This window comes from Lepisosteus platostomus, chromosome 13 (assembly GCF_059453375.1).
Source record: "Lepisosteus platostomus isolate fLepPlt1 chromosome 13, fLepPlt1.hap1, whole genome shotgun sequence".
NCBI classification, from domain to species: Eukaryota; Metazoa; Chordata; class Actinopteri; order Semionotiformes; family Lepisosteidae; genus Lepisosteus; species Lepisosteus platostomus.
In genome coordinates this window covers 28,972,952-29,045,040 of record NC_142623.1, presented here as the reverse complement: position 1 = coordinate 29,045,040, position 72,089 = coordinate 28,972,952, and the positions used below count along the sequence as shown (strand labels likewise).

General features: G+C 37.7%; 1 long non-coding RNA gene across 1 annotated transcript; it reads right to left on the bottom strand.

The window, feature by feature from the left end:
* Positions 1-45,339: 45,339 nt before the first annotated feature.
* On the bottom strand, positions 45,340-66,063 carry LOC148650335 (uncharacterized). The gene is made up of 3 exons (XR_015925835.1): positions 65,382-66,063; positions 46,251-46,350; positions 45,340-45,520 (listed from the first exon to the last, which is right to left on the bottom strand). It is a non-coding gene; the product is annotated as an uncharacterized LOC148650335 (long non-coding RNA).
* Between the last annotated feature and the right edge of the window lie 6,026 nt (positions 66,064-72,089).

The window sequence follows — 72,089 nt, the reverse complement described above, 5'->3', positions numbered from 1 at the left end:
TCTGTCACTGTTTTCCTTTTAATTTTCAGGGAGGCAGCTGCGGACAAGATGCTTGTTTAATGCACTGGAAAGAATCACACATTTCATTTAGAAGGAGAAGTACAGTTAATAAAAGCAGGCTTTAAAAAGAAAGTTCATTTGGTTCACTGCTTCCAAATATCACACTAGTTACTGCATGTTGTCCTCTTCTCCTTAGACCTAGGGTTTCGCACTTGGTTTACTACATCATGGGGTACAGGGAGTCCCCGATATACATTGAGGATAGGGACCAGAAATCCATAACTGAAAAGACATATTTATGGGAATTTCTTCCTATAAGAGCATTCGGAACTGCAAGAGCATAAACTTTGCCCTGAAGAATTAATGGAATAGAGGCAGGTTAGGAACCATAAATTAGACTCAATGTGTGTTTCACTTGTGACTAACCAAATAAAGTAACAGTGTCTTATTAAAAGTTCACCTTACATTCCTAAATAATGCAACTTTATTATAACTTTAAGGAATAATGTAGTTAGCTTGAGATACTGTATATCCCCAAATAGATATTCTTCCACACTAAATCCAAAATGGATCAGAGATTTAGTGCATTATTGAAACATACAACTTTAATGTTTGGGGCATAACTATTCATAGTCTAAGTTAGATGCAACAGCACTGTCTATCGCTCATCACCATATCTTTTTTTTCATTTCCGAAACAAAGTAATCTATGAACTGTGAGCTGTCTTTTGGTGCCTTGAAAAAATGACATAAGTGCAGGGAATTGTTAAGTTGAGTTCCTCAATACATCAAGTATAGCAGAGTGACTTATAACAGGGACAGTCTCTACTACATTGACTACTGTTTGACAATTTTAATTATATGCAGAGTTAAAGAACAACAAGTTCTGTGTACTGTCACAGGGTACTGTAATCAGTAAGTTTCACTATAACAGCTTCTTTGGCAGAAGGTAGAAAAATATTGTAACTACATTTTCTGTTCAATAAGGTATATATTTCTATATTTCTTGTTTCTTTAAGTTTTTTTAACATTTAATAGGACTAATAAGCATTCATAGTTTAATACAAAAACTGTATCTGTATTCAACTGTATTCAAACGGTGAGCATGCATCCTATGTCAAGCTGTGTAGTGGGTACATTTTCTAGCTAGGATTACAATGTGCATTTTGAGCTCCAGGTGAAAGTGATAAGACAGAAAAAAATCGCTCTTAAATTAAAACCATACAAAACCTGTTGTCAACCTGAAGTTCCTATAAATTAGTGGATGCTTTTTACATTTAAATGATATGCATTTAAATTCATGTTCATGTTGTTCATGTTGTGTAAGGGCATTGCAGTAGTCTTAACAGTGAAATAAAGGTACAGTATGTATCTATTTTGTTGCATCAAATAAGCATTAAACAAGCAATATAATACATTGGATTGAAACACCTTTGTGACATTCCTAACACACACTTCAAATGGCAACATTGCCTAATTTCCATCAAGGTTTTGATTTCAGCACCATCAGCAACAACACTGAATTCACCATAATTGGGAAGCACAATGTCTATGTTGTCATAGTTAATCTTAAATTCTACTGTATTCAATTCTCAATAGCAGATATGTACAGTACCTACAAAACGCAAACACTGCAGCAGTGGCATCTGATTAGGTCTGTAAATAAATCTAAGTGTCATTAAGATACTGAGACAGTGAAATTGAAAATAATAACGGCAAATAATCTAAAAAGCAAATACTACATAATAAAGGTATCAGCAAAGACCCCAGTGGAACACCTCTCCAAAAACAATGACATCAGATTTGAAACAGCCTAGATCTATGGATTTGTACATGATTTCAAAATAGGAGGCATTGGTTCATTAGAAATGGAAGTTTTAAAGGTCCCCACAGTTGATAATTTTCCATGTGATACAGCAGAGTGCCGTAATTAACAATATCACAAGCTGAACTTAAGTCAAGAAGGAGAATAATATTAAGGGAACTGGAGTCAGCAGCCAACAGAAGATCATTAACTACCTTAAACAAAGGGTGTTTCAATGCCATGTCGCTGTCTGAACCTGATTGAAAAGGTTCAAAGAGCTCAAAAGATAAAAAAATGAAATTATAATTGAGCTGCCACAGACTTGTTTTGTATAAGAGTCAATTAAGATGATGTTCTATTTTGTCATGTCCTGTCGTCCTGTGTTGATGCCACATATAATGTAGTTATTATTATTATTATTATTATTATTATTATTATTATTATTATTATTATTATTACTATTATTAATGTTTGATTTTTTTTCAAAATGCTTCTCAACAGCTCTGTTTGGTTCATTGTACAATTATAATATTGACCTCATGTTACAAAACATCATCGCAAACATTTTCAAGAACATTTTAACAAAACATTAATTCATGGTTAAGTCCCTAATTTTATAGATAGTAACCATGGATTTATCCATAAGAAGCAAACTACAGCTACCCTGCTCAACTCTGCAACAAGAGGTTTTCATAATAAAAAAAATATTTTTTGCCCCTTCTAAACAGGCCACACTGCTCTCACCATGTCCAATGTGAAAACAAATGCTTGTATCACGCATCCCCACACCACACAGGCACTGCACGATGTCCAGTTCTGCCTGTTGAAAAAGTCAGTGAGAGTGACAGATTTCACAGACAGTGCAACATGCCAAATTCATGCAGGCCTGACATGTTTATCTTTAAGTCATCCATTAACAATTTTGTCACATACTATACAATGTACCGGAGGAGTCGCATGAATTATCTCCTGAATTGCATAAATGCAACAGAAACTTTAATGCACACTGTGCCCTCTGCTGACATATATTGGTGTTCAAAGTAATAGTAGTAAAGTAGGGGTCATTCTGTGCAGTGTACAAATTCCATTAAAGAAACAATGTTATGTTGGGATCACTCTGGGAACAGGACTTTTTTTTCTCTGCTCATGAGACAGTTTGAAAAACACAGATGCTTTCTACTAGAGGCTGAACAAAAGAATAGACTGGATACCAGAAAATGATCCATGATTTGAAAGTGTTATACAGGTACCATTATTATAAAGAGCTACAGTGCCTTCAGAAAGTATTCAGAGTATCCACTTTTTCCACACTTCATTGTGTTGTAGACTTATTTCAAAATGGATTGAAGTGATTCTTTCCTGCCATCAATCAACACACAATCCCCCATAATGACAAAGTGAAAACACATTTTTAGGAAATGTTGCAAATTTATTAAAAATAAAAAACGGAAATATCTCATTTACATAAGTATTCACACCCTTTACTATGACTCTCCAAATTGAGCTCAGATGCATCTCTTTTCTTTTGATCATCTTTGAGATGTCTCTAGAACTTGATTCTAGTCCACCTGTGGCAAATTCGCTTGATTGGACATGATTTAGAAAGCACACACCTATCCTTATAAGGTTTCACAGTTCACAGTGCATAGCAGAGTAAAAACCAAGCCATGAAGTCCAAGGAACTCCGAGATAGGATTGTATCAGTGCCAAGATCTGGACCCTGGTGTCACGATCGTTACTCCTCCTCTTAAGGGCGCTCCAGCCCTTCCTCGTTCTGTCCCATTCCCCACACCTGTTCCTTATTCCAGCCTCTCTTTAGTTCCACCTTTAAAGCCAGACGCAGGCGTTTACCCGAGGCTTCTCATTGAATCCTGTTTCGTGAGAGCCCGGGCTCCTGCCACGTCTGGCTCCATTATGGTTTTAGTTTCCTGTTCCTGATTCCCTGCCCCACTGGTCCCGACCCGGTTCTGGTTTTTAATTACTTCGGATGGATCCCCTGGTCTTGGACTCTGCCTCCCATTTTGGATTTCCCTTTTGGATTTATGCTTGGATTGTTTGCCCCGGACTCACTTCCCCTGGACACCTGCTCACCTTGGAAACGCCCCCCTGTCTCCTGACCCTCTCTTGCATGATATTTTTCCCTATTGTTTCTTCACCTTCCGGATCGTGTCATCCGCATAGGGCCCAGGAAAGAACTGTTCATGACACCTGGAAAAGGGTATAAAAAAATTGGCAATGCATTGAAGATTCCTAAGAGCACAGTGACCTCCATCATTGTCAAATGGAAGACGTTTGGAACCACAAAGACTCTTCCTAGAGCTGGCCGTGTGGCCAAATTAGTATTCAGGCAGCTTTAGAGTTCCTGCGTAAAGATGGGAGAACCTGCCTAAAGTTAGAACCATCTCTGCAGCACTCCATCAATCAGGTCTCTATGGTAGAGTGGCGAAACGGAAGCCACTCCTGAGCAAAAAGCATATGACAGACTGCCTGGAGTTTGCCAAATGACACTTAAAGGACTCTGAGAGCATGAGGAAAAAGATTCTCTGGCACTGTACCTACAAAAAGTAAAAGAAACCTACTGAGAGTCGGACTTTGTTAAGGTTTGACTCTAATAACCCTTGTGAAACCACAGTGGCATACTGAGTGGCCTGGTATCTCCTGTAAAAGGTTCATGTTGAGATAAACAAACCAGGACCACGACTGATGATATTGATGTGGTTTGTGGTTTGATGTTGCTTCATACAGTACATACAGCCAACTTTCATTTGTATCTGCCCTGCAATAGTCCTTTATCCTCTCACAGTTTCATATGTGCTGATGTCTTCTGTGTTGAAAGTCATGCTGTGTACAGTACGCCTGAGAGACGGTGCTCCTCTCCTTTCCTGACAGCTCCCCTGTCTTTGCTAATGATGCCCTTGCTGGTCAAGAGCCGATAATGACACCTCTTTCAATGTCACTGAGATCACCAGCGTTTTCTATCTCCCCCAATTATCATTCTGACCCAATTTGCAGCATCCCCCATATTTATCAGGCTAGAGATCTCTTGACTCAATCATGACACATCATATTTACAGTGATATCACATTTGGACTGCCTGCAGATAAGCACAGCATAAATTATTCTATTTACTGAGGGATGGTTTTCTAATATTTTGCATCTTATGTACATATATAGTATATATTTTTGTACTGCATATGTAGAAACAATGCAGTGTTTCAGAAGTCCTAACATTTTTTAGATTCAGGCCTGCTAATCCATTCCTTTTTTCTCTTTTTAACCTTCAGCAAGTTGTGCTGCAGTGAATAGCTCACATGCTCACTCATACAAATCCCACTAGAGATTTGCTCTCCAGAATATAAATTAATGGTCCCTGATGTGCAGCTCATGAAGAATGTCTGCATGAAAAGATTATTGTTTTCTTAGTCAGTTTTCGAAGGTGAACATAAATATTCTATGTATATTTAAAAAATCGGATAATTTCATGTCCTATTTTTCTTTTGAATGCATTGTGACAACCTGTTCAGAAGCTATAATGAGACATTTTTTCTATTTACTTTGAGATTCATAATGAGTCTCAATCATCTACTGTATGTTAGAGGCTAGCCTTTCCTATATACAGTACATTTTTCTCTACCAATAACTAGGGGGGTTATTATACTTTTTTTCCCTACTCTGTCATACAGTCATAGCTCAGACCCACTAATGAGGGTCTCTTTCAGATCATGACAGCAATTCAGTCTCCTTAACCCTCCAGGCCTTATTGAAACTGCTTGCAAGCATTTTCCACACTTGTGTGCCAGTCGGATAATGAAGGCATCTGACAACTTACTCTTTAACACGGATCTGCCAGCACAACACATTTAAAAAAAACATCTATAAAAAACACACACCTGCAAGACTCCAGTGCCATCACATAAGGCACATGTAACTATATATAATTTCAAGAAATTTTAGGTTGACTGAAATTTCCAAAGGTTACCACATGCACAGTCATTCTTTGCAGCATTCACAGTTTTTGTTGTCCCCCTGAATCCAAATGTAATTTCAGGTACAGATGCCCAAATGCCAAGATATGCTCTCATCTTGACCAGCTATTATGGGGTTCTAAACCATTGGATTCTCATCAGCTACTGGGCAAAAAGGAGTTTTCTAGTTGTCAACCTCAAATATTAATGTTTATATTCCACTTTTCTGTTGCTAATGAAGCATGTAGAGTGGGGTTATGTAGAGAATATATTTTGGACCATAAGTTTTGAGAAGTCTGCTTGCTAAAGTCTGTCATTTTCAGGAACGGTAGCAAAAGGGAACGCTGATTAGTTGGATTCCTGTGTGATGAGGCTCAGCTGTGAGAGATTAGTTTGCTTCTCAAGGTATAAAAGGGTGCGACAAGCACAGCCTTTTGTTTTTCTTTAGTAAGGAAGACTTAAATAACAAGTGGTTGGTTTTGCTGCTAAAATAAAACTAGAAACTAAATATGTCTGAGTGGAATATAAATTAGAGTTGGAACAGATTTAACCAGATTTAATTATTGATCTTATAAGCTGGAAGCTTATCCAATGTAAGAAGTCTAACCATTAACAAATTAGAAAGAAACTTTTGTGAGGATAGTTTTGCTTGCTGGATGAAAAGACACACCTGAAAGACTTTAGCCAGTGGTGACACGGAACCCCCAGACTGACCCAATATGGGCTTTAGCAAGTGGTTAAAGCAGCAGTAACCAGAACATTTGAAAATGGATAATTTCTGACCGTTTCCAACTGAAAAAGCATCTCAGCTAGTGCAGGCTAATATTTTACTTCCAAGATCCTAGAGCATAGGAGGCAGAATTGTAACATTAGTTTGATATTCTTTTATAAAAGATCAGCATGTTTTCAAAGATACAGGTGATGTGTTTGACACCTCAGGAGCTACTTTTGTTACAATAAGAATAGTAGAGCAAATATGTTGGGCTAAGAATTTAATCAAAGCCTCTGCATTACATTTTCATGGCTGTTTGAGCGGAGATATCAGTTGTCCAGTGGAGAACACCCCAGAGTACTTTAATCCTTGATCTATTAGAGTTTAACAGCAAGAATAATTTGACTTCCTTATAATTATTTCTATAATTCAAGTCACAGCCCAATACAAAGTTAAAGACACTGAAAAAAGCAAAGTACTACAGATTTTAAAGCATTCTCAAGTGGATAGTTTCATTTAAGCTAGGAGACGGTTTTGCAATTTGAAAAAGCAATTGAACTAATGAAAACTGATAACCTTATGTCTCCAGAAAGTCTTAACTGGAAGAAAGCGAGCAAAGCTCTTCAGACTCTTTCCTAGTATCTTACAATTAGGAACTGAATCTAATATTTCATCAAAGGTTCATTATTAAAGCTGTTCTGTTAGTAGGCTCTGAGGGTTCAAAACGAAATAACTTGAGTACTGCTAAGACCGTGACCATAAAGCATAGTAAAATGGTAGTTAAAAGCAAAAAGTTCAAATGTAACAATCCATGTTGTTTTTCCTTTTTTTTTTACACAACCGAAGTACAATTATCAAAGAGTGCTTAAAAAGGAAAATCATAGTTTGTCCACCATTTACAGTTCCCACTGGTATTACTTGATTTCTTTACATAGTATTATGATCTGGGCTGTGTGAAAAGGCACAGACAAGAAATTTGTACAGTATGCCCATCTTTCATATGAATGATGGCTGAAATGTTTCACCTCATTCTTGGTTTAATGTCTGTATCCTGGAAGCTGTGTTTGCTCCTCGTAAAATCATGTTCTACATTATACATTGTTATTATTAATAATTATTAATAATTATTATTATTAATTATTATTATTACATTGTGCCTTTAAAAACTGTGAAGGCTGCCTGGATAAAACGCAGTGCACTAGAGAAATGAGAGGCAGTTTCAATCCAGGAGGGCCATTGCCCTACATGTTAGACATAATTAAATGACTGAGACCTTTTGGACCAAGGCTTAATTGCTGTACTTAATAATTAATAAGACATTTGGAACAAAGACCAACATTTAAAATCTGTGGTTGATTGCACCAGTAGAATATAATGTTTGGTTTTGGACCTCCTACAGTGTCTATGTGAGTGCAATTAAAGGGATACTAGATTGAATTGAAATTTTCGCAATGCTTAATTCCTCACAGATACATGTCCTATTATAATTTACCATAGCGTACTACTGCAACTCTACTGCTTTCTTCTAGTTCTAGAATTTACTGTTTTAATTGTTCCAGTGTGCAGCTGGAAGTTTTAAAAGGGGGAGCCCTAATCTAAATCTAAAATACAAACAATATAGAGCTCTTTTTCTCCTATATTTGTTATAAAGAGAGGAAAGACAAAAAATACAGTTTTCTACTTCAGCAACTTGGTCAAGTGGCAATTCTTTTACACATCACTGCTTTGGACAATTCCTAACTGCTGTTTTACTGACAGAGTACCCGACCGCACTGGTGTTCTATCAATACAAATAGTTCTACTGCTGCCAAAGCATGTATTTCAAATAGCATAGCTCTACAATGCTGGCAGAATAAAGTGTAAGTCCCGGAAACATTTTACAATACATTCTCTCCAATTGAGCAATGCTTATGATTGTACAGTAAGTTAATAACAAGAGAGAAAGTAATGTTATCATTACCACTAAAAGGTCACAGCTAAGGAGAGAAAGAAAAATGAAAGTGTAAATGCATATGAAATTCAAATAACCTTTTTAAACTGCCTTTCATTCTGAGTGAAACTTCCTGTAAGGGCTTCCTGTAAACCCCATTCCCAAAGGCGTCTTTGCAAATTTGGAGAAACTATGCAAACCAGGTTTGCCACCAGAACCTGTGGATGAAAACCTTAAATTCCTAAGCACCAACCATGAAGTGTGACTTTATGCAGAAAAGTGTTATATTAAATGAGTATATCGAGGCAAAGTATATTAAATGGAGGGGGAAAAAAATCACAGAGGACTATCTTCATATACTCATAGGTAAAAAACAGTCAAGATAATTAGGAATTATTATTATTTTTCTTTTATATAAAGTACATGTAGCAAAGATATTTCACACATCACACATTTATTGTATCAGTTCATCAGACACTTGCCAGCTATGGTGATGAGGTTTGATGAGGTACTTTGAAAACACAGTAGACGGTGATATCTGTGATCAGTAGTATTTATTTATGATCATGTTTTATCTATATTACCACAGTACCTCAAGGAAAGTTCATGTTTCACTTTGATTCTCAGAGTTGCTGAATCCCTGACCTTGATTGGAAATGTCCAATAAGCTGCATCTTAATAATATAATAAAAAGTAACTATAATATTGCTGATCATACTGTAAATTGCCAAATTATACAATTACATTTAGCCAAGCTGCCTATGCACAGTTTTATTTGTGCATACTGGGCCCCTTGCTCTTCAGCATTTACATGTTCCCACTTGGTCAGCTTTTAAGATCACATGGCCTCAGCTTTCATTTTTACGCTGACGATACTCAAATATACATCCATACCAAACCCGACACTGATGTGGCTGTCTCTATTCTATCTAATTGCATCTCTGACATAAAAATTTGGATGACTCAAAACTTCCTTCATCTTAACTGTGACAAGACTGAAGTCATGCTTATTGGTACCCCCCATCAACTTCGCAAAGCCAGTCCTGTAACCCTGTCTGTAGATGGCTCTGTACTTGAGCTCCAATCAAAATTGAAAAACCTTGGGGTTATATTCGATTCTGGCTTAACATTCGACCCACATGTACAGCATACTGTCAAAACATCTTTTTTTCACCTTAGAAATATCGCAAGACTACGCCCTATGCTATCATTAACTGTGGCTGAAAAGCTGATCAACATATTTGTATTCTCTCGAATTGACTACTGCAATGCTCTGCTCCCTGGGGTATCTAAATCTACTCTGAACAAGCTGCAGTATGTCCAAAATTCAGCAGCCAGAATCCTGACCAGATCTAGTGCAAGTGTTCACATTACTCCTATCCTGGAGTCCTTGCACTGGCTTCCGGTCAAATTCCGCGTAGACTTTAAAATCCTCATGCTCACCTACAAGGCTTTACATGGCTTGGCACCTCAATACCTGTCTGAACTTTTATCGCCCTACTCCCCACCTCGCAACCTCCGCTCTTCAAATTCTGCCCTCCTTACTGTCCCCCAAGCCCGTCTACATTGTATGGGCGACAGGGCCTTCTCCTGCTATGCCCCCAAGCTCTGGAACTCCTTGCCCAAGGATATTAGAGAGTCACCTTCTCTAAACTCCTTCAAATCCAGACTCAAAACCCTCCTTTTCAGAAAAGCCTCTACTTAACTGGTTCCATTCTTCACCCCTCTGCTCTTCTTAATACCATCTTCCACGGTCTCCTCTATTGTTATTGTTGTATTGCTGTAATTATAATTGTGTCCTGTCTTGTGAAATTTTTCTTATTTATTGTTGTAGTCTTCTTATTTATTGTTATTGTCATCCTGTAAAGCGCTTTGAGAAGCCACCTTTAAAGGCGCTATATAAAATAAAGTTTATTATTATTATTATTATTATTATTATTATTATTATTTCTAGAGTATTAGGGGGGGAAGTAAACCACTCCTATTTATACAAAAACAATCAGATGTACCATATTTAGAGAATGTGCGGAATTCAAGACAGCATGTTTTGTTTAAATCGTACAATGCAATGATAATTATGTAATGTATTGCGTTTAGTTTTGATTCCTAATGCAGAATAGCTTTAAGTCAACATGGGTAATTTCTGCCCTTAGAAAAATGTATTACAGGTTAAAATAATTGTCTCTCTTCAGTCTTAAACAGAGGACTTTGAGGGAACTTTCTAAAAGTATTTAAATCCTGAAGGTATTCACAAAGTCATCCAAGAGGACTTTAGGACTTTAGGACCCACAGTGAAACTAGGATCCAGTGACCCAAATGGAATCAGAATGATTGAAATCAGAAAGCACTTCCTTGCACAAAGGTTGCAAGGCAGCGGGCTGAACAAAACCACAGATTACACCACCATGACACATTCTAAAATAAAAAAGAACACTGCTAAAATTAAAGCCTTACAAATATAACATTTGTAATGTACTATTTACTGTAGGTACAATACATTGTGGTATTAACTTTATGGAAGGGTTATGGAAGATCCTGGCAGCAAAGATGCATTGACTTGATCAGCCTCTGGACAGATTTGTTCCGGATTCGGCCAGTGAAACCGAAACCAAGTAGTGAACCCACTTGCGGGAGCCGACAGAGACGAGTCGTGATCCAAATACCGTAGCCGAAGGAGAAAGCCAAGAGTCCAGGGGAAGCCAGTGATCCAAACAGGGAGAGAGTAGCCAAAGCCAGACCGTAATCCAAAACCGTAGACGAAGGAGAGAGCCGAGAGTCCAGGGGAAGCCAGAGAACCAAACTAGGAGTAAGCAACCGAAGCCGAGCCGTAATCCAAAAGATGAAGTAAAAGGGGAAAAACCAAAGTCAGAACCAGAACAGTACGAGGAGGTAGAAGGCGCAGCGCAACTAAGTAGCTCGAAAGGGAAACCAATACTGAGCGAGGAGGTAGGGAAAGACTAATGCTTAAATACCAGATGAGACGGAGGTGTGGTGGTGAAAGCGTACAGTGATAGGTGGACTGATGAACTAAGGCTACACCTTCTTCTGCCTCTTTCATTGCCGAGAGGCAGGGATCGTAACATTACCCCCCTCTCTATGGGCGGTTCCCGACGCCCTAGCTGGACGATTAGGGAAACTCTGATGGAAATCCCGGATCAGGTTTGAATCCAGTATATCTCTTTCTGCTACCCACGACCGCTCCTCTGGAGCGTAGCCTTCCCAATCCATTAGGTATTGCAGGGATCCACGAGACCATCGGGAATCTAAGATCTTATTTACGGTGTAGGCAGGAAGTCCATCAATTACTCGAGGTGGTGGGGGTTTTTGTTGCGGTTTAGACAGAGTGGATCGGCGAAAGGGCTTAAGGAGGGAAACATGGAATGTAGGGTGAATCCTGAGGGTAGGAGGCAAGGCCAGCCGATAAGTTACAGGGGTAACCTGGGTGAGGACACGAAAAGGACAGATGAACCTGGGAGCAAGCTTGCCAGAAGGTTGCTTTAGAGGAAGGTTGTGGGTAGACAACCAGACAAATTGTCCACGTCGAAATCTGGGTATAGTTCGACAGTGCCGATCCGCCACGGTCTTCTGTCGAGCTGCAGTGTGAAGAAGGGCGGCTTTAGCCTTCTTCCAGAAGTCCTGCAGGTTAGTGATATACTCTTGAACAGAAGGAACTTCTGTGTCCGGCGGGGAGTCTGGGAAGAGAGGAGGCTGATAACCTAAGGCACACTTGAATGGTGACATGCCGGTCGAAGAAGTATACAAAGAATTATGAGCATATTCTGCCCATGGAAGCAATGATACCCAGTTATCTTGGGTAGATGAGATATATGCCCGTACGTAGGTTAGCAGTTCTTGCTTCATACGCTCAGTTTGACCATTGGCCTGCGGGTGGTAAGCTGAAGTAAGCGAAACTGAGGCTCCCAGTGATTTACAGAAGGCCTTCCAAAATCATGAAATAAACTGGGGGCCCCTATCAGAAACAATGTCTTTAGGGATGCCGTGAAGACGGAAGATATGCAGTACGAACAGGTCTGCTAGTTCCCTAGCTGAGGGCAAGGAAGGTAGGGGAATAAAATGGGCGGATTTAGAGAAACGATCCACTACAACCATGACTGTCGTGTATCCTTGGCTTGGTGGAAGGTCAGTGATGAAATCAACTGAGAGGTGGGTCCAAGGACGGTCGGGGATAGGTAAGGGTTGAAGAGGGCCTGCCGCCCTCATCCGAGAAGACTTAATTCGGGAACATATAGAGCAGGCTTGGACATACTCCTTGACATCTTTAACCATGGTTGGCCACCAGAAATCTCTAGAGATGAATTCCATGGTACGTCGGAATCCAGGGTGTCCGGCGAAGCGGGAGTCATGTTCCCATTGCAAGACAGAAGATCTGACTGGGGTTGAGACAAATAACTTGTCCTGAGGGCACTGAGGAGGTACAGTTTGTCCAGCCAAGGCGCGTCTAACTATGACTTCTATGTCCCATCTGACAGCTGCCAGGAATCTACCAGAAGGGATGATGGGTTCCGGAAGCAGTTCAGCCTCAGGGGGGTCGTGGATCCGTGAGAGTGTGTCAGCTTTGATGTTTTTAGAGCCTGGAGTGTAGGTGATAAGGAAATTAAATCTGTTGAAAAAGAGGGACCATCTGGCCTGGCGAGGACATAGACGTTTGGCCGATTGTAAATACTCCAGGTTTTTGTGATCAGTGTATATCAAAAATGGATGATGAGCTCCCTCCAGCCAGTGCCTCCATTCCTCCAATGCTAACTTAATAGCCAAAAGCTCACGGTTACCAACATCATAGTTCATCTGTGCAGGAGATAACTTCTTAGAAAAGAAGGCGCAGGGGTGAAGAATCTGTTTTTCTCCATGACGTTGAGAGAGAACAGCGCCCACACCATGGCCAGAAGCGTCCACCTCAACAACGAAAGGCAAAGAAGGATCAGGGTGTTTCAGGATGGGGGCAGTGGTGAAAAGGTGTTTCAGGTGCTGAAATGCCTCTTCTGCTTGAGGGGTCCATTTACCTTGTCTGGGTCCTTTGCGGGTTAAACAGGTTATGGGAGCAACCACCGAGCTGAAGTTTCGAATAAACTTTCTATAGAAGTTGGCAAAGCCAAGAAACCGTTGTATGTGTTTAAGGTTCTTGGGTGTGGGCCAATCAGTAATTGCGGAGACTTTACTTGCGTCCATTTCTACCCCTTCTGGAGAGATGATGTAACCTAAAAAGTGAATCCTAGAAGCATTAAAAGTGCACTTCTCCAGTTTGACATAAAGCTTATTCTTTATGAGTCGGGAGAGTACTTCTCTGACATGGAGAACATGATCCTGGAAGGTATTAAAGAAAATTAGAATGTCATCAAGGTATACTAAGACAAACCTTTGTATCAGATCATGAAAAATATCGTTAATAAAGGTTTGAAACACTGCCGGGGCATTTACCAAACCAAAAGGCATGACCAAATACTCATAATGCCCATGGGTTGTCATAAACGCCGCCTTCCACTCGTCCCCTTCCCGAATACGGATTAAATTGTAAGCCCCCCGTAGATCCAGTTTAGTGAAGATCTTGGCCCCATGCACGGACTCAAGTGCTGCCGGAATTAGGGGCAAAGGGTACCGGTTTTTAATAGTGAGGCCATGATAATCAATACAGGGACGGAGCCCACCATCCTTCTTTTCCACAAAAAAGAAACTGGCACAAGCAGGTGAAGTAGATGGGCGTATAATTCCAGCCTTTAGAGAATCTTGTATATATACTTTCAGGGCTTCTGATTCCGTATTGGAGAGCGGAAATATACGACCCTTAGGAGGAATAGATCCTGGCAAAAGGTCTATGGCACAGTCATAGGGTCGGTGGGGTGGAAGAGCCAAGGCCTCTTGCTCATTAAAGGCTTCCTGTAGATCAGAATATTGGGGGGTATCGTAGGAACACCAGAAGGGGGCGTTTCCATGAGTGCAACTCTTACAGGCAGACGACAGCAACTACCAATACATTGGGGTCCCCAAGTTAAACTTTCTCTACAGGACCATGAAATGGTGGGGTCATGCTGTTGGAGCCAGGGAAAGCCTAGTACAAGGGGATGTGATGGGGTCTCGAGGAGATAAAACCAGATATCTTCAACATGTGTGGCGCCAACTTGCAATCTTATTAAGTCAGTTTGCCATCTTATAAGTCCTGGAGACACTGGGGAACCATCAATAGATTGTACCCGAAGAGGAGGAGTCACCTGGGTCAGGGGCAGTTTCCAAGCTTGTGCTAAGGAGGCGTCGATGAAGTTCCGAGCTGCCCCCGAGTCGATAAAAGCAAGAAGTGGGATCTGTTTATTACCCCAAAACAATGTAGACCTAATAGAAAATCCTGAGAAAAACTTAGAGGATTGAGTCAACTCACTCACCACAGGATCTTGAGCAGTTGGGAGGCGCCTCAAAGACGAACATAAGGCAGGGCAGTCAGCTTTAAAGTGTCCTAATTTTCCACAGTACATACAGCGGCCCTCTCGTCTGCGTCTCTCTCTTTCTTCTGGAGTCAACCGGGCGTGGGCAATTTCCATAGGTTTTTCCGAGTCTAGAGTGTTGGTAGGTGGTGGCCGAAGAACCTCTTGTATCTGTGTCTGAGATCTTTCTCTATTCCTCTGACGAAGTCTAAACTCTAACTCCAACACCTGGGAAATTACTTCCTCCAAGGTTCTGCCCGACTGTGGCATAGTTACCAGGTGATCCTTTATTTCTTCACATAATCCTTGCAGGAAAAAAAAAATTAGGACCTCATTATCCCAGAGAGTATCTGCTGCTGCTATTTGAAAGTCTATGGCATAATCCTGTGCAGACCTGCAGCCCTGGCGGATAGATGAGAGGCGGTAGGCGGAGTCTTGACCAGCTGCGAAACGACAAAAAAAACCCTTAAATTTCTCTAAAAAGAGATCATAGTCCTGTACCTCAGGAGCCCCGCGATCTAGTAAGGCTGTAGCCCATTCCAGAGCACGGCCAGTTAACAGAGAAACTACGAAGGCAATCTTGTCTTGAGGAGAAAAAAAGGTTACCGGATGGAGCCTGAAAACCAGCGCACACTGTGCCAAGAAGCCCCGAATTTTCGTAGGGTTGCCGTCAAACCTGTCAGGGGGTGTAAGTGGAAGAGGTCGAGGAGCAGGTGTAGAAGCTGGCGGGGGCGGAGCCGAAGTGGCAGCTCCAGCGTTACTAACACTAATACCAGTAGGCGGCATTGCCGACAGGTGCTCAGAAATCTGTTGTACGGAAGCCTGTAACTGGAGTAAGGCTTTCCAGTGCTGATCCAAAACCGAGCGAATCTCCTCTTGCTCCGCTGGGTTCATGTTAAATGGCTCAGTATTCTGTTACGGATTCGGCTAGTGAAACCGAAACCAAGTAGTGAACCCACTTGCAGGAGCCGACAGAGACGAGTCGTGATCCAAATACCGTAGCCGAAGGAGAGAGCCAAGAGTCCAGGTGAAGCCAGTGATCCAAACAGGGAGAGAGTAGCCAAAGCCAGACAGTAATCCAAAACCGTAGACGAAGGAGAGAGCCGAGAGTCCAGGGGAAGCCAGAGAACCAAACTAGGAGTAAGCAACCGAAGCCGAGCCGTAATCCAAAAGATGAAGTAAAAGGGGAAAAACCAAAGTCAGAACCAGAACAGTACGAGGAGGTACAGATGCAGCCATTCAAACTGCGCGGTAAAAACCCGCAGTATAGTAACCTACCCACAAGCCACCGCGGGGCACCGGAGGGTACCGCAGGGCAAGTGATTGGCTGGCCAAAATGACCGACAGGGGCACTCGTTGTGCATTGGTTGGTAGTGCAAAGATTTAATCATTTAATGTCTTTACTGTGCACATTTTAATCCGCTTAGTTTTGAATATTTATATGGATTTTACCACTAAAGGGAAATTTTAGTAGCTGAGCATAAAAAGAAGAGGAGCATAACGCATCTGAAGGTCATAAACGATATTAATTTAGGAACATAAACATTACTGTATGTATGTAAACTGTACTGTGTATGGCTGGTCTTGGTAGTTTAAAGAAAAAATACACACCAGTCTTCCATTTCTCCCTAAACATTTTAAGCATGAAAGTTTTATGAAACGGTACCCAAATATGCGATTGCTGTATAGAATGAATTTTAATTTAAAAAAATTATTTAACACGAACATTAAGCTGTTTACATCTTCCGCCTGAGAACAGTCACCCGTTGCTACCCAACGCAGAATGGTGATTGGCTGACACCATCTGACACCCCTCTGATTGGAGAAAAAAGACGTGCTGGTTTGCTATACATACTGTACCAGGAAGAGGATTTCTTTCTATTCAAAACGTGTATTTTAAAAGTTTAAGAAGTAAAAACCTTACAGCGTACACAGATTTCTAAACTGATCAGGATCGTTATCTTTGTCTTATGCATAATAATGTTCACCGCTCTGTCCAGCAAATTAATAATAAACTTTATTTTATATAGCTTTTTAAACGAATAAGTAATTAGATTGCTCATAAACCTAATCACTTGCTTTTTCTTTTTATTTAGGCTCAGATTTCAACTATAGATCGTATTATTAATAACCATAATAACAACCAACCAACAAAAACAACCATATAAACATAATACCAACCAAAAACATAGATAACAACCACAATACAAAATCAAATAATCAAACCATTTTACTCTCGCAAAGTCCTCCAATTATCATAATCCCGCCCCTTATGCAAAACCTAACCTTCCTCCCATCCCAGTTTATCCTGTTTATCATAAACAAAATCCACCTTAATTTTCAACATAAAGCATTACACAAAATCAATACCTCAACACTCCATACTCAACAACGATAATTCACAAACAGCCAGAACATGTAACTACACATTCCCAAACAGACCTAATTTCCATAGCCCCGCCCCTTATGCAAAACCAACATCCATTTTATTTATGTCTTTATTTAGTGGTTTCATTAGTGACAAAGGCTAAACTTTCTTGGAAAAATGTCTTTTATGTAAACCATGTTTGCTATTAATTCATTCAGGGCTAAAATATGTTCATTGTCTTCTAATGAAAGAAGGGTTCCTTTCGCCGTAGTCGGGAGCCTAGCCTTTAACTAGTAAGTACTGTATTTACTGGGTTTTTGAGGGGGGGGGGGGTGTCTTTCGCTGGAAATCTCGCCTCCTACTTTGAAAATACCCGTGAAACCGGTTCAATTCGTCACAGCCAGCACTCCTGCAGAGAGGGGGGTTGTACTTGCAGTGTATACAGTACACGCGTTATGCTCTTCGTTAATGTCTGTGAAGTTTTATTTAATCTCTGAGCCATACTGATTCTTCTGGAAGCCAGTTTCCGCCAGGGAGTAAAAAAAAAAACACACTATGGTATTCTCTCCAATGCAGTGCAGTTAAAAACATACCTCTGATGCTGCTCCTAAATGAATATCGTTTATGACCATCAGAAGCTTTATGCTCCTTTTCTTTTTTCCAGTGGATTGAACAGGGAGAGGCATTTCATGATGTACTTTTCACTGATGAAACAACAGTGGCTCTGGAACAGTTTTCAACCAAGTCGTTTTATAAAAAGGGGAGATATGTACACGTTACTGAAGCTAAAAGTTTAGCCTTTGTCACTAATGTAACCACTAAATAAAGACATATAGAAATCCCTACGTTACAGACTGTATATGGCTGGTATTGGTAGTTTAAAGAAAAAATACACACCAGTATTCCACTTTCTCCCTAAACATTTTAAGCATCAGAGTCTTACATGTGGTTATTTCGAAAACGTTTGTACGTGCTCCTTCTGACCATGTTACTGTTTACTGTTACTGACCATATTAAGTTTAAGTGCCTGTGGGCACTTTTCCTGTCCGTGGGGGGTGGACCGTCTTTCATTAGAAGGTTAGTCTGTTCTACTCTGAGAATGTAGAGGGGGTGGAAAGTGCCCGCGGTCATTTAATTAGTATTAAAATCTTAGTTATCTTTCTAGTTCACAGGTTTGCATGCATAATTTAATTTTGAAAGCCACTGAGACATCAGGTACTACTGTTGTATTTATGAAAAAGAAACAAAACAAAAAACATACTAACAACTGTGCCATCCTACTCCTTAGTTAATACATTTTATTATTCATAAACAGTTAACATCGTTAGCAAAATATTTTGAATTATATTTAACCCTATTTTTTCTTTAGTTTTGTATTTAACTTATTATATGATAGTCAGACTTAATGTATATTAATGTATATTTGAACAATGAAAATATATTTTTACAAGATTTTACATTAAGCACTTAAAATTAATATGGTTAATAATAGTGAACTGTAACATGCTGTAACAAGATCGGTTAAACTGCGAAGAAAATCCTTTCAGAGAAAATGTTTCAGGTGTGAAGAACATACATCTCCAATGCAATTTCAACCAAACCTGTTCCCACACACCCTGCCCCCACTACCATTAGAATATACACAAACATTTTAGCGTTTCATTCTGAGCAGAAGACCCTCACACCTGAAGAGTGCTGGCTGTGACGAATTAAACCGGTTTTACAGGTTTCAATCACAGACCATGTGACATGGGACTCAGTAAAGTAACACACAGCGCCACTGGATTTGATCCGCAATATGGAAACAGAACCTGTGTTATTGTTGATATATGATGTACTCGTAACATTTTTTCAAGACGAACTACAACATTTAAAAAATGACTTGTATGTACTTGATATCTCTAATCAATCCACGGGTTCCAGCACAAAACGAAACTAAAACGCATCGTTTCGCGCTTCTTATTAGTTGCTCAAAAGTAATTTGACCGTATGAAATGCATAATATAAACCTAGAAACATATACGTGAGCAGTACTTAAGCACTGTAGTATCGGTGTTAAGACATACCTCTCAAATACTGTAAATCAAGTTAAAAATATCTCAAGACCGATTCTGGTCGTAATGAAACCATGTTTCGTGTATGTTTTCTTTTTCATCTTGAAATAACTCATTTCTAAATACATTTTTCACTGTTAACATCTTGTAGCAACTTTGCGACAAAATATACACTCTGACAGTTCATCCTGCTACCAACATTAAATAAAACAAATCTTAAGATTTCTATATTTATGTCTTTATTTAGTGGTTTCATTCGAAGCTTACAATGTTTAGGGAGAAATAGAATACTGGTGTGTATTTTTTTCTTTAAAGTACCGAGACCAGCCATATACTGTATGTTTATGTTAAGATTTCCCTTCAGTGGTAAAATTAGATATGAATATTCAATACTTAAACGGGCACAGTTAAGACATTAAATATACATATACATATTGTATACAGTACAGTTTGCATACGGTAATATGTTTATGTTACGCGATTAAAAAATAAATAAATAAAACTGAAAGGTCCAGCACCAGCTGGATTCGAACACACAACCTGCCAGTTGGTAGTCACACACCTAGACCAGTAGGCTACAAGACAGCTCGCATAAACAGGCAGGAGAAACAGCGCTACACAGCCCTGCCGCAGTACACGGATATAATCATACCGTTATTAAATTCTTGAGATACGCGATTCCATATTATATTCCCTTTTAATCAAATTCTAAAAGTATGCTTGTTGACTCCGGTATCACGTTAGTTAAAGACTTCGAAGCTTACAATGTTTAGGGAGAAATGGAATACTGGTGTGTATTTTTTTCTTTTCATGATAGGTGTCGCATTTTAAATCATTTTCGTAGTTAGAAATTATGAAACGCCCTGTTAAAAGCAAGGAAGTTTTTATGCCCGTTGAAGTAAAACAAAATGCCTGACAAAGTATGGCTTGGACAGATTCCAAGTGCTTGTACAAATGTGCTAAAGAAATTATACTTTGAGTATACAGCTTGTCCAAAGTCATCCATTATTAATACTATTAGTAATATCTTCAGTAAAGGCTTTGATGCATAAATATTTCTGATAAAGGTAGGTTGTGTACTTTTGTCCAACTGAGCAATCTTGCTTTCATAAAATATACCAACATTTTAATGACTGATGATTAACATGCTGTAATACACAGTTCAAAATTAAAGGCTCAAATGCTGTACATGAGAGGTTAAGCTCCCCCTGGCGGTTTTACAAGGCGACGCCGGATAGTTAGTCACGTGACACACGTGAACCGCGTGATACCCCGGTGGGCGTGTCGCGGTATGCCGCGAAATACCTCACCCATTTTGAATGGCTGCATCTGTAGAAGGCGCAGCACAACTAAGTAGCTCGAAAGGGAAACCCAATACTGAGCGAGGAGGTAGGGAAAGACTAATGCTTAAATACCAGATGAGACGGAGGTGTGGTGGTGAAAGCGTACAGTGATAAGTGGACTGATGAACTAAGGCTACGCCTTCTTCTGCCTCTTTCGTTGCCGAGAGGCAGGGATCGTAACAGATTACTGTGGGGTGTTTGCAGGAAAGGAAAAAACTGTTGGCTTCATCTATGTATCACAGAGCATTAAGGATTCCCTCAATAAAAAATGCATTTTTGTATTTAAGGAGTTTCTTCCTTAAATCATCAAACTTCCAGTCCCCCACCAACTGGCTTGAACAATGCAATGATCAATCTATTGCTCACCAAAACATCTCCGATATACTGTACACTGTTTCTCATCATGTATACTAAGGACAAAATGGCAATAATCAGTGAAAAAAGTACTCCACTGCTCTATCTGCTACTACCTAAGATGATCCCTGGCCTATCGACGGTGACAATTTTGAGTCTCAGCTGTCACCATGTTAACTATGTACAACCTCAGTTCATGCATATCATTTACATGCAAACGGAAAGCAACTCTGATGATGTACATAATAGGTTACTTCTCCTGGAAATTCTCATGATCTTGCCTTCCGAAATGTGACTTGTCCCTCAGAGTCAGTTTCCTGATTTTTTGGTATGTATCTGTTGAAGAGGAACAAGTAAAGGTTTATTCCATGTTGAAAAGAGAAGAAAAAAAAAAGCAAGATTTCAGCCAGAGATGCCTTCTTCGGTTCTCACAGTCAACTTATCTGTTGACTGTGACAAAATATCTCATTCTCTGAGCAACACATCTTACAGACAGGCCACCTTTAATCTAGAAGCAAGACTTCAAAGCGGAGTTTAGTCATATACTGTATTGAACTTTTCTTGTGTTAATCAATACAGTCTTTTTGAACAGTTATACATACAAAATGAACCCTCTTTGTCAGTTTTAATTCTCCCCATATACTCTGAGCACCTTTTGTAGTTCCTATTAAATTCATTGCTTGAGCTCTGCATTGCATTATCCTATGGGAAAATGCAGCTCAAACCATCAAGAAATCTATCTGCACACTATTTAAAGTGTATTTGTGTATGTGCTTGATGAGCTATTGATGTAAAATCTACACTGTTGTTGTAGATTTTTTTGTGTATTAGTATATATCAATCTCGAGGTGTCAAGGGTAAGAAATTTCAGCCAGGAGCTGGTTAAAAATCCAGTTTTTTTTTCCTCCCTTAGCGCAAGAGATCACATCAATAATAAATTTAACTACAAGTTATTGTATCTCTGGGAACCAAAATACATTAAATACAAAGGCATCCATGAGATGAACAAAAATAAATCATGTCTTTCCATTCTTGTCAAGGTTACACGTAAATCCATGGCAAAACGGATTGTTTTTCACCTCCTGACAGCTGTACTACTAAACCTTTGTACATACAGTATGTATAGCGTGCAAAACAATTCAAGCTCAATAAGCTTAACATTTTTACATGGGGGAGTCAGAACCTGAAATGTGGTGGACACACAACCCACCGGATTCTCAGGAAACAGTCTCTGCTCATTGTCTCCCTGGCTACAGTTCCTCCTCCTACAGTGTACTGTACCTCTTCAGAAACAACAGCAAAACAGAACCAGAGGGCCCAAGAGCAAACTACCTGGAAAATGCATCTAAAATTAAAAAACAGGAGGTACTTTACTGCCCAAAGGCCTTTGGATGAAACAAGCCACTCGGCCACATTGCTGAAACCAACTTCCTTTGTGAAAATTAATGAGATCCTTGGATCAAGAAGCTATCAACTACCAAACAGGCAAGGTGGGGGCAAATGCCCTACTCTCATTTGAAAACATTCTGCTGTTCATGAAATAACATTTTTACTCAGATGTCTTTACAGGCAACTTCTTTTAATTTCTAGGCTACCTCTATGAGATTTATATGATATGAACTTATTTCAATGACAGCAATTTAAAAATATTAAATTATATGCAACCCTCAATATGTGTATCTGTGTATCCTTCAAAAGTTAGTAAAGGTGACTAAGCCAATTGAGCGATTCCAATTAAAAAGAGATTCCTCTCTTACCCTTCAGATGGATGTCCGGTAATCTAATTTTATTTTCAAAAGGTTTTGGCCTAATAATCTGAGTGCTGGACCAAAGTGTGTTTTGTCATTTTGTGTGAAACAGAGTTTTAACCTTTGTGTGCATATATTTAATTACAGGGGTATTATTACCGCAAATCTCTGAAACTAATGCCTACAACCTGGAATGTGATGGTATTATGCTTACATAAAAACAGATTTTACAAGACAGTCGCACTTGTCCATGACTACTGTAAAACCACAAACGCTTCACTGCATGTCAACTAAAATAAAGTATTACATAACATCACAATAATTTTAACTTTCAGCATTTCATAATTCAAAATTTTGAATAATAGGGATAAATGCACACAAACTCAAGACTCTATATACTGTATACAGTATACCATCACTCTTTCACATTGCAGATTTTGTTTTGCAGAATAGATTAGCCCACAGGGCAGCTAGAATTAGACCTATTTCTTTTGTTTTACACACTGTAAAACCACACATGAATCATTCTCAGCTTTTTATTGTTGATATTTAAATAAAGAATGTGCATGAAAGAGGAGAACAAGTAGAATTCAAAATATACTGTAAATAAAATATGTATACACAGTATATGAACATAGCTTTTTTTTCCATGTCCTAAGCAGTGGGTTATTTAAAAGTCAGCATTAAAGAACTAATGGAGTCAATAAACTCCAAATCTTAACAAAACGTGGCAGGGCAGGGTCCCGCTTGTGGAGTAGATTTTAATTAGCCGCTACAAGATGTGTCATACCGTTACTTTACACCCTCCTTTAATACAGGCCTTTAAGAGTCACATTGATTCTATACTCCAGAAGCCTCCTAGGAAAGCTAGAGCTGTAACATCTGTCAAGTGAATTAGTCTTCAGCTTCAATACACTCTCTAAGGCTACAGTACATCATACCCATCATTAACAAGTGAATTCACTCTGCTATTCATGTTCTGAAAGAATTATTTTAAAAAAATACATTTGTATTACACTACACAACTTCTACTAATATTATAAAACTTTATTGAATTTATTAAACCTAAAATCTTGCAGATCTACAGTATAAAAACTCTGAATTTAAATCTAGCTCAGATTGCGGTTTAACATGCTTATTTTAGACCAGATATAAATGAATGATCAACTAAAATATCAACTGAAATAGCAAACAAAACATGTTTATGGAATTGAATAAAATCAATCTGCACCTGTGCTAAAGAGAGATGTAGTGTAGAATTGTAATGTGGACAAAGTCGCATTGGTTATTTGAAGGCTAAGCAGAAAGCCTGCACAATGTTTACTCTGTCAAGGTTATGCTAATCTGCAATAACATTCTGTAAAATAGATGTAATAATAATAAAGAGAAAGTTTGTTTCTCCAGTACTTGAAGCGAGTCCCACACCAAGGTCATATTTAATTCTTCCTTCAGTCACCAGGCATTTAATGTCGGCACTGGAAGGAAATCCTTCACAGATAATTAGAGACTTAGACTGGCTGCAAAAACTCACTGGTGTCTCTTTATTGCCTCAGAGAGGGATTTAATTGCTGTCCATATGCAGAGCCTCGGCTGGTGGGAGGTTCATGCTGCTAAGTAGACTATATTATCCACAAGCAAACTACAGTTTCTTCTTCTGCAAGACTGTCAGAGTGTCTTATCAAATAAAATGCCTACCTCAAAATAATGTAGTTTAAAGGTCTCATAAGATCTTGTATGAATCTTTTGTTGTCAGTTAAGTGTGGTAAAAAGCAAATTTCTATAATTTTTTTAATGCCAAACATTATCATTGCTGGTATTGTTAATTGTCAATATCAATAACTCAATATATATATAAATACTTTAAAAAACCCTTAAATCCTTAAGGATTGACAATTGTCAACCAAGCCCGGGAAGGCAGGACTCAATAGTCCACTATGCATGTCATTTAAACTCTGTACACTGCACAAATGAGTCTAGAAGGACAATCCTCAAAATGTTTATAGAAGCAACCAATTCAATGAAACATGCCACTCCATTTGCACAACTGTGTTTCAAATGTTAATAAATTACAGTTCTTAATGCCTAAACATTAGTCAAAGGTTGACCATTCTTTTTCCTGATGTATCTTAATAACAGCTGTACTACAGAAACACATTTCTGCTTTAAGTACATTTGGATACATTGTTTGTGAATGCCTGTGGAATGGTTTGTGCCTGTTTGAGTGGGAGTCATTTTTTTAACCAGTGATACTTGACTAATGCCCCCAGATTTCAAAATTTATTTAATAATAAAGAACTTTAGCAGGCTGTTACAGCACTTACTGCAAACCCTGCTTTTGTAACCCTTAATAGGTGCACAATTATAGTGAATGGTTTCTTAACAAGAGAAACTGCTTCTCTGGCTAACTGGACTTCCAAGGAGTTCAAAGTCTTTGTCTTCTATTTACACTGATGCAAAGTAAACAGTACTTGCTACGAGGTAATGACTTTATGCTGTTAATAGTTTTCCTAATTATTTCAAAATTTACTGTAAAGCCAATCACTGCCTTCCAGTAACACTTGCACATACTTGCAACCTTTAGTGGGTATTTAATGGGGCTCAAAATTATGAACTTGCTAAGCAAGCACAAAGCTAATTATTCCTCTTAAGCCAGCCTCTTTAATTATGCTCCTGCTATTAACAACTCAGCATAAGAACACCAAGACCATCTATACATTAGGAAAGACTCAAGATTTAGGAAATCCTAACTACAAGCAAATATATTTGTAGTTCAGAAATCATGCAACTAGAAGAAAAACATGATTTCTTACATCTTACAAGACTGTAATTCCGAATGACCACATACTATACTGTATGTGCATGATTGCTAAAACTGTCTAATTAGGGACACAGTACTGTAAAACATTACAAACAACAGTCTTAAATAAAAGAGGCTACAGATGTTGAGAGGGATTCAGTGAACTTTGTTCATAGTCTTGCACATACTGTAGTTTTTCTGCTGATGCTGCTGAATTTTATAAGGTGGACATACAGAACTGGTTTGAACTGGAATGGAAGAATGCTGGACACAAGGGCTACTACAGTATGTACTGTTATATAGGAACACGTGCTATGAAACTAAGTAACCAAGTGTACTCAAAGAAGGTATCTTTGACAAATAAGGAAGAGAAAGATGTGTGATCTTGGAACACTGCCAATCTGATCAGCACAGGGAAGCATGATAGATAACAAAAAAATATTAAAGGACTGTTCTAGTTTAATCATTCTGAGAAAAATACGCCGAGCATCTCTGTGTGCTTCACTCCCATGTGCACAAAATAAAAACTTCTTTTAACTTCTGAGACGGACTCCTAACTGTCTTTTAAGGGGAAGCAAAAAACAATTTCCAAAATGGGCACCTACATGTTTCCAGACCGAACATCTGTGTTTAGTGAAACAGATTATTTATTGCAATATTGTAGCTGAAATCACAACATCCATGTTGCATTCAATAACCGTTTATCCAGTTCAGGGTCACCGTGGCCCAGAGCCTATCCTGCGAAGCATTGGGCGCAAAGCAGGATACGCCCTGGATGGGCCACCAATACATTGCAGACACAAACACACCCATACTTACACCACACTTGAAGCCAATTAACCTACGGAAATGTCTTGGGACTGTCTTGGGAGGAAACAGGAGCACACAGAGGAAACCCACGCAAACACACATAGCTCCACATAGCTACAAGCTCCACATAGATAGCACCCCCAGGAACTGAACCCAGGGCCCAAGCGCTGGAAGGCAATGCGAACCAATGTGCCAATATTCTGCCCTGTAGCTGAAAAGGAATCCATAATGAAAATATGTAGAAAAATGTAACTTTTCTGCATTAAAGCTTCAAACAGTAATCTCTTAATACATGATAATTTTGAATTTAAAAGCCTGTATTAAGAGCTGAGCTACTGAAAGAAAGCTTAATAGTCCTTAATTTCTTTGTAGGTCATAAAATAGAAAGCTCCCAGAAAGTAAATGAAAGTCGCCATTAAAACCACTATATTGCTTGGAGCCCCACAAATCTCATAGCAACTTGGTTATTAGGGTGATAAAGCTACGTTTAGGGGCTGCTAAAGGAAACAGAGATGTAAGATTTTACATGTTTTTTTATTAGACAATATGGTGTGGAAAGGATTTCAGATTATATTTTTACACCCTGTACTTCCAGAGCTATTAAACAGAATGACAGATGACTATGTCATCTAAACTGCAACCACTACATCTCTTGCTTCTCTAACCCAAATTAGACTATGAAACACACTTTTTTAAAAAGCAATATTTTTGCATGACAATAAGAGTTTGTACTGTACCTGTCTTGCGTACATTTTCAAATGTGAATGTTCTCGTAAAACAATGGGGTTAATAGGTGGCTCCTTCATTCCTCTACCACAAACAAATATCCAAATCTTCAGTTCGTCTTGTCACCTTAAGATTCTTTTAGAGCGTATTTCTTAATTGGTGGTAAATTCAAAAAGTTTTTTAACTACTGTATACAAAGAACACCAGTAGAGCACATGTTCTATATAAACTGACATTTTGTGTGCACTTAAAGGCATACGTTATAGCCAATTACTTGATTAAAGAAAATATTAACATGAAGACTAATGGGTCCCAGGGTCACACCCAAGCAAAATACAGTAAAACCAAAGTAAGGAGTTTTTACACGTAGTGGAAAAAGTTAATATGGACATTTTTATAGCTTTGGTGCCCATGCTTTGATGGGTGCAACACACTGAGGAGCTCAGACTGAACAAAACTAGTGACAGCAACACAAATGAAATGTCACCACCGCAGAGTTCCACAGAAGCAAATGTCTATAGTTAGAATTTCCCTCCTTTTGTTTTCTCTCATGATAATACACCCTAATGTATATCATTACAAGCATTACATCCAGAGGTTTCAAGGCATTCTGGTAAAAATTGGGAGACAGTTTAAATAAAATATTTATTATCACAACCTGTCTGTGGGGAATAAACAAACGCTTGGCCAAGCTATTTTCACCTCCAAGCAGGAAGAAGCCAAGAAAGTAATTTATTACCTGAGTGCTTCTTGCATACTATAGGTCAGCCATGGTGTGACATTTGGATGGCCTTGTCCCAGTAAAAAAAAAAAAGGTTTATTTGAGATAAATATCTAAGCGGGTTGTATTCAAGCAAATAAGGATATCATTATGCACATTGAACCACTGCATCCCCCTTGCGAGGCAACTTTGAAATCAAATTGTTCTTGGCAGCCCCTTGACATGAGTGTTGACAGTGGAATGTTCAAATTTCCCCAGTCCTGACACTTTGAAAGATGATTCCCACTATACAGTGAGGCATTAGGTAGCCATTATTAAATAGATGGCAATGACAAACTTTTTTTCTGGAGATGTCAGATGTCATGGATCTCAAACAAGATAGGCAGAGTGTTCACAAAGTTTTGGGACTGTGTGATTTGCTACTTTTTTCCTCCCGATTCCTACCTTATCAAGCAAGAGGATAAAGGAATTTTACTCTCTCTTTCAGTAACCGCATCAGACAAATGCAATTTTTCAGCTGTCAAATCTGCGTGGCCAAGGTTAACTAGCAGCATTGTTCTTCGGGATTAGACTTCTCTTTCTCTTTGATGGCTGATCTCAAAGTGTATCTATCACGGAAACAGACTTTGAAATGCAGAAAAATTTCCTGCTGAGTTTTAACAGGCCTTTTCTGCCATACAAATGAAATGTGAGTAGGGAAAGTTTCATGTTATGGTTGTGCAAGCTCAAGAGCTTGTTTAAACTGTGTTAACTATGGGCAAATCTTCTATAACTTGCTGTACTGTATATTCCATTAAGCTTTATTGAATAGCCAGCCTGTACTGTATGTGAGTCAAAGAACACAATTCCTACAGTGTAAAGACTTAGTGAATTCAGGGAGATTTATGCCAGACTCTTGCCTTTTATTATACCAGATTGCAAAAAAGGGATTTTATTTTTTTCCAAGATCAAGATTTATTTTTTCCTTTTGTGAGAGATGTTGAATTTGTCCGCTGTTGAAAAGACAAGATGCCACTCCTGCTAAATCCCTCGGAATGACGGCAAGGCATGACAGTGAAATATCGCTTCTAGTGCTGAACAATTTAACCTTTCCTGGATGAATGTTAGAAAGTGAATTTTGCACAGAGGATCTGAAAAACCTGGCTTAAAAGCTTCATAAAACCTGGGCCTTATGCCACTATACTAACTGTAAAGGTTTTGAGTCTGGATTTGAAGGACTTCAGAGAAGGTGACTCTCTGATATCCTTGGGGAGAGAGTTCCAGAGCTTGGGGGCATAACAGGAGAAGGCCCTGTCACCCATAGAATATAGGCGGGCTTGGGGGACAGATATGAGACCAGAATTAGAAGAGTGAAGGTTGCAAGGTGAGGAGTAGGATGGATGATAATAGTTCAGACTGGTACTGAGGTGGCAAGCCATGCAGGGCCTTATAGGTGAGCATTAGGATCTAAAATCCACATGGAATTTGACAGGAAGCCAGTGCAAGGACTCCAGGATAGGAGTAATGTGATCGCTTGGGGTAGATTTAGATACCCCACCGTGTAGAGCACTACAGTAGTCTATTCGGGATAACACAAAATGAACTAAATGATAACATAGGGCATAGCCTACGATATTTCTGAGGTGAAAAAAAGGTGTTTTGACAATATGCTACACATGTAGGTCGAATGTTAAGCCAGAATCGAATATCACCCCAAGGTTTTTCCATTTAGACTGAAGCTCAAGTACAGAATCATCTACAGATAGGGTTATAGGATTGGCTTTACAAAGTTGATGGGGTTGCCAATAAGCATTACTTCAGTCTTGTCACAGTTAAGATTAAGGAAATTGAGTCATCCAAGTTTTTATGCTAGAGATGCAATTAGATAGAATAGAGACAGGCACATCAGGTTTGGTATGGATGTTTTTTATAGTGTTGCAAGCTGACCCAATCTATTGCACTATTGACTTTTTAAGGCTCAATGTTATAATATATTATAATATATAAATATGTTAACGGCTATATATAATATATGCATATTATATATATATACATATAATATATGTCTGTGTAATCCAAACTCCAAGAAAACCTTGTAGTTATTAAGCCCATTTCTATTATTAGGGTGGGGCTAACAGACTGTGAAACAACATGGCAAATAGAAATTAAATGCAGAACTTGTTACATCTGTATAGTGACTTTGGATTATCGAAACTGATCCTATGCAGAGTTTTGAGTAGGAGTTCAAAAGAAAGCAAGAGAATAGCTAGGCAGAACAAACAGGAAAACTGAAGTGAGGTGCCAGGAAGGAAGTCCACAAATCGTAGTAGTAGAGAATACCAAGTCCAGAAGCCAGGAAATCAAGGTACAAGAAGTGACTCTCCAGAAGAACAGGAAGTTGTGCTCAACAGGTTAGACCCAATACTGAGCAATAAGGTACTGAGCCCTAAAGTAGCTAGTGCTTGGGGTGTGGTGGTGAACAGGTAAGGTGAATGATTTTCTGATTGAGCGAGGTCTATGCCTTCTTAAAGAGGCTGCTGTCTGGTTGTGTGAAGCCAGTATCGTGACAGAACTAATCTTAACATTTTTCAGAGATGGTATAATATTCAAACACACATACAGTTTTCTGGGATAAGGTCTAAGAAAATAGCAGCAAAAAAAAAACAGACCACTACTCGGAAGTCATTTCATTTAAACCTATTCTGGTTCCATTGTCCATCTTTATTCGTTTGCTGTCTTTAAGAAGAAATGAAGTATTCTGTCTGGTTTTGAAAATAGCTTTATGGAAAGAAATATTTCAACCAGCATGAAACATAGGCATTTCATCCTATATTGTAATTTCAAGCACAAAACCTTTTTCTTTTATGGCAGGCTATGAAATGAACTCTTATTGCCTTTTTTTGGTATATACTCTGCATTTTAGTCCTCTACAGTTTTAGCTTGTCACCTGCTTGCAGAGAGCCTTTCAGAGTTTAATGGAACATAAAGGTAATCAATAAACTGTTTTCCAACTTATATTATTTTCCAGTTTGCACATACATCATCATCAACTTAATGATTATGTGAGGTTTTAAGAGATATTATATCATTAGCATGTGACTACTAAGGTATTGACATCCAAATAAAAATCGTATTTTTAAATAAACCACATTCCTTGCAGTGATTATATTAAATCTGTTGCATTATTTTAATAAAATTGTATAAATGCCAATGAGCCTGACACCTTTATTGCCAAACCAGCCAGAACCGGTTTACTAAATAAAGTATGGCATTGAAAAAATAACATATTGTACAATTAAAAGTTGCTGGCAGCCTACAATCATGCATCTCTGTTCATCTCTATTCATCTCTATTCTCGAAGATGCGAGCATTGAAATTGTCTCCAAGGACACATCTGCTGTTTCAAGGAAGCCTGCAATTTGAACTCAAGGACATTCAGTACCATGCTTTGCTTCAGTTTTTTTTTTTCACTTGTTATCCAGGAGTCCTGATTAGATATTGATATATCAGGCACCTCCGAGATCTATCACTAAAATGTGCCTTTGCCAGACAGTGCATCTTCCACTATATTGTAATTTAAAATTGAACAAAGACACTTTTCAGCACCTTAAGTGTTTACAGTAGAAGACAAAACGGAGAATGGTGCTTGAGTTCTCCTTCTAATATGTGGTACTATTCATGGTTTATGGACGTACCATCAAGGAACTGAGTCACATGCAGTATTAGTTGGTTCACACCAAGCAAGAGGAGACATGTAATGAACCGACCCAGACCAAGATGTCTCTCTCTGGTGGACAGTAGGAGTACCTTGAACTCTGAACTACTTATCTGTCTGAAGAAGAGTCACACTTGCAGAGGTAAAATTAGCATCTTTCTTTGCTATATTAGTTAATCAGAGTAGAGCAGATCGCTCTTTACCAAAACAAGCTATTCTAATTTTCTCACCTTCTGATCTCATTACTAAGTACAATACTCTGCATTAGGAGAGGAACTGCTACTTGCTTTCCTTCTTAGTAAAATTATCTGCAACCTTTTGAACAGGATCATCATTTTCCATGGGAAGGTTCTTCCAGAATAAAAAGCATTGCAGATAGTGCAGTTGGTTTTGCGTCTCAGGCTACTAGTTCTAGGATAAATTGGAAAAGGAGATATTAGGATGCTATAATGGACTAAACAGCACTGTACTGTTGAATGAATTCATAAGGTAGAAATATGTGTTATTCAACTCTCTTCCGGGAGCTGTTTATAACACAAAATACTTACAGAGCATATTACAAATAAAGAAAATGAAATAGGCTGTGGACCAAGAAGGTCATTAATACACAGGCTGTAGCACAAGACTCCTAGGATGCTAGTCACTCATTGCAATAATTCTGTAATAAATAAGCAGACATTTGATATGTGCAGGACATTTTGAACTTATCAGAATTATTCTTCACCAACAGACCATTTCAATAACACTTCTAAAACCATGAACACTATACCATTTTGCTATATTGCTGTGCTTGCATGATAATAATACTGCATTATGTAGTGTTTTATACTAAGAAACATCCTCAGCGTAGCACTACAACTGCAAAGTTCCTTGTATCATAAAATTCATTGGCAGGCTTACATCTCAGAAAAAATGTTAAATGGTCATTTTTTATGCATTCTTTTGAATTTAAATTTAAAGCTCTTTTGAGGGATTAAAAGAAACAGAAGAGGGCTTATTAGCTTTATATACAACATTTATACAAATTCTTGACTCGCATCATTGGTTGAGTTCTGTCTGAAATACTCTTGAATTACTGCTTTTTGTTTATACTGCTACTGTTAAAATGTATATTTAATCCCTGCAGAAACTTTCTAGCTAGTAGGTTTAGGTTTTGTACTTCTGAACATGTATCCCCTGGGCTAAAGTATAAATGACCATCCCTGTGATTTATCTTAACTCCTGAAAGGATTTAGTCTCAGCTCCTAATCAAAGCCTTTTCTCTGCCAAATCACCGTTCAGTATTTAAAAAGGCCTGTCTAAGGACTCCTGAAAATTCCTTTTGCTCTGCCCACAGCAGGAATGGATTGGGCATCAGGTGTACCAAGATTCTTATAATGCTCAGCAGAAATGGACTGTGAATTTTAAATTCCCTAAGAGCCTGATAAAGATGATACAGAAGGAAAGGTTTGGTAGATGAAAAATGGACCAATTCTTTCTAAGGTGTCTCTGGAATCCTGAATCCTGAAAAAGTTCTGTTTGATGTACATACAAATATTGTTTGAGATGTGATCATTTTTTATATTTTTAAAGGGAAGGGGCTACAATAAAGAGACACTTTCATTTTCTAATTTCAGTTTTCTGTCTGCTGGGTTTTAGTCTACCACAATGAATGTCTTCCAGTAAAAAGGCCTGCCAGTACATCAAGCATCATGAAATGAGAAAATGTTTAATCTATTTTTTTCATTTTGAGATGTGTTTAAATAGGTTTATTTCTTAGTTCTTTTAGTTATTTAAGGCTGTGTGCTTAGCCCTGTCCTCTTCTCCTTATGTACCCATGATTGTTTCGCCAGGCATAACTCAAATTCCATCATTAAGTTTGTGGACGATACAACAGTCATCGACCTGATCACAGATGGTGAAGATTCTGCGTACAGGGAAGAAGTTGAAACCCTGGCAGCATGGTGCCAGGAGAACAACCTCTCTTTGAACATCAGTAAGACTAAGGAGATGATTGTGGATTATAGGAAATACCAGGGAGAAGATCAAATACCTATCTATACCAATGAGACTGCCTTGGAGAGGGTTAGCAGTTTTAAGTTCCTGGGAGTTAACATCACAGAGGACTTAACCTGGACCCACCACACCAACATCTTGGTCAAAACAGCATGGCAGCGCCTATTCTTTCTCCGCAGGCTAAAGAAGTTCGGCATGCCGTCACATATCCAGGCCAGCTTCTACAGGTGCACTATTGAGAGCATCCTGACTGCTGCATGCTGTATTGTTGTGCATCTGATAAATAAACTTGATTTATAGGAGAAGTTTCCTGACAGCACAGAGGTCAAGCAGCCATAATCAGCCAATCATAGATTAAGTGCTTTAAACACTTATTTTCTCTAACATTCAATGTACATCATTAAAATTTCTACTTCATAGTTCTGTTTTTGGTTTATGGAGCATTTTACTGCTAACAGGGCCTTTCCACAATAATTTAATGAGTCATGATGCAGATGACCAAATTAATTACAAAGAGTAATTAGGCAAATCCTGATGAAATTCAATTGCATCCAGACATGGATGTTTTCGTGTTTGACACGAAATTTTTAAGTTGTAGCACTGGACAATATATAGATAGTAGTCACAAGTGAATGGGCATGATGCAGACCCTTTCTGAACTTTCTGATTCTGCTTTCTGCATTACTACCTATGTAAAAGCAGTGTAGAGTGTTTTGGATTCTGGGCTCCTAACTGGTGAGCTGTTAGTTCCTATCTTCACTGCAGACAATACTGCAGTATCCTTGAGCAAGGTTCTTCACCCTGATACTGTAGATTCAGTCCACCAAGATGGTTAAAGGGGATCTACAGTTTGTGGAGGTATCTCTGTGATGAACAGCTGTCTTATCCAAGGGTGAATCACATTCTCTCAGTCCACCTAATGCCATGAAAAATGAAAAATTAGATCAATTCCAGTCCAGTGAGGCACGTGATTCAAGTATGGACTCAAGTCAGAAGACAAAGCAAATCTTGGGTGTATTAATGCATTCCCTAATTGGAAGCGCTTGTATACAATACTAATAAATGGTAAATCTGTGCCGATTAAATAAATTGGGATTGTAAATTCAGAGTATTACTAGGAAGCAATCAATCCGAGCAAACAAATACATATGTAAGGATTCAAAATATATCATTTTACTAGTACCGTAATAAAACATGCCAAATAGATCAATACAGAAATAAATGCATTAATCTGCCATGATGTACACAATCCATCACCCAGGAATTACAGCAGATACTAATAATATTATAATAATACATTGATTAGCATACAAGTGTAGTCCACCTTGTTAAAATCAGTCTTGTAAATATATCAACATTTATAAATGTCTGAATGACAAGTAAATATAACATTTTATAAGAACAATTGAATGCTTTCGAAGCTTGTCCAAACTTCCTCTGACAATGCCATGCAAAAGGATGTCCTGTTGCCTCAGGAAGAGGGAAGGGTCCTGTGTTTAGTGTTGTCTTGAGCTCAGGTCCTACTTGAGTCTACTAATTGGGGACTGGATACAAGCAAGACATGTGGTGATAAACTTGGAAAGGCTGCTCATCTTTATTTTGCAGCTACTATGCTGAATATTCACTGACAGTCAGCATTGTCAACTGATTGCTGTTTTTAATCAATAAACAGGTAATGGACACATATATGATATGGTTCAGGTTGGTAGCTGTGTCTTCATGCATAGTCTGCAAAGGAACAAGTAATGGGTTTATTCCATGCTGAAAAGAGAAGAGAGAAAATGCAACATTTAAACTGTGAAGCCTTCTCACACTTGAAATATCCCATGTCATGTGTGCATTGCATTCTGATGATAAATCTTTCTTCATCTCAGAACCCCCCCCATTTTATATCCATGCCTATACACACACTGTACTGTATAAGCAAATCAGTTACTTTTCTTATATAAAACATCCACAATAAATGCCTAGGACATATTTATTTGTGGACAAATCACTTAAATCTACAGTAGATGTTCAGAAACATCAGCTTCTAAACCATTTCATTTGAATCTGATCTTTTTTGTTGAAATTTACCACCCTAGCTTTTCATATTGTTTTTTTTTTTCCCATAACACTATCTGACTGCAGTTACATTAAAGTTTTATTTCAACTGAACCGAATAAAGCTTCTAGGGTATCAGAAAAGTATGTTTTGCACATTGAAATTCTATTGCCATGGATACAAAATGCTGAGGGGCTGACTAGAATACAAAAGATGTTTCTGTTCTTCAATCAGTTCTGTCTGGAATACTGCATAAACCAGAATTGCACATGTATCTATTCATACAATTTTTTTAATATATATTTTACTGTTTATACAATCTGGTTGTATAAGTAACTACAAATAAAAATTGATCACAAATTCAAAATGAAGAAAATATGATACAGAGATTATCAGTAATAGAGGATTATTAATGCTGTGTAACAGACTCTAATAAACAGTGCTGTTCTTTCATTATCTTAACATTGCTTTAATCAGATTTTTTTTTTCAGAGCTTTGTGACTCAATTTAACACTGGGCTTCCTCGGGAAAAAATCAAGCATGTTAAGTTAAATCTTCATGGTCATTCATTAAAACAATAGCATTATTTTTCAAAGCTATTGATATCATGTATTGTCTTGGCATAAATATGAAACCACAGCTGGAGAATCCTAAAGATGCAAGTAGACTTCAAAAGCCCTGTGTAGGATTCTCCAACAGAAGATTAAGAAGGACTTTAAGATTCAAACATATACTGTAATTGTTTGTGCAAATACAGAGTATAAGGTGTTGAATTACTACATCAGCCAACTGAGATGCAGGAATAGCATTTCTTCACCTATAAATAACCTGTCTAGTTCAGGAATAAGAATATAAGCATACACTGCATACACGTTCAGGTGGGTAGCTGCGTCAGCATGCGTAGGCTCCAAAGGAACAAGCAATAGGTTTATTCCATGCTAAAAAAAAGAAGAAAGAAAACACAACATTTCGGCCATGGAGCCTTCTTCAGGTGTGACTGAAGAAGTCACACCCACACCTGAAGAAGGCTCCACGGCCGAAAAGTTGTGTTTTCTTTCTTTTTTTTTTCAGCATGGAATAAACCTATTACTTGTTCCACTGCATACACTGCAATTTTCAGGGTCACAATTTCTTTAAAAAGTCTTCTGCAGTTAAAGATTGTTTTCAATGGAGAAAATCATCAATATAACAGCTGCGTGCTAAATTCATTGCAAATTATTAATTCTGATATTTTCCCAAATCGTATGTGTTTTTCTGCATACACTGCATTGTATAGGAAAAATAATTTTTAAGCACCTGCTTCTTTTGGCTTCATAAAAATATAGTTGTTTATATAGTATAGTAACTGCAAGTCACTGCTTAAAATAAAATATTTGAAAATCTCTCAGATTAATTTGAATCTACAAGAGTTTGCAGATAAATGTCTGGGAATAAACTGGTGAGTGTCTTGGCATAATGTTAAAGTTTCTGATATTTTTTTCTCCTTTTTCCTTCATTAAAAATAGTATGGGTAACCTTTTCAGAGCATACATTTAAGTTATTTTTGAGGTGTATGCTTCTTTCTCATTAAACAACAAAATGTTGGCTGGCTGACCAAAACATTCCTTTAACTATATTATCCATATAGAGCTAGAGCTATATTTCTCACATTTCTGTGAAAGGTTTTTGCATTTATCTGTGTAACTAGCCTAAGCCTTCAAACATGCATTTACATAACACTTAAACCTTTGGTTTATTTTTTGGCAGCATTAATGAGCCTCTCTTGTATGATGGGACTAAAAAGTTATTCTTCCCAACACTTCCCTCCCACTTCCCAAACTCATTAGCAGACTTTTTAGAGCCCAATATTTCAATGCAAATGCTATAGGACATGATGACATAGACTTTTCCTTTTTAAAATGTACAGTTTCTGTCACTTTCTCTTGAATCTTTATAAACATCTTCTTAATGAGCTAGCCACAGTTCATCTTTATAGCAACATCTGCTTGCAGTTATTTGGTTACTGTGCTCCTGCTATAGATTTGTAGGTGGTCTACTGATTTTAAATTCTCTAATAAAAAGTAACAGCTCAATTGCCACTTTAACATTTAGTACCCTTATTTTTAGACTGAAAAGTCAATTCACAAACATTGTCAACACAATTCTGCGGGCAGTAATTGTCACAGTTTTAAACTGGACAGAGCCAGAGCCCTGAATTCTGGAATCCATTGTAGATGAATGGACTTCTCTACTGTTTATAGCAGTTTTACCCATGTATCCTATGGAAACTGATGAGGTCACCATTTTTTTCCTATCTGAAAGGATTACTGAAAAATTCCCTGAATTCAAGTGACTCTTGAATATTTTTTGCAAAGCAAAAAAGCAAGGTAAGTCACAACCTTGGTCTGAAGGTTAGTTGCAAAAAAAATCAGAACACATTAGTCTAAGCTCTTTGTGAATGGTAATATGGCAGTTTTTTGGCTTGCCTTTCTACAGATATATAATCACAGTTGAGTTTCTATTCAATTTTGTACAAAAACAGAAATGTTCAGGTGCCCAAAATTTACAAATTAACTCAGCCAAAAACACATTTGTTTGTCTTAATTAAATCCATTACACATGTATCATTTCCCTCTGTATTTTCTTTAAATGTCACAAGGGTTCTTTCAATAAAGTCAAATCTGTACAAATAAGTAAAGGACAGCCAATTAGCATTAAGCCATTAAGTTGTTGTTCAAGGCCTAAGAGAGATCCAGATTTACAAGGAAGTGAGTTTAAGATAAGCACTGTGCGTGTGTCCCGCATGTGCTTGAGGGCTGTAAGGCCGTCATTATGGGGAATGAGGGTGTAAAGATGTCCATGTGATTTCCATGGTAAAAATGTAACAATTGGGGCTCTGAAATTGAAAATCATTAATAAGTTGGATTACTTGGTTGGTGTCCTTGATGTACTGTATGAGGGAAGACCTTCAACCAGCGGTCTCATGAGGCTGTCGAGGAAGGCCGAGATGTAAGTAGTCGGACAGTTGGATGCTGATACGATGGGGCGTTCAGGTGTGTCCGGTTTGTGGATTTTGGGGAGGAGGTGAAATTGAGGTAAAATACAAAAATGCTCACACCTGAAGAAGGCACCACGGCCGAAACGTTGTGTTTTCTTTCTTCTTTTTTTCAGCATGGAATAAACCTATTACTTGCTCAACTGTATTTATGAGTGCTTTACAAAACTCTGAACAGCATACAAAAAACAATTGCTGAAATAGGGTGTCATTGTGACCTAGTGAAACCAAAAGTAAAATTAAATTCTACAATTAAATGTTTTAATGAGAAGATAGATCTTTAAACTAGTTTTTGAAAGTGTCGACGGTTGCAGAGTTTAATGGATTGGGGCAATGATTTCCATCAATGTGGAGCCTACTCTTTGGCAGAATAAGAATACCTAAATCGTCAGATCTCAGATTAAGAGCTGTTGTTTACTCATGCAATAAATCCTTAGGATAACCTGCAGCTAGCATTCAGGTCCTTATAGCTAAGCAAGAGGATGTTGAAGTCTGGGGTTTGGATGCCAGTGCAATTTACAGAGGAAGGGAAGCATGCTAACACAGAGTAATTTCAGTTAACACATGACCTGCAGAATTCTGGACCTAATGAAGCCTGTTTAGTACCTGAAAATATATACCAATAAGTAAGGCATTCCTATTGCTTAAAGCTAATTAAATGAAGGAATATAACAACATTTGTAGTGTTATATAGACAGAGTAAGGGAAAATGAAGAGAACTTTGTGCAGGTGGAAGAAAGATTAATTGTGATTAACATGTTCTTCAAGTGACAGAGTAACTTTCATCAAAGGTACTATGTAACATTAAAGTTACCAACAAGAGGAGCCCAGTATCAAAACATAAATCTTGTTTTAATCTTGTTTATCTTAAAGTTATTTTTCCATCTAGAGAATAGCTTAAAGGCAATCACCAGTAAAATGCAAAAAGTCTAGCTATGGTGGTCTACAAATGAATCAGAGTGTAGTCAAAAAGTCAAAAATAGTCAAAAGTAAAAATAAAGAACACTGTGGAACATCCTAAATAAAGCTTACTTTAAATATACTGTAAGTTAAGCTTCAGAATAAACACCACCAACATATATAAACTGAATCCTGATAGCTGAATAAGGACCAGTCCAAATAAAGACTGAACTAATTATCTCCTTTTTAATTTTTCTATCAATACAGTATATCACCATGACTTCAATAGTCAAAAACTGCATGTTTATCCAGAAGGAAGAGAATATCAAGTGACCCAGAGTCAGAAGCCATTAGAAAATCATGAAATATCTTAACTATATAAAAGCAATAGAGTTCATCAGAACCGTCAAATCTGTACAACTGTTAATTATCAGAGTGAAATATACATCTTTGCATGTTCATAACAATTCTAATCAGAATATCGACATAACATGTCTACAACAGTACAAAGAGTGTAACTGGTTATCTAAGTGAAAAATTCTAATGCTCTGTGGATAGTCCAGCATCATTTAAAAATAAAAAAATAAATTATAATAACAAATTAACATTTCATGTGTCCATATTTTTTCATCAGATTTTCAACTCATTGGCAGGAAAAATACAGTTTGGCATTACTTTTATGCAATGAAAATACACTGATTGGAAATTTAAAGTAGTAACTGTGTAAATTTTTTTTTTAATATTTTGAATACAGTATGTGCCCCATTCAAATGTACAGTCTATTCTTAAGGATAACAAAATCAGGTAACACAATTAATTTAAAAATCTGGAGTATTTCTTTCTAATGTCCTAAAGTTTGTAAAAATGTGAAAGCATGATCTTTTATATAGGTGTATTGAAAGCTGTCTTTTTCCCAGCAGTTAGTGATTTTTTTCCCAACATGCTTTGCTTTCTGTTACCAATCTATGTCCTCACTCCCACTGTGTTCTCATCTCAGGCTTTGATGACAGTTCTGCTGCTCTATTTACTTCTATCTGAGTAAACAAATCTCAGGGTGGAGAGATAATTAATACAGATATCAGCAGTAATCCTGCAGGTTTCTTTAGGAAAGGTCTTTCACAGAACTCAAAAACTATATGGAAATGACATATTCTAAAATAGAATAGGTTTCAGAGCGAAGCTTGATTTGTTGAACTGTATTTATGTACACAATTTTAAAGTCTTTTTGAATATTTGAACATGAGGAAAAATCCTAAACATAAATTTAAAATATTCTATTCGTAGTTACACAGTTGGAATTACAACCTTACTTAAAAGCATTTTCATGGTACTGTAACTACATTTGTATTTAAGTATTAATTTAATTTAATGCTTAAATCCTTAAAGGAAACAATGTGGAATTTAATATATAAATGCTCTGAATATATGGACCTGAGAGTTTTAGGCTTTCTAAACTTTCTAAATTCCATTTTAATGCAATTGAGAAATTTCAGCACTTAGAGATTACCAAAATAACTCCCAATCCTAAAGATCTTGGTGTTAATTTGAAATTCAAAGGCTTTGCCATTTGTTCGGGGTAGACTTTATTTTTTGTCACCAAAACCGAGAAGAAAGGTAATTAATTCAGCTCACTAATCAATTTCAAAGAACTGCTAATGTTAAAATTGGGCCCAATTTGTTTCCAAGTGAACTTACAAATGTGTTCCTTTATGAATTCCTCTTGTCAAAAGAAGCGGCATTAGTGGTAATGGGAAAAGAAATTGACATTTAAATAATCCTAATCACTTTCTTTGAGAGCTCTGTGGTTAACATCTAGGGAAGTGCACAGGAAGTGGATAAACTGCTGTGGAGATAACAGTCAGAATGAAACACTGGAAATATTCAAATCATCTATCAAAAAAGAGCACTGAGAGTCACATGGTAATGCCTGGCTATTTATAATGTAAATGATTAAAATCCAACTGAACTGAGGCTCTTGCATAACAGTGAATAGCAGTTACTGTATAATAATGTGCAGTACACTATACAGATGAATTGCTTAACAGCTGATAATATTCAAACACTTTAATAAGGGAATTTGACTATGTGAAATATAACACCCTTCTGTTGTCCCCAGGGGTTGTTTGAAAGTCATGCATAGATAAAAAGTGCACTGACATCACAACACTTATATTTAATATATGTTTAAATCTTTTATGCATTCAGTGTACATACATACTGTATGTTAAACAAATTAAAATTAACATACTGTACATGGGATGAAATGAGGGGTAATGCACATAAGTGTTGCAAATGATACTTTTAACCACCATCTTCTGGGATTTGTTTTTCACTGAAGACAGCCTCAAAGTGCAAGGCTGTGAAAATCTGACAGTCAATCAGTTTACTGAAATAGAACCAGGATTTTTTTTTCCTGTCTGCGTTGTCATGCAGTATAAGACATATTAAAACTGCTTCAGAAATCTGAAGTGCAAAAAAACAGATTCTGCCTCTGGCAATTTGAAAAGATCACTGGAACCCTTTTTTTCTCCAACTGCAAAAGAGAAGAATTCTTGCAATATGGTGTTAATTATTTTTCTAAAATTTGTGTTGTGAGTTTTAATGAATTCCAAAATATTGTCGTGTTTTCTTGGGGAGCTAAGAAGAGACCTCTTTGCAAAACAGCCCTCTGCTGTTGAATATCATTCCTAAATGACTAACTTCTATACGAGTACAGCAGCCTGCCGGAGATGCTACAGCCCCATCCGACTTATCAATAGAGTCACTTTGAGATGATGCTGAATTTTGACATGAAATGTTTCCATTATAAACATTTGGCCAAATATTCTTTATTAAAAATTGACTGCTGACTGCACATATTATATAATAAGGGTTTGAAAGTTTGACACCTTAGAGTCCTTTCGATAATTAAGGCTCTTCTTCCAAATTCTCTACTTCCTTTCAAGTCGGAGCTGCAGTGCTGCCACATTCACATTGTATGTGCATATCTTTGGAGTGGCACTTCACTTGCAAACTTTGAAGTGCGAGACCGAGTAATAAATTCTATTGCCTGCTGTCATCAGCTGTGGTGACCACTTCCCTTGCCTCCGAGGAAGTCTGATGCCATAATAAGATTCATTACACCTCTACATGCCTCAAACTGTCAAACTCCTCTGTGCCATCAGTAGGAAAGGACTAAAGGCACTTCCTTATATAGCACAAGGTCCCCATCCAACCCGATGTCAACAGCAGGGGGACTGACATTCGAGTGACAAAGAAATCTAATCAGTACAGCTACCAGCACATCAGAAGGTGTCAACTACACTAAAGAGAATTTCAGCGACCAAAAGGTAAAACGTGATTTCTCGGCTAAGACTACATAAAGAACAAAAACACCATCCTGTAAAATAGCAATGAGCTTTAATTGGCTAGAATCTGTTAAAAATGAATGAAGATTAGCACATTAAAAGCTTTCACTTGCTTTCTCATTTTTGCCGGCATGCCAGAGCCACAGCCATCATGCCCCATAACTCTCTGCAGTAATCCCGCACTTTTTGCCTTTTCCTCTGAAGCTTTGAGTTCGACCTTCAGTTTTATTAAGATGTGTTGGACTGTAAAGACAGTTCTCTAGATATTGGGATTTTCATGCTCATGTTTCAGACATGCTTCAGTGTTTGTTCTCTACAACCATGCTAGTTTTATAGAGATGTTGCTCTTCGACAAAGTTCCTAGATTAAAAGAACTGGATGCATCTTTAAAACCAAAGCTGAGGTTCCTGGTGCCAGTATCGTTGAAGGGTCCATAATGTGACCAAGTTAAACCCATAAAGAGTAACTGAAGCATAAGTTCAGAAAATAGGAATATAAAAAAGGTTACAGACTAGAGACGATTTCATCTAGCTTGCTCATTTAGCTACAAATAGTTTAATTACGTGATCTTGGAATCCCCTTCATAAAGGTTTCCTGTTTGATGACTCAGTACTAACAATTCTTTGTGTAAAGATGTTTGTTTTCTGTCCAGATAGACTCTTAATTTTCACTAGCATATTCAGATGCTTGTTTTGCTCATGACTTTCAAGAAATGCCCTTATTAACTTGGTCAATGCCTATCAGGATGTTGAAAACCTACAAATCGCATGGCATTGATCCTGACTAAAAATATACAGAACATCTATACAGAATGAAGTCTGCCCAAGTGTGATTTTCCCTTAGACCAGCAATTAGTCTGGGTGGTCTCCCTTGCACTGCCTCTTAAAATAATTGTTTAAAAAATGTACACATAATTGACACTAATTATCACACATTTAATTAAACCAATGTTAAGCCTATATAACCTCAGCACAGAAAAATCTTATTTACTCAACTCCAGCATATATCTCTCTCCAAAATACAATTTAATTACAAAGTAAAAATAAGTATTTATGCAAATAATTTTTAAATGAGTTAAATCCCCCATATAATAAAATTGCTTGTCACTTCTATAGAAACTTCACTGGGATTTTGATGCTCTTCTGTTTCGGAATACAGCATTCTTTCATTCTACATAAGAGGTTTGTCATTTTATTCAGGATTGCCTTGTTTTGTTATAGAAGAAATCTTAAATATTTTTTTAATTATTTGAAGAAAAGCTCAAAATTAATTCTCATAAAAATAATTAAAAACCACAAGTCAAATACAGATAGCTACTGTACTGTACATGCAGTCCAACATGAGCTCTTTCAAGTACTGGTTCCCAATCAAAGCTGTTGATAAGGCCATGCAGAAATAAAGAAAACATACTGTCAACACAAAGAGCTTAAGTTAATAGCTATTAACTTATTTATTACTGATGATTATTTATCCTTTATTTATCAATCATTTAATAGCAACTTAAATAAAAAATTAGACATTGCTATTTTGCTTCTCAAAGTTTATTTTACTCCTATATCTAGGTCTAAAAAATATTTCCATATCAATAATTATACCATGAATATGGTTTAGTGGATTGATATGTTTTTCCTGTGCTCTGCAATGCACGCTGATAGATGTTCCTCTACCAAAGTTACATTTTGGAGTTCATTCCAACTTTCCAACTATTAAATGTGATCAGGAGGTATTGTGAGAACATATTTAACAGATTTAGGCCAACTTGCCCACTGATTTTTACCTGAAGTGTTTTTTTAGAGTATTTTAGTGGGGATAACTGACAGCTGGGCCCTAAGCTATCCACTGGGAGCCTTGATATGTTTGTCTTTGCCTCAGGTTATGAAGCTCCAGTTTCTGCATCACACCTGTCCACTTTGACTCGTGATTACTTTCTCAGCCAAGGGAACTCATCTCCAATCTGCTGAGCTTTCAGAAAGAAACTGAAGAAGCTTTTTTATTACTATATTATTACCACTCACTAGTACTGTTGAGTTTTAGTTTTGGGGTACACAAGGAATGGTATGAAATAATGAAAAAGAGACTTCCCCTAGCTCTCAGGTAAGATGCTGGAACAGCTAAGATGCTCTCTCCCTCACCACCAATTGTTCCGTTTCTTTCCTATGGGGACTTCCCAGTAGTGCTGCTTCATCTTTCTGTTTCACAGCTTTGTTCATTTTAGTGTGAGAACATTCAGGAACTCTCTCAAAGCTGTGGGATTTATCCATTTTATATTAACTGGAGAGCAAATTTAGCATACCTGGGTCTTATACCGTAGCCGTAAACATTTACCATAAATTCCCTGCACAATCATCTTTGTACTTGGACTCTACCACATTTTCAACTCAGATGCCACACCATCTTATATTATCCAGTTATGTTCTCCAGGTAAATATAATACGCTTTAGAGCCCATTTTTTTCTGTTAAGAGAATCTAATTTGTTAGACAAACCTGACTCGGTTATTATGAAAAGCTAATATCAAGACTCACTACTCCATATCATGCTCGTATCAGTGATGGTGAATACGTACTCTGTTCTGTGTGTCTCCAGCCACTTGCCAAAAGGTATAGCTTGCAGAAAGGCGAGGGGGATTTCTTTAATCACTTTTCATTTTCTTACCCATTACAATGACTTTGAAGGATAGGAAAGGTCTCCTGTGATCACAGACCTTTCTTCTCTTTCAGGCAGCTCAATCCACAGTGCAGAAAACCTGTAGTGACAGATATCAACATTTGGCAGTGAGATGCAGCTAAAGTGTGAAAAATGGGACATGGGCCAATTTGTACATGTACCGTACTGTTGATGGATAGGAGGTATTTGTTATTATTTTGCAGAAATTAACAAAATGAATACAAGAACAAGTCATAATACATTTCATTTTCATTGCTAATGAAAGCTGATTCAAGACTTGTTCACATGACTGAGCACCACTTATACATCCATTTATTAACTACATATCAAATTCAGTGTCATGGGGGAGCCACAGCCTATCCCAGCAAGCAATCTAAGTGGGATACCTGCTCAGCCCTTTTTAAAACTCCCACATGGTGAAACAGACAGATTTAACCAGCAAGACCCCTTGCCACAATACCACGGAAGCAAAAGCTAATATGGGACGGACCCAGGAGTGATTTGACTCCCAAAAACCTAGTACCATTCTTGTCAATTATGAACTGTACGTAGGTATGACTAACCACCCGAGAGTAAGTCTAGGGGTTGGCACAAACAATATAGGAAAATATATATAGTGTCCATTAACTGACAAAGAAAAAGTGAAAAGTAAAAAAATTAAAACAGACAAAACATTTAACAAAATAACAAACTGAACTCTCACTCAGGAATTTCCCTATTAACTGTTTTTTTTTTTTAAAAGGTGTACAATTAGAAAAGCTGTGTAACAATGCACAGACACTTACCATGTAAATCAAAACAAAACTTACCTGACATACTGTAACAATCAGGTAAAATATCCTAAGCTCCATCACTGACACCTCCTGATGGATAGGTAAGACTCCATTTAAACCAGAGGTGAGTCAGGGCCTGTAACCCAACACAAAATGGTGGAACAAACACACAAGGATTCACAAGAAGTAAAAAAAATGCAGTCAACATATAAAGCAAATTAGAAATACTTCTTTGCCATACCATAATATTTATGCAAGATATATAAACAAAGGATATTATTTCCCAAAATAACAAAGATAACTAGCGAGTAAACAATAAGAGAGACCTCAACAGAGGTCATGCAATGAGGGCGAATAACAACTATTTGTCACAGTAGGCAATCCAATTTTACACTTGCATCTCAAGAGTATATCATATCCATTCTCATAGAAATTTTGGAGAAAAGTTGAAGGCTGTACAAAACAGAATAAATCCCTTCCTATGGAACATCATGGAAATGAAGGGACAGATCATTCTGCCATGTTTTTCATTTCTCAAAAGAGGCTATTCCTCAATTAAATGAGTCTTCAAAGAGAGCACTGACAGTCATCTACAAGGCCAACTTTTCTGCATATAAATAATCATTCTCAATTTACACTAAGAAAGTGCAAGAGTATATGCAGAATATCAACAAAAGATAATGAAATCTGATCTCCCTGCATCACAAACTGCTGAGCAAAAGGTATAAATGACAGCATGGTTTCTGATCTTTGCTCAACTGTTTTGTTTGACAATCTTTTACTTATGAAGGAGAACATCTAATTACACGGTGCCAATTAAATTAAGCCATTAGACAGACTAATTAAAACTCAGGATTATCTCAGAATGGTGACTAGTTTATTAGTCTAAGTGAAGCAAAAATTAAACTTATTAGCAACTGTTTTATGGAGTTGCAATGTGTCATGAAATACAGTAATTTCTACAAAAATTCTGAACAGATTTATATTTACTGTAAGTATATATTGGGACCATTTTTCAATTGCATTTCTCACTGTTACATCATTGTTTTTTGTTGATTGCCTGCGCTTTATTACCTTTTTTTTTCAAATGTCTGCGGTTTGATGGGGAAAATCAAAAGTTCGTAATCTAAGGGATTTATTTTGTTCAGCTAGTTATCTTGACATACTGTATTGTTCCCCTTGTAAAATAAAAAGATTTAAACCAATTACCACCCTCATGAAACTGACAGTGAAAAACGTTCCATTACCCCGAGAGAGTGATAACCCCATATTCCCTTGAACTGTGAATTTTTGGGAACTCAAACATTTATGGGAACTTGCATGACTGACTTTTCTCCAGTGCCAGTCTAGTTAATCTCAAAAATGTCTACACTGCATCTGCTTGGTAAGTAATCAGTAATGACTGCCTCCTCACCAAACACTTTGTGTCTGGTGAAAAGCTTTGGATTGTTCTCAACAGAAAAATAAATGTGATTTCCCAGACAGAGCCATCCATCGAAGCAGGGCAAGTTACAAGAGAAACCAAAGAGACTCTTGGGATTCTTTACCAATGTAACACCCTGCAAAGAAAAAGGCTAAAGGGGGTATTCCACACATCCAATTATGCTGCTTTTCACTTTATTTGAGGTGCGTTTAACCCAAGATTTACGTGATATCTCTAGTAACACAATGCAACATAAGACACTCTTAACAGGAACTCTCTGGCCCTTGGCTGTGCTATAGATTCTGTCATTTATCTATTTTGACTGCTGAGACAGAGATTTGACCCTGTAGGGCAGGACACATACAAATATATAGTTTAATAACTGCTTTATTATCATATTATTACTATGCCATTGCAGTAATGTTGATGATGATAATCATTTATCGTTATATGCTGTACTGTATATCACCATTCATAAAACGCCAAAATGATTGTAAGATTTGCAAAAACAGCATAAACGATTAAGCGTAATTCAGATTTTAAAACATCTGACTGAAAATTCATTGAGAGAAGGTAGTGTTATATAAATATGTTTTCAGGACTGATTTAAATATTCCAATTGAAGGTGAATCTTTGATTAAAGGGGGTGAGGAAGTCTACAGTCTGGTGGCATTGTGACAAAACGCAAAACATCCTCTGCCTCTTTTTTAGGATTCGCCACTGCACTACAAAGCAGACCAACATCAGAAGATTGTAATCTACATCCTGTCTGATGGAGAGAGCATTTCAATTAAATCTGGTGCCAGATCATTCAGTGTTTTAAACACATGTACTTGAATTTTCAAGTAACAGCAACAGCCTTTCCAGCAATGCCAATAGATTAGTTCATTAGTTCAGATGAATTCTGTATAGGCTCCAAGCATGATAAAGCATTACTTGTAAGAACAAAAAATAGAACAATTTTAATTTAGTAGTCTATTTTCTCAACATTAAAAAGTAAAGGAACAATCCTGCTTTAGTAATATTATTCAGAGGTACACTTTAGTAATGTGTTTAAGGTGTAATTATTTGATTATAGAGTCTGTAAGCATAACTTCTCTCTTCTACTATATAGAAGGTTTGTGAATTTTAAGATTTACATGGTGTTATAGGTTTGGCATAACCCAATCCTGGCTATAGGACAAGGTGACTCAAACCCCATTCCAAGAGGAGTGAACCAAGGACTAGCTGGAAGGTGAAAATGGGGTAGAGGGGGGTTCTTGAGACGAATGCATAGGGATTAGCTCATTTCTGTAATGATTAGGATTAGGAATATCCTTGTGAGATTGCTTTGTCATTGTTTTCCCTCCAGAACATCAGTTAATAACTTCAGTTATTTATAAACTGTAAGACATCCAATTTCTTACAACCGCAAAACACTTAAGAAACTCTTTAAAAGAGAATTAGAATTGTAGTTACTTGGGCTAATAGAAATATCTGTATCATCTGCAGAGCAGTGCAAGACCAAGTTTTATTTACCAGTAATCTAGCCAAATGGAAGCATACATAAGGAAAATCACTTTGGGCCTAATATGCAGCCTGGTGGGACACCAGAGATAATATTAGCCAGTCCAGAAGTTGAGTTTCCCAGGGCAAGAAACTAGTCTTTTTAAATTAAAAATTAGACCAGTTCAGAAAAGTCCCTGATCAGCTAATACATTATCTAAGACAATTAATTAAACTGTCATGACCCACGGTATCAAAAGTAGGGTTTAAGTTTAAAAGGACTAAAACACTACATAATTTTAATCCTCACTCATGTAGAGTAGTTGCCACTGTGATTAACTCAGTGCTATAATTGGAGAGAACACCTGACTGAAATCTCAACGTAGTCAGCTAGATTGCAGACTTTGACACAGTCCATTTGCAACTCTTAACAGATCATAGGTGGAGTCTACCTATGCAAGGTTTGGTATATTTATGATAGACAGGTGCCAGAGCTATACATTTGTGCAAACCAAATCCAAAATAGTGGCCATGTCACACAACAGTGCTTTGAAAGCACTGAAAAGCTTTGAAAAGCAGACTTGCAGAGAACTTACCCTTCATTTAGAACTGTCCACTTGGTATATCCTGGTATATACTGTATACTGTATATATGTACATACACATTTTTCTATGTATAGATGTAGCAGAGGTAGATAACCTTTAAAGAAGTATTGCTGCATCTCCCTGAAGTCTCCCAGAAATTTCTGGTAAATGTTCCAGAAATCAATCTCAGAACGTTGAACTTTGAATCTTTACTCAATACCTTGGAACATAATCCTCAATGGGGTTTTTTCTGCTAAATGCTTAAGATGTAAACTTTCCTTTCTATAAAAAATTCCACTTTTAGAAACTATCCCAGTTGTCAACAAAACCTGGTGTGGCTCAGCAGGTCTTTAATTATCTAAAGAGTGCCTCCTAAACCCTACCCATAACAACTAGAGTCAGAAATGATTACCTTTCTGTTCCATTCTTTTAACTGTTTAAAAACCTCCTTAAGAACTTCAGATTCTCTCTGCCTTGCGTCCTTAATTCCTGCTTGTACAATGAGCATGGAAACCTGACTGTGCTGTGCCACTATGTAGTCTACTTGAAATGCAATATTCTTGAGTCCAGCCCCTGGAAATGTATTTTCTTAGTGTTTGCATGGTGCTCTGTTGACACATTTAACAGTGGAATTGCCTACTAATAGCTTTCTTTCTAAAGTTAATTGCTGATTTAGGTTCATCATATTGAGTGAGCACCTCAAATGTAACATCACTTTGGGAACAGAAGGAGAAGCCTTGGTTTTAGTTTTTATTAGCTGCTGTATCAGTAAATGCTGTGTTCCACTTCCTCCGTAAACAGAGCTGTGGTTTGTAAGAGAACTGATGGCTCCTATATCTCATAGGGGGGGGGAACTGAAACCAGGCAACTCACTGTGTAATTTAAGAACAACAAACACATTTTTCTAGGGCTATTTAAACTGTCTCCAATAAAAAATGTGTTTTTATGGAACACGGAACTCTCAAGCCAGGACAGAGCATGGCTGAGAGCAGCTCAATAACTGAGACCCAAGCAGCGGTGCTGCGGGTCTTAAATACAGTATTAATTTAAAGTTAATAAGCAGCAGGTTGTTGGGACAATCTGCTGAATCTGGTGAGTGGAGCACTGGGTGGTGTCAAGCTCCTCGTGTGAATATGACTCGTCTCCGTGGAGACCGAGGACTGAGAGCTCAGACCTGCCCGGACTGAACAGAAATGCCACCTCTGGATAATGGATGAGTGATCTTCCAATATAAATGTGATGTGATAATAAGTCCAATACAAATTTCTTCCATCCAGTAAAGATAAAAAAAACATTTTTTACTTTGGTAGCATCAGTGTTAGGCGTCAGTCTAACCAAGCCCTTCTTAGCAAACTGTAACAAATAAAGATGCTGATAAGTGAATGGTAGACATCAATCACCAAGGTATTCCTGCCAAAAGATGTTTCTTCTTTTATTCCTTGGAGTACATAGTGCTGTTGTTGAATAGTATACTTAAATACCAGTGGCATTAAGTTTACATATGTCTGTTTGCACTTTCCTCAAACCATACAGTATGTGGCAATACACATGTGATACAGAGATGTGAACTGAGTAATAAGTAATAACGCCATCCAAGAATCAGATGCTTTGTGAATGTTTAAGTACTTGACTATAATAGGTTTTGGCTTAACCCGCCTTTTAAGAGATACCCTCATGGCCATAGGACAACGAAATTTAACCCCACCTTCAACCTATAATGAGGAGTTAACTAAGCGGTGGGTAGCTGCAAGGGTGGAAATGTAATGCAGGTAGGATGAATGCGGGAAAAAATCAGAGAAGCAGTGTGCAAGAGTTTTATATATATATAGCGAAAGTTGGTAAGGTCTGCAATATAAAACAGCTAGACTAAACTGGCTTGTCTGTCCTTATCCCTCCCAAACTTCAGTTAAGAACTTCCATTTACAACATATTCATGCCACATACAGAATGTTTATCTCATAAGGTGCGTAAGTAACCTCAATACGATCAAGAATTTGCAATTAAAAAGTAATAAAACTTTATTCCCAGCTCAATTTTGCATTCATTACTGAAATTAGTTTGTGTTTCAACAGCACATTGCAATAAAGGGCACATCAAGTGAAGATGGGCTCTTTTTGTCCATTAGTTTAACAATCCCAAATTAGAGTGGATTAACATGCAAATTATTAGGAGGATCGTTGAATGTAGGAATGCAAGGCTATAAACTGCAAGAATAAATATTTGGTGTAAAGTTCTTCTTCAAAAGGGTGCAAACGATGAAGCTCTCTATAATCGCCTACCGTTTCTTGAGATCCAGCCTGCACACTTAACACGGAAGATCCTTCTCCTGCACAGCGGCTAGTATTAGGAGGGTGAGTAATTTGATTAAGGGCCACTGCCATAGCTCCTCATGATTAATGATCTTGCTTTAAAACACAGTTGTGTCACGAGCACAGATAATGCCACAATATATCATAACTGTGAGAGATCTCTTGATGCACTGCCCTGTCAAATCTGAATGCCAGGAATAGGTGAACTGATAATGGTTACATAAAAGTAAGTGTTAATCAATCAAGGCAGATTCATATGACAGAAATAAGAATTGTTGTCCCACCCAGAAAAATATGAGGGGCATAACAATATAAGCTACTAATTATTTGCTGCACCACATACATCAATGACCAGCACACACACTGACTATATTTTAAAGCATGCCTGTTATCTGTCAATGTACTTCTTTGACTTTGAAGACAAATGAACATAACCTTCATCATCAACTGGATAAATGGCCTTGCGTTGTGTGTGTATTAGGGAACATGTATTACAATAAATGTAGAGACAAAATCAAGGTAAATGTCCTGCCAACAATTATAACTTGCTTTGTGCAAACCTATGAGTAAGTGTCCACGATGCAAGCTACGTTTTGAAATCTGAAAGCGCCATTTGTTTTAGATAACTTTTTATGTCATATCTAGCTTCATTTCAGTAGAGTTTGGAATAATAATACAATGACAGTTAAAGGGAAGTATCTCAAATTTAGTACAAATGTAAATATTTTTATATGTAGACAGACTGTGGAGGAAGTTACCTTTAAAAGATAATTTGCTGTAATTTTTTGTTGCTTGTGTAAGGGATTGTTTTCTAAAATCAAAATCACGTTACTAGGTATTTGAGGAATTTTAAAGGTTAATCAGTTTACAGTGATCCAGGCCAGTGGTTCCCAGCCCTGGTCCTGGAGGATTTCATTCCAGCTGAGCTCTAGACCTCCAGTGTAAGCTGATGACTCAATTGACCTGCTTGCTTGTTTAGACTTTTATTTGAGTTGTTTCTTTAGTCCTGAGTGTCAAGTGTACTTTACTTCAAATGTGTTGTTTCCAATAACCTCAGGACAGAGAACTTTACTCAGGTTCTCCTTGGCTTGCTGGCTGTTATTTCTAACTAATCAACTTTACTAGATGATCAACTGATGATTAACAGGTACAGATAGAAATGGCACTGCGTCAGACACGCTCCCAGGTGGGAATGGCACTGCGTCAGACACGCCCCCAGGTGGGAATGGCACTGCGTGAGGCACGCCCCCAGGTGGGAATGGCACTGCGTGAGGCACGCCCCCATATTTTAAAATCTGAAAGCAAATTTACAAATAAGACCCATATAAGTAATAGTAATAAATTAACCTGGAGCAAAAACCAGAGGACAGTTTTCCTCCTTGACCAGGTTTGGGAATCCTCTCTACACACACCATCTATAGAGACCCATGCACTGTTTGTGTACTTACCAAGTAAAGTTACTGTGTGTTACCTCAAAGCTGTTTCTCTCAACTCGGAATTTATTTTTAATACTTCCTTTAATTATTCATAATTCACAATTGTAAGTGATTACTTTTTAAAACACCTTTTTTACAAACTCTGTATACCATGTAACAGTACTGGGGAGCAAATAGAGGTGAATTCCATGCTGGAAAGTAAAATGAAAATAACACGATGGAATGCAGAGCCTTCTTCAGGTTTGTGGAAAAGAGATGACATCCATAACATACATAAGCTGCATTCAGTATATCATCTGGTGAGAAAATTGCATTAGTGTTGGGGAACCAGACTGAGAAGGTTGCTATGAACTCTCTGGAGACTGATTTCTGAGGCATTATGGGTATCATTAGCTGTGGTTTAATGCCTGCTGTATAAGTCCTGTGCTGTCATTGTCTGATATTACCTGTCTACAGTGTCCTGTCTTTGCCTGTCTCCTGCTGCTTCTGTCTGTATATGTTGTCTCCTTGTCTCTCTCACTTATGCCAGCTTGACTATGTGATCCACTCCATCAGGTGCTGATGGATGTCTGTCTAAAACATCTCTGTGCAAATGTGTGTGCTCTGTGTGGCAGTTGTGGGTTATTTAATTTAATAAATTAACACTAACCCATCTCTACTGTCTCTCTCTTTTCTACTAGAACCCTGTTGCTAGTCCCTACTACTGTTATTTAAATCTAGAATATAAATGTGTTACAGCAGGGACATGAAACCACAAATTTCAATAAATTCATAAATATTTCAACAAATGTACATGATTCCTATGTACATACAGTACAGTATACATTTTTACTGTAATAATCATTGATGATTACATTATCTTTTTTTAGTAGCCATGTAGGTGATAAAGCAGTCATGACATTTCACAGCTGCAGACAGGTTTTCTTCCTAATTGGGACTTATCAGCACAGTTAACTTGGGTTCTGTATCTGTATAGTGCAGACTTTGCTCTTGTTGCCATTTTGTCCTTTATTTTGGCTGGCAGCTCTAGTCGTTCTTAAAGTTGAAAAGGCTTTATTATATTAAAGGCTTTGCTACTATGAAATGGCAACCAGCAAAATACACCATTAAATAATATAAGGTGTTAAAATTTAATAAATTCTAAATTAAAGAAGACACTATGAGACTACTTTAGTACTTAAGAACCCCAGTTAGGGTAAAGCAAGTTTGTGTGTGTTTAAAATATCTTGACCACACTTCCATCATGAGACTTTCAGCAGAGCTAACTCTCTGCTTTTAGCTTTCAATTACAGATATCTGTTTACTGCGTACTGTATGTGTTTGGAGTGCCATGCCATTTAGCGTCACATATAGTTAAAGAGGAAGCGATGTGAAGGCAGAATAAGGAAGACATTTTCTTGAACTAATCAAGGACCTGTTTGATTTCATATCCACTGAAAAAGCTGCAGCAGCCAAAACAGACAAGTGAGAAAGGGATTTACACTTTGTAATTTAGCAGCTTAATTAAAACTTGAACTATAAACAAGTAATAAAACTGCAGAGGAATTTATTAGTCTTTCTTGCAAACTTTGATGTTTCACCCTTCCTGCCTTTGAATACACCAGACATGTTTTCTTTTTTTCTCGTTATTACACTCTACCTCAAAGCAGGTTTGTCGTTTTTAACCTTCCCTTTCAGTAAATTCAATTTTGATTAAAAAAACTTCTCACTCAAGTTTCACACAGTGAAACATTAAGTGTGTTCCCACTGTATGCTATAATTGTCCTACCAATGCATAATAAGAAAATACATTTACTGGCATGCAGGTAATCCATTAATCCAACAATTCAATGTTTATGTGGCCTCCTTTTCAACCCTTGTCCACAGCACAGAGGAGCAAAAGTCCTCACAGACAGCACTTTGTTAATCAGCCAGAAGATAGCTATATTATCATAGATCTAGTACATTGAAACAGCTTTTTAAAAATTGCATTCATTGCAGAAAGGTCCTTACAGATTACAAATGATGCATGTATTAAACATCCTACAGATAATACATATTTTTTCAATTTTGGTCAGCTGAATGCAAACTTAATTTGGGTGTGCTTATTTAAACATTTATATAACCTATTGGCATAAACCCCAGAGTGTGCTACAACATTGCCAATACAGAGAAAGCACTCCATTTCATTAACATTTCCAGTTCTCCATAATGAATTTAAAACTATACCCTAGCTACAGCCACTGTGTACTGACTCTTCTAATGCCCTCTGACATTCTGAAGTTAATGAATTTCTCATTTTCTTTTATGATGTTATTGGTCATATTTATTAGGCCCATCATTCAGAGAAGCTAAAGGCAGAGATTGCGAGGGCAACTCTGACATTGTTTAAACTGCGGCAATTAGTAAACCGGAATTTCCTGGAATCAAGTTACTTTCATAGCACAAAATGGAGGGCTCGCATTTTGGATCCGTTGCTTTTAAACAGTGTGATGGACGGCTTGTTGTATAATTTAACTGAGAAATAATTAGCAACATCAAGCCTCTGTTATCTTGTTTTTTGTAGTCTTGGACTGTACCCATAATACTATCTTTTCCACATTTATTTCAAATTTGTCCTATTTTACATTCCAGTATCAGAAAGCAGCTGTCAGGGAATTGTCTGTTGGTAACAAAAGAACCCTGTGTGAAGCTAGTGACATGAATCTTAGTTATCTAGAGAAGGTATCCGAATCGCTAAGCAAGAAGTAACCCGAGGTTCGTGAGCAAAAGCCAAGTAAGTAGAACAACAATGGTACATAGGGTAAGCTCTTCTCGAGAAGTCCTTAATAGTGAGTGGAGGGAAGATGGGGTTTAAATAGGAAAAGAGTATGAGCTTAAGTAGGGCACGAGTGCTTGCTACACGTGGAAATGCAATAGTGTTTATGAGACAGAGTGTGATTTGTGACAGCAGACAAATGGGCTCTGGCCATCTGGAGCCTATCCCTAAAATATAGAAGCAAATATGGGACTATGTGTCGCAGTTGACATCCCTCCTCTAGAGGGCTCTCCTACCTCTTTCTGTTATTTATTTTAGTTCAATTATTTCCTTGTTTGCTTTGTTTATGTTTTGGCTTTATAAGCCTAGCATCTCCGTAGCTCCTGGCTTTGCTTTGGAAGATGGACATCTGAAGGCCCGCCTACTACCAGGCTTCAGGGGAAGCCTGAGGGCATAGGCCTTCATCCCAGACATCCTGACCTCTGATGCCGGGGCTCAAAGTGCCTGGTCCCATTAAGCTTTTATCTCTCTGTGTTGCTGGTCTCGTTTCCCCTTCTAGGGGATTTTAATCGTCTTTGTCTAGGATGGATCTCCCGGCTCATGGAATACAGGCTGTGCCCTGACTACCCCTTTTGGTGCTGCCTGGACTTGTTTGCCTTTGCTTTTCCCTGTGCGCCGGATCACTACTGTCACTGCTCACTGTCTGTCAACATTGAATAAACCCTAGTGTGTCTTCCTTGAAGTCCGTCTCCAGCCACTTCCGTATTCTATGGTCACACATAGGGTCTTTACTGCACACTCCACGGGAGGCCGACTCGGCTCCCGTTACACCACACCATGAACGGGATTCTTGCCTTTTTCAGGAGGCACACCCACAGACATTAAAGACATGATTTAACTTCGCTAGCATGGCACTGAATGAAACCAAAACACCTGAAGAAATCTCACACAAACACACAATGACTATGGAAACTCTTCATAGACGTACTAGAACTGAACCCAGGGCCTAAGAGCCCATCCTATACTGTATGTTACTTCATGTATGCTTTAACATGGAATTATAAAATACTTTTAATCCAGGTTAAATTGACAAAGACAATTAAAACGTTAGCTTTATTTTTTCTACAGAAACTTACAAATGCAATTGTGGAAGATTGGTTCCAATTAGGGTGGCACTGTAGGGCAGTGGTTGACATTGCTGCCTTGGAGTTCTAGGGCCCTGTGTTCAATTCTGGACCTGGAGTGCTATTTGTGAGGAGTTTAAATGTTCTCCCTGTGTTCACATGGTTTTCTTTTGGGTGCTCTGAATTGGCCCTGGTGTGAGTGTGTGCCTGTCTGCCCTGTCATGGACTGGCATCTTGTCCAGGGTGTACCCTGCCTTGTGTCTGTTGCTTGGTGCGATAGGCTCCGACTCCCCTGTGACCCTGTATTGGATGAAGTGGTAAGAAAATGGATGGATGGTTACAATTAATCATACTTAGTCTAAACAAAAGTGAGTAACAAGTAATGAATGTGTGTGTTTTTTGTCAAAGACAAAAATGCTCTAGTAAAATACAACATTTCAATAAAACCTTCAGAGGACTCTAATTTATCCATTATTACTGAAATAAGGAGAAATGCTCCCTGGCTGCAATGTGGCCTTAATTTCTAAAGTAGCAGAACATAAAACAGCCATTAACTATTCAATTTCTAAGACAAATAGGGTCCTTTTTAGGGACTGTCCTACTTTGAAACAATTAAAGAATTGTGTAAAGAAATTATACAGATAATCAGATCAGGTCAAATACTGTTTTTGTTTTTGTTCCCGATTTATTTTTGTCAATGTCTTTTAGACAATTTTTTCTGTCTCCAGCAGCCTGTTCTTTCTATTCATGAAATTAAACAATACTATGTAATCAAGGCTGCTTCTTCTCGTATCTTGACAGGAAACTCTCAAATATTATTTCAAAAGGAAAGATCTGGAAAAGGAACCTTATTCATTTAAGGAGATGAAACCTTGATATAATTCCCCCAGCAAAGAAGTAGACAGATGTCTCTATATGAATTATCTTGTTTTTGTTATTAACCAAGGAGACAAATATTGTCTGAAATATATAATACTTTAATTATTTGTAAATGTTTTAGTGTTATTTATAAATTCTGTGATTGACGGTATTCATCATCAGTTGGTATCACACAGGGTATTCAAGAATATACTGTTTCATTTAGAATTTACTTATTTATTAAATTATTTGTAAACAAAACTCCACTTTTTTGCCCTGCTTGTGTCAGCTGTCATTTGAGAGCTTTGAGAACTGACTTTTTGATTTATGAAGCTGTAGAAGGTTGAGACCAGGATGGCATCAAAAGGCGCTTTCAAGAGACAAAATCAATCATGGTTCAAATATAATGTTCTAATACAAAGAACCCAGAAAATAATGAATGCACGGAGAACTATCTCCAAAGCAAAGAAGTGTAACGGGAGCCGTCCTATGCAGACAGTATAATTCCGAAGTAAGTGGAGAAGGACATCAGGGAAGGAGATGTAGAGGATCAGGACAGGTTTACAGACAGGGGGACGTGACAACGTTGATCCGGTGCTCGGGGGAGGCGTGGCACAGGCAAACAAATCCAAACAGTCCAAGGGGGAAATCCGGGGCACAGTCTAGGTCCAGGAACCGGTAGATCCATCCAAGACAAACAAAGTTAAAATCTGGAATGGGACCCGGAACAGGAACAAGGAGTAAAAACCAGGGTGACAAGGCCAGGCGCTCCGAGCCCCGGACTCAGATGGTCAGGACGCCGTGATGAAGCCTATGCAGTCAGGTCTCTCCAGGACCTGCTGGTAGGTGGGCTTCCGGGCGTCCATCTCCCTATGCTGAGCCAGGAATAGTGGGAGGCTTGAATAATGACAGACAAAACAGTGGGCAGGTGGATGTAATCAAGTAAAATATGAAAGGATCGGAGCGAGAGGAGGGATGATGATCTTGACAAGAAGATAGCACAGTGACTCTCTGAGCCTCTACCTCAATTCTGACCTCCAAAACAGAACGTATGAAGGTATGTACTGTATAACTGAAAGTGGGTCCCAGGAGAGCATGATTTACAGACTCACTGTCCATGGAGAAAACAGGGGTGCATCTGATTTCTCTTGCCAGTAACCGTCCCTCCATTACTCACAACCCATTCACCATTCACAGTCCACCCAGTCCAAAGGTCTGACAGAGCCTGGTCTGCATCAGGGAAAAGATAGTCATGGGATCCATGCCAGATTTGGGGGTAGCAGTGTGGAGTAGTGGCTTGGCCACTGGTCTCTCAAAGATCATGAGTTTGAGCTCTGGTTGAAAGGCTGATGCTGTACCCTTGATCAAGGCCCTTCACTCAAAGTAAACTCCAGTAAACACCCTGTTGTACTACAAATGACAGCTCTCCAGGTCATTATGTTAAATGAGAATTCGTTCTCAATTGACTGGTTCAACTAAGCTAAAAATAAATCCTCCATATCTGACTCCCTGTGGCTGTTCTGAACAAAATTGGCTGATGTTCTCAAGGTGCATGGAGCACAAACCCAAAACTTTCTCTTTTTTTATAAGTAATCTACCAATCCTGATTTTGTTCACCTTGAAAATGCTACACAACATCAGAATGGTACTTCTGATACTAATATGACAATGTCACACTCAGTCTCTGCAGAAAAAAAATGATTTCTCTACTCTTGCCTGATCACAAAGACCACATGTTTTCACTGAATTCACAAACCATGCGTATGAATGGTCTTGTTTTGTTTTTTTTCTCCAACTTGCTTTTCCAAAATGCAGACATTTTTACTGGAAAATTACAAAGCTCCCTTGTCTGCTGAGTACACAGAGATAATTTCTCTCAGCTGCTTTTCACCTTTTACATTGGAGAACCATTTTAATATTTCTAACCCCCTTGGAATAATAGGCTGAATAAAATGAATAATAATGAAGCATACAGTTCTTGCATTTCTAATAAAAAAGTAACCAGAAGAAATCGCATTATTTTTTAGTCGGCTAAAAAAAAATCTTCATTAAATGATTGCTTAGTCATCCTAAAAAAGCTATCAAAAGAACATGGGAATTCTAATGTGTTAATGGAACTGTTAATCCAAAAATAAAAGAGAATGCAAATCTGGGAGCTTTCCAAAGGCCACCTTGAATTTCCTCCCGGATCACAAGGGACCATAGGCCAGTGCAGTGCCAACACTGATCTACAGAAGTGCACTCAACAGTAATACCACTTGTGCAGCAGCAACAATATATAAATTAAGGGAATAATCCTAATGGATAGACCTGTATAACTGCACATTTATGAGGCCTAAAAAGCCCAGTTTTTATAGACCGTATTTATGGCTTTTAATTAAATTGTCTGTAGTAAATGTTTATTTTAAACCAAATAAGATTGAGTGATGGATTGATTTGAAATCTAAAGGCCAATATAGATCCATTTTAGGAATACTTTAAACAATCCTGATAACAAAAAGTATAACTGCTAGATTGTGAGAAAAGTGATTACTAATGTTCCACTGGAATCCCTCCCACCAGTGTGCACCCTTTAACTCACAGATACTTGTTCTGCATTCAGTGTAATATGGTCAAGGCATACTGTCTGAGTTGGCCAAGCCACTAGGGATTGCAGAATAAGCAGGATAAGTCTACACCTGCTGGTGTTGACCAGATTATCTCCTTCCCTAATGCCTGCTAACCCAGGAGAATAATTTAAACTTCTCTGGTCCTCAGAAAAGTCACATACTAGTATAGGCTACTGCTGATCCAGTGTTTTAAGAGGTCTTTAATCCATTCAGTATTTTATCTTATTTTCTAATTTGATCTAATTTTCTTTATTTATCTAATTATCTTTAGGTTCTCAGCCTTGCTGCTGAAGTTCACTTTAATTAAGGATTAGTTGGATCAAAGGAAATCAGAAGCAGAAGCTTCGCATCAGGGAAAAAGCATACTGTATATGACAAATTATATTCAGCTCACCTGAATTTCTCATAATGAAATAGAAACAAATGACAGAAAACAGCTCTAAAATATATATTAATCCCAAATATACATTTCCATATTTTCTAATTAAGGGCAGTGTCATATAAACTCCATAAAATAAGTAAATAGACGCATAAACAGCAAAAAACAATCATATCTAAAATAAGTATATAAACATTAACATTCCTCCAGACACTTAAAAAAGAGTTTAAAATTTCATCAAGGTCTTCAGAAGCACTTAAAAATGAGCAAGAAGTATTTTAATTAAGCTTTTGTTCAACAGGGACTATATATTTAGAACCTCTTGAGCTCAAGTGTTATTTATATACAAAAATACTAATCTTTTCTAATAGCTCTATCTAGGTTTGAAGCATGAAGACTTCTCAAGCAGCTAACAATTCCACCTTTTAATTATCCTCCACACTGCGTAAGAGTTACATTTTTCATCTCAGGTCTTTTAAAATGGTGTCAAGGTTTGAAGAAACATTTTAGACATTAGAAAATGCTCCCCATTTTAAGATTTTTTCAAAATGGAATCGAGTTCGAGTTGAGGCATGATTCAACACTGCCCCCATCAGATCAAATGGAGTATACAATGATCTTGGTTTTGGAGAAAGAAATTATCAAAGAAAGAAACCAAATAATGACACACACTTTTATATGCTATTTAATATCCACGTAGTTATTTCAGTAAATAACTTTCTTTCACATAAAAGCTAGTTTATTTGACGTAGTTAATTTCCATTGATATTTACTATGTATCTAGAAGATTTTGATCAGTAATAATGTGCTTGAACCCAAATATGAGTTTGTTTGGCCATGAAGAATATTGCTTGCAAAACGGGAGTTTTGTGCTTGGAAAATCCCGGGGGGAAATCTGTCTTACTGCATTCTCTGGACACTCTACAACTTATTTTATGGAAAGTATATTGAACATTTGCACTTTGTATTAGAATTAATCAAGCAGCGTTTCTCTCTGACTTTAATATTTCTTTCTGGTCCAGATGCAGTATCCAGAGTGGTGTCTGAAACAAGGCAATCAGTATGAAGAACTGGAAAAATGGTTTGCAGGGTCCTAATGATTTTCAGAAACAGGATCAAATGCAGACATCAATGATCATACTTTAGGTCAGACTATGTATTTCACGCAAAACCAAATATTATTCTTTTAGATATCAAACATATGAAACATAACTGTGGAAAAATAAGTACTCTAAAACCGAAATGTAAAACATCTCCTCTTTGCCAAATATAATTGGTTTTATATCATACCAAATGATTTTTAAAACGTTTTTAGGCTGTTTAATAATTTTTCATACATGACATTAATCAAATTTTAAAAAATCCCGTTTTGTCTATAATAAGATCATCTGTGATTCATCTTGACTGGGGCGTCATTTCAAAAGACCAGGGGTGTCGTTTTCAGCTGTATGTGTGATGCCACATAGCAGCTATGAATGACGCACAGCACAGCCTCGCTGATTGAATGAGCGTCAGAGTAACACAGTGGTGACAGCTGATGTAACAGTGGGTGTCTAAGTCTGTCATTTGCCCAAATCCTGGTTAAGCGGATACATTATCAGATTATGAGGCTGGCTGAGCAAGCACAGGAGTGCTGTACCACAGGTACTATACTTTAGGGAAGTTTGTCATCATGTTGGAAGGTGTCCAAGACTTGATGACATCTTCACCATCCCAGACAAAGCAGGAATACACATCAAAACTACTTGTGAAGACATGACTAAATGTGTGATAATACTGAGTTACACACAAAGCAGTGTCCCAATCTTTTCATCACGTTGAGGTCAAGAGAGCTGGAGTTATCTTCTGGTTTTCATTTCAGCTTAGTTAAGCCCAGTTAGTTACGTCTAGACAAACCTCTGATGAAGCATTTCAAGTAGGGAGCTGTGTCAGCATGCATAGGGTGCAAAGGAAAAGGTAAAGGTTTATTCCATGCTAAAAGTAGAAGAAAAGAGAGGCAATGTTTTGGCTGTGGAGCCTTCTTCAGGAGCCACCTGAAGAAGGCTCCATAGCCAAAACGTTGTGTCTCTTTTCTTTTCCCCAATGAATAAAAGCACCTATTATTAGGCTAATCTTGTTCTAAATTAACAAGAACAAGTACAGTCCTTAATGTTGCCTTTTCTTTAGTGGGAGTCACACAGACGGAGCACTTCTATGCTGCACCATGACCTTTTGTTGCCTCTGTGTCTACACAGTGGATAGTAAATAAGCAAACTCGTTGTTCAATGTGGAATTCTAATGTACGACGTTATCTTTTTTTAAGTGTTGTTTCTAGCAGAACATTTTACCAACATAACTTGAACTTGAACTTGAACTTGAACTTTATTGCCATATGTAACCGGTACTGGTACAATGGAATTCTTACTTACAGAAAGTCTCTCGATTGTAAAACAAGTGTAAAAAAACAAAACAAAGTGCAAACAGTGCATCAAGACAATGTACAAACAAACAATAGACAATGTGCAAGTAAACATGCAGGCAGTTTGAATGTAAACAATACAGACGTGTAAACAATGACTGGAGACGTACAATAAATAAATTACAATGAGGTAGATGGTGATGGTGTGGGTGTGGTCCGAGGGGGATGGCTAAATGTGTTCGCCAGTCTCACTGCTTGTGGATAGAAGCTATTGAAGAATCTAGTGGTAAGTGTCCGTATGCTCTTATATCTCTTGCCTGAGGGCAGTGGGGTGAAGAGCTCATGCCCTGGGTGGTGACTGTCTTCTGTGATGGCCAGAATTCTACCACGGCAGCGGTCCTCATAGAGCTGTTTAATCTCGGTGAGACCGCAGCCGATGATCTTCTGGGCCATATTGACCATTCTCTGCAGTGCCTTTCTTTCTCGCGAAGAGGTGTTGCCATACCACACGGTGATCCCGTTGGTGAGGACGCTCTCGATAGTGCAGCGGTAGAAGTTCACCAACACATGTATTGGCATCCCCCATCGCTTGAGGCACCTCAAGAAATAAAGGCGCTGCTAAGCGCCTCATACATATAAGAAATATGTATGAGAATTTTATTCTCACATACTGTAGATAGCTATTGGAACATTTTTAATTATAACAGGAAAATCTTCTTAACACAAAGGGCTGTATGTGTCTGGACCAATTCCCATCAGTTATATTGAAATGGGACAGTTTAAGAAGGAGACAGATGAAATTTTATTCTAACAGGTAGAATTTTATTCTACTTTGTCTTACTTAAAAAATCCAGCAGTTTAAAACACATTTATGCAATATGCATATAAAGTTTCAGAAAATAAAAAAATGTGACACTCGAAAAATCTCTGTGAATAATCTTTTAGTGCTTTTAATGTACATTGAAAAGCAAATAAAAATAGACCAATCAAAAAACAATTACTTAAAATTAATACATAATACATAATTTATATACTGTGTAATTATAAAATCATACAACATACTATAATCTATGGTTTATGATTAGGAAAATCCAATTCTACAACACAAGTAAAATTGACTGTTAAATCAAACTAAATATTAGGAAAATAAATGCACACAATGTTGTTGTAGACTTACACCTTATTTAATCTGAAACAATAAGACAAATTGTAATTTGCTACTATGGTTTCATATTTCTATATCCCAAATGCTCACTGTCTGGATTATTGTTTGAAGTAAAATGTCTTCTTTATAAAATGTGAGAGATGGCTCAGAAAAAAACAACTTTGTCACAAGCACAGCTTTTAGAAAAGAAAACCAAAGGTCAGATGTTTAAAAAGCAGCAATGTTCAACAACAAAAAAAACGTGCTGTGAAAATGCTGTTTCAATTTGAGAGGAAATAAACAACCAAGAAAATAACACTTAACTAAAGCTTTTTATAAACGTAAATCTACAGGATATGAATTGTTGGTTCACAGAGACCACAGCTGGTCAATACGGGAAAAATACAATAGTCTCATCTGAAAACACCCTGTATATACTGTATATTATTTTTGTGTTGTAGAATTTGAGATTGCCAAGTTCTTGTTTTTACTCAACTTGGCTTGTAATCATAAAAACCAATAACTGTTATCCAGATCAGTATTGTAGCTCACTGCTACAACTCTCACACAAGTACAGGAAGGATGTAGACATGACATGCACAGTATGTGTTAGGCTCATTCCCACTGGAACACTGGAAAGAGATTTATTTTCCATGATAACCGGCCACGCCTCCACTCACCTATCATTCACCAAGTGACATTTAATGCTCAGACAATACATGCTTGTCTTGTCCCAACCTCAACTTTTGGATCTCCCCAGCAGACTGCCTCTTAGTTCTGGCCTTGGCTTGTATTTGTACCTCTTCTTGAATTCCCTCGGTGCTTCACTACAGTCCTTTTCCCGTTTTCAGCCTTCATTAATTTGGACAACAACCCTGAACTATGTTTGTCTGGACCACACCCTGCTTGTATTTTCATCCTGCTAACAGCACCGCCTGCAGCTTCCCAGTTTCGATTTTCTCTCTCTTCCAGCATATCGTCCATCAACTTACTGTACATCTCATAGCCACTGATTAGTTCCACCTTAAACAGTGGATAGGACAGTGTGTACATGCATCCTCCAAATCCTCCAAAAAGTGTATTCTCTGGGCCATCAAATCCTTTCTCGCAATAATGAAGAAATGGTAATATCATTGTATATACAGTATGAGCTTTTTAGGAGGAACTCAAAATGTTTCAAAGTTGAGCCCTCCGATCCAAGCCACAAGCAGCTCACATGTGAAAACACATGCAGTATTCCCACAGGTGCTTCTGGTAGGGAAGACGTCATGGAAAAACCAAACCCATCCAGGACATCTTCTTTCAGAACACACATTCATGGATGACTGATGACAGGGTCCAGTTTTAAACCACTTATCTGCATTTTTTAGGGCATTCTGGAAAGACTCTTCATGGGGTTTCATTCAGGAGAAAAAAAAATACCTCGGTATTAGCATTACATTTAAAAGACTTCAAGAAAATCAGAAATGAGCCATTGCATTAAAATCTGTAGTAGAAATTGTGCCTTGGACAATTATTGGTAATGTAAAACGTCTTTATTTAAACCTATGTAAATGAACCAAATTTACCAAATTTATTGCTACTAAATGTCAGAGAAACAAAGATAACTTGAGTTAACTACAGCTCCTGTAATGGTGGACAGTAAGTAAATATAATTTATTTTTTAACATTTCTTCAAGAAAAATAGTCAGAAGGGTAAAATGAAGGTCAGAAGTGAATCATCTGCTTCTCTGCATGTCTAATGAAACCCTTGACTCAATGCTGTTATTGCTTTTCTGCTGACTTTTTGTAATCACAGCAGCCAGCACTTTCAGAGAGCCATTGCTGGGGAGATATTTTTTTAGTCAATTTTAAAACCACCTTCTTTAACATAACACCACATTTTCACTCTTGAACTTTAATTTGTTCTAACATATCCAAGATAATAAAAAAGCCTGGTCAGTTAGCGAAGCCCTTTTTAATGTATACTTCAAAATGTGTTTGTCCAACAAATGTGGAAAACAAAGTGTGAATGAAAAGAAGACTTTTTATGGCAGTTACATAAATGTATTCACGATAATAAGCTTCTACTTAGATTTAATTATGTGACAAAATAACTTGTTAGGAAATAAGAGGTGAATTCTTCCTACATCCATTATCCATGAATCCATGAATCCATGAATCAATGAATCCATTAAGGCTTCAAAATTACTACATCAATTTAAAGGAAATGCAATACCACTGCAAGAACATAATGTGAATGCCAAAATACATACACAAATATGATTTGTGCTACAAATACTAATATTATTTGGATTCCCTGTGTAATAATGTCATGAACAAAGTTTCTTCAGATGATCAATTGATGCGCTCCTTTATAAGAAAATAACAGCTTTAAATGAACTTTCAGTGCATGTAATACATTCCAGGTACACTTTGTATCATATATTGCTTGGGAAACATACCCAAAAGAAGTATTGTTTAAAAAATAATAAGACCGGAAGACTGGCCATATCCAAATTGTGTAGATTTCAATAAGCTGGAAAAACAAAGCTGCCAAACACACTGTCGGTCCAGTGCTGGTCCTGGTTCTAGTATCTGCAGGTTTTCTAGTCTTTTTTAAACAGTAGCAGTGCTTCAAAGAGATGAGAGAGGGGGATAAAGTGACTGAATTAACCCAGTAACAAGCTCATTACAGTCATTGAGATCATTGAGTTGGAATGAAAATCTGCAATCACACTGAACCTCCAAGACAAGACACCAATGATCAGACAGCCTTTCTCTTCAGATATGCATGTGTAGAGCAATGTTTCTAAGGGTAGACCACTCTACAACTCAGATCACATTTATGAGAGCATTGTGATTTGAGCATACGCCCCAAGATCTCTTGGTGTCACTTTGTGCATCATGAATTTTCCCTGTCATCTTCAGAGAAATAAACCTGTTTTCCCAACTTAGTTTTTTTCACAAATGTTTCAAATGTTTATTTATATTTAGCATAGCCCCTACAAATGAATTCAATTAGTTCAAATTTAAGAATACTTACGCAATTGTCATGCCTATCGGTGTATAATAAAGTATTTTACTCTTATAGACGTGGATGAAAAGTGATCCCAAATTAGTACAGTAATCAAATCATACTTTCTGATAATCAAGTTCAAGTATAAGGTCTATTAATTGCACTGTAAGTATGCTTGCTTATTCATGACCTACGGAATGAGACTTTCAAAAGCTAATTGTAAACTAATGTCTCTCCAGAACATGTTTTCTTTACCTATCCATGCATGGAGCTATAAAATAACTTCATAGAAAATGTTTTAGATCATTATCCAGTAAAGCGTAGCTGAAAAAATTATAATTTTGTCTTGGTGGTACTAACCATTCCCCCAAAATCCCAAGCAAACATGTGAAGAGAGAGACAGAAAAAAATCTATCAACAATGAAATGTTATAATGAAGCATATTCAATTAATAATACTTTGTAAATGATATAGTTTTGTGCACACGGAATCTGACAGCATTGCAAATTCGGTTCACTGTACAAGCGAAGGATCCTGCCGTTGGCAGCCACACTACAGAGGGCAGCAAAATGAAGCAATTAAATTAATGTTATAGCTAATCTTAGGCAGTCTTAGGAAAGCACTGAACTGCATAAGCAGAACTGCCCAGTGAACACAGATTGCCTCTGCCAATTAGATGAAAGCAGAAACGGCAGCAGAATCTTCTCCCACGGAAAAACTTTGCATGAAATAACTTACATTTCACTTGGAAGTGGTAATTTCTTGTAGTTTTGTCCTTCATGTTCAAGTTGCCTTCTTTTGTTTATTTTCTGCTTTTGTATGTAAATAAAAGGGCGAATGAAAAGAGGCTGACAAAACAATGATCAGATGGTTAGACCTGCCGAAGATATATATTTTTTTTAAGTTCGAGGACATTGAACCAGCAGAGCAATTGAGAAGGCCGAACAGGACTTCAAAGAGAAAGATTACTACAGGAGTACTTCAAGGATTTTACTGATTATAAAAGGTTTTGTTCTGAGTAGGCCTGGTACTAATAATATTGATAGTTTTGTTGGAGCTAACATCTTTTGTGCTTAGAAGCCAAACCATCCATCCATTTTTTGAATGCTTTATCCAATTCAGGGTCGCATGGGAGCTGGAGCCTACGCAATGCAATGCACAAGGCTGGGCACACCCAGAATTGGACAACAGTCCATTGCAGGGGCACACAAAGACATGCACATACTCGCACTAAGGCTATTTTTCCCAGAAACCAGTTAACCTACCTGCCGCGACTCGTCCCTTCTCCTGTAAGCGTCCTGGCATTCCCACGAGTACTAAATTCCACACATGCTCATCCAGGAACTAATTATCCAACCACGTCTCTCTCTCTCTTCAATATTTAAACACTTCACCGGCTTACCTACGCTCACTTTTGAGAATTCTTCAACAGCTTTCTCTTGTGCGCACTACTATTCTCGACCTGACTCCTTTGACTACCCACCCTGGTTCTCCTACTTTTGACTTCGCTCTTGCCTAACGACTTGGATTTGGAATATTGGATTTACTTTTGCTCGTACTACCTTCCTCACGGCTTTACACAGGGGTCCAAAAACTCACCCCTTTCAGAAATCCTGACACTACCCATATTGTATGTCTTTGGACAGTGGGAGGAAACCAGAGCACCAGGAGGAAACCCACACAAACATGGGGACAACATATAGACTCTACACAGAGAGCACCTCAGGTCCAAAATTGAACCCAGAGCCCCAGTGCTGTAAAGCAGCAACGATAATAACGGTGCCACTGTGCCACCCACAAGCCAGTCCAATTCCTTTAATTTAATAATTGTTTGGTTCCGAATGTAAAATGATAATGCTGCCCATTCTTTACATTGTAAAGTGCTTTATATATTGGACAAGCACTTAAAAAAACTTCAGGAAAAGGTCATGCAAATAATTTGTGCAAACAATGTATTCAGAAAGCAACTTGTTTCTCACCCTGTATGGCTGCAATGCATTAGGATGGATACGAGTAAGTCTATAATATACAAATCTGCTCTCTATAAACCAGCTTCTTCAGTGCCTGTATGCTATGGTTATCATGTAATGTACTTCAGGTATCTCCAGATCCTAGAGAGCCCCAGTTCAGCAGTTGTTATAGTCAACCACTAAATCTTCAATTTCTAAGGCCCTGGAACAATTTAATTATCAATTACACAGTTGATTTGTTAAATTAAGTGACTTAGAGATAAGTTGGAAGAACAATCCTAATACCTTTCAGCCCTGAAGGACCTTAACAAATTACTTGCTTAATAGATCAATAACATCCAAGTGTTCCTAAATTTTAAAAAGGTGATTTAGAGTTACCTGAAACTAACTTGATTGGGATACTCCAGGATCCAGGTTGGTGGCTCCCAGTGCACACTGATTAATGGCTTTCACATCTCTTCATAATTTTCACCACTGTTACATTCTGACAAACACTTACTGGTTACATATTTGCCATATCACAACTTATTGTGTCTGTTTTGGATCACCTGAACTTAATTGCTCTAATTGTGAGTTCTGGTGGCATTATACAGTGCTGTGAAAAAGTAAGTACACCCCATGAAAAGGTGTGTGTTTTTCAACATATTTGCATGTGTGGATATTTAATCTTAATTTCAACAATATTGATAGATAAAGGTGATCTAACGAAAAAAAACAACATTGAAAAATCATGTTTTGTACTAAGTAGTACATTTTGTACTATTTAAATCAACAGAAAATCAATTTCCTTGGGCAGAAAAAGGTAAAACACCCCTACCTTTATCATTGTATCAAATGCCTAAAATTAGAATCAGATGCACCAAAACAGGTGCAAATGATTAGAACATCATTAGAGAGTAACTTGGAGGGCACATGTCTGAGGACATTTCCTGTTTGTAATCATGCCTTTTCTTTTTGCATGATTTTCTTTTTTGTCATTTGCTTCTCTTTTATTTAATTTTTCCCCTGTGGTGTTAGCTTGCTTTAAACACATGCTTACTTTGTTTTCCCATGATCTCCTGCATTTTGGCTTTCCAAGACATACATACATCTTTGCTTTACCCATAATTTACAAAGGATTTAATTGTTCTTCACTAAGTTGTCCTCAGCTTTTATTTAACTGAATCACCATTAACATTCTGTATATAAGGGCTGTCAAGACATTAAGCTGTGACACTTCCTCACTGTGATCTTGTCCTCCATCTGTTAGGTACCTGCAGTGCTGAACCAGACCCCCTGGGTTTCAGCTTTCTCACAACCCCAACATAATGGATTTGAAATGTCAAACTCCTGAGATACTTTACGCCATAATCTTAATGCAAGCGCCTCTTTTTTTCCATGTCCTTAAAGAGCCACTGTATGGAACAGGAAACAGATGCTAGATGATGTCCAGACATCATTGCTCAAACTCAAAGATATTAAAGCTCCAGCGTGATACGGCAGTTCAGAGCTGGAGGTTATTCTACACACTAATACTGTAAATGTAAAATGCCAGGAGCTCAGCTCGTGCTCTTAGAAAGTTAAACGCAGGGCTGCATGTAGCTTGGTTGGTTTCGAAAGTCTGTTAGCCATTAACCAGTTTCAGACAGGAAAGTCTGGTGTGCAAAGTACACCAACAAGCAGAAAGACATAAAAGAATTAAAGAAGATGGAGTGCAGTCTACCCTTTTGTAACATTTGCTTCCCTGGTCACCTACTATTTGACATGGATGTCCACTGCTGACAGGGAATGAAAACAACATCACTTGTGTCCAGGCAGGCAGGAAAGTGATGCTTTTTTTCCTCCTTTTTCACAGCCCTGTTTCTGGCCATTTTGTCAGCAGGGTGCTTTGTTTATTCTGCACCTTATTGTTCTCAGACCCCCTTGATACCAGAAAAAAAGAGGCGACCAGAAGCTGATGCCATTTCAAAAGCGATTTGAAAATGCAGTTACTTAGGGTTTGTCTTTGAATCACTTCAAACGTGGTGTTAACGGTAGTGATGCAAAGTAGGTTTGTATGCTAAGTACGTATCAGCATCTTTGTCCTGGTTATTGAGGTGCATTGCTGACAGCTCTCAGCAGCTCACAGTCCCCCAGATCAATCAACTTCTCTTGAATTGTGGATAGGCTACTGCTGCTGCTGCCTCTAACATATCCATTTTCATACTGAACCTTCACAAATTGTTCCCCCACATACATTTTTCTCTTTTTCAATAGGTTTACAGTTGTGGTTTGTCTTGTGTATCAGTTATATTTTCATCAGGGCAGAGTTGTGTATGTTGCTGACTGAGCAGCTCAAATTGAAGACAAAAGGGGCACGAGTCTGACATTCACAGACACTGGAGCACCCTCTGTATGGAATTTAAATGAGATGATCAGGCACATAAATGCTGTCCACTGAT